The sequence below is a fragment of the Gorilla gorilla genome, chromosome X, assembly GCF_029281585.2.
Source record: "Gorilla gorilla gorilla isolate KB3781 chromosome X, NHGRI_mGorGor1-v2.1_pri, whole genome shotgun sequence".
Classification (NCBI taxonomy): domain Eukaryota; kingdom Metazoa; phylum Chordata; class Mammalia; order Primates; family Hominidae; genus Gorilla; species Gorilla gorilla.
Genome location: NC_073247.2, coordinates 146,775,402 through 146,847,490, shown reverse-complemented (window position 1 = coordinate 146,847,490; position 72,089 = coordinate 146,775,402). Strand labels below are relative to the sequence as shown.

Genomic DNA, 72,089 nt, shown 5'->3' with positions numbered 1-72,089 from the left:
CAAAAATTAGTAGTAACAGGATAGCTAGCAGGTTCCTAGGAAAGGTAAAAACCAGGCAAGATTTGGGAGGGCACTTTTGATAAGTGACCAGATACAGCTGGGGTCAGTGCCCTGGTTATATCTATCTAACCAGGTAGCTTGTTCATAGATTTTTTAATGTTAACCTCGATTCTCCAGAGTTATTAATGTACATGCAGCAGGTCATATTAATAACTGCACAGACTCCACCTTGTTCAGCTAGCAAATAATCCAATAATCCAATGCTAGTCTGTTGTCAAGGACAACATTTGTCAAAGAGTCTAGGAACTCTTGAATTCTGTTTAATGCCTGGCCTATATTGGTGGCCAATGATTCTAGGGTTTGAGTCAAGTTCTTTTTTTTTTTTTTTTTTTTTTTTTTGAGACGGAGTCTCGCTCTGTCGCCCAGGCTGGAGTGCAGTGGCGCGATCTCGGCTCACTGCAAGCTCCGCCTCCCGGGTTCACGCCATTCTCCTGCCTCAGCCTCCCGCGTAGCTGGGACTACAGGCGCCCGCCACCACGCCCGGCTTATTTTTTGTATTTTTTAGTAGAGACGGGGTTTCACTGTGTTAGCCAGGATGGTCTCGATCTCCTGACCTCGTGATCCGCCCGCCTCGGCCTCCCAAAGTGCTGGGATTACAGGCGTGAGCCACCGCGCCCGGCCGAGTCAAGTTCTTTAGGATTGACTCATGGGAGACAAAGCCACCCCAGGGGGCCACTAGTCCTATTACTGTCTCGATTCCTGCCAGAATTAACCCTATTGCTCATTTATTTCTGATATTCCTGGGCCTTATGGGATTATAGATGGTGACTCCCAGAGGGGCAATGATGGCCAGTATATATTCACCCCATTTCTAGTTTTTAGTATACAAGGAAAAGCTACTCCTAAAAGAACAGATAGCTCCCCAGGGAGTCAGGAGTGGTTACGAGGTGGGACTTCTACTTACTCATGGCCACAGACAAAAATAAGCCCAGTTGGGGCACAAATAGAAGTCCTATGAGATGTGATGTCTATCCTTTGTTACCCAGTCGTGTCTATAGATATATTTCCCTTGCTCCAATGGGGGTAGTCAAACATCCCTTGTTTTCCAGAAGAAGCCAGTACTCCTACCTTCCTAGATTAGACAGTTATTTTTCCCTTGCATGTTCTGATCGAGGAGGAAGCACCATGTGTTGTTTTCTCACTTACAAGTGGGATCCCATTTACCTGTCTGTGACCTCAGGAATTTGGCAACTAGGATTGGATCAGAGCATGTCAGGAAAGTTTCCACTTTTGTGTCATTAACACAATGAGTGCAAAACATAGTGTCATTAGGACACCTGAAGTACAGGTACCCAATCTCCCAGGTCCAGGTAATAGTGGCAGGGGCAGTTAGGTCAAATCCATTAAGTGGGAAAGAGTTCCACCTAACAAGTAAGGATCTGGGTACTAAGGGATCACTATGGTTAATTAGGAGGTCCAGGGAGATGGCCATGAGGTTTTCCAGATGTGTCAGAAAGTGGAACTCTTTATCCTGGGGATGTTGATGACAAATGCAGCAATCATGAAGATGATTCCTTGATGCTATGATTTTTGAAATATTTACCGTAGAGTTTTATTCCCACCACACTGGATTAGGTTAATCAGGATGGCAAACAGGATTAACAGTGGCAGCATGGTGTCTGGTTGGACCTTGGAGTGGCCTCTACACCCAACAAGGACGAAAGAGGTATTTCCCAGGAGGAGGCAAGTGGCCAAAGCAATAGAAAAGAAGCATACAATCAGGAAGAAGAGAAAAATTAATGTTCCTATTCCCACTCACAGCATCGCATTACCACTTCTGGCTGAGTGTTGATTCTTTTAAATAGGTAGTGGAGGTACTCCAAAGATTCACAGGTATAGGTCATGGTGTTCTTCTTTTGCACTTGTGGGGACTCATAAGAAATGGGTTTCATCCTGGATAGGTGTACTCAGCTAGTGATGTCCTGAAGTTTCACAGCAGTGGGTTGTAGGGTCCAGCCCTACAAGGCCTGTGGGTTTTTCTCCTCATATGCAGAGACGAGGGATCATAGAAATAAAGACACAAGACAAAGAGATAGAAGAAAAGACAGCTGGGCCCAGGGGACCACTACCACCAAGACACGGAGACCGGTAGTGGCCCCCGAATGCCTGGCTGCACTGTTATTTATTGGATACAAGGCAAGGGGGCAGCATAAGGAGTGTGAGCCATCTCCAATTATAGGTAAGGTCATGCAAGTCACGTGTCCACCAGACAGGGGGCCCTTCCCTGTTTGGTAGCCGTGGTGGAGAGAGAGAGAGGGGACAGCTTACGTCATTATTTCTTCTATGCATTTCAAAGACTTTAGTACTTTCACTAATTCTGCTACTGCTATCTAGAAGGCAGAGCCAGGTGTACAGGGTGGAACATGAAAGTGGACCAGGAGCATGACCACTGAAGCACAGCATCACAGGGAGATGGTTAGGCCTCTGGATGGCTGCGGTCGGGCCTGACTGATATCAGGCCTTCCACAAGAGGTGGTGGAACAGAGGCTTCTCTAACTCCCCCAGGGGAAAGGGAGACTCCCTTTCCCAGTCTGCTAAGTAACGGGTGCCTTCCCAGGCACTGGCACTACCGCTAGACCAAGGAACCCTCTAGTGGCCCTGTCCAGGCATAACAGAGGGTTCACACTTGTCTTCTGGTCACTTCTCACTGTGTCCCTTCAGCTCCTATCTCTGTATGCCCTGGTTTTTCCTAGGTTATAATTGTAGAACAAAGATTATTACAATATTGGAATAAAGAGTATGCTACAAACTAATGATTAATAATATTCATATATAATCATATCTATAATCTATTTCTAGTATAACTATTCTTATTCTATATATTTTCTTTATTATACTGGAACAGCTTGTGCCCTCGGTCTCTTGCCTTGGCACCTGGGTGGCTCGCCACCCACAGTGGGTATATTAGGCCATTCTTGCATTGCTATGGGGACAAATATCCAAACTATATCAATAAGGGTACTTAACACCTGATAAGGACCCTTCCATTTGGGTTGTAATTGTTCCTCAGGGGATCCTTCTTTCCAAGTTTTTAGTAAGATTAAGTCTCTTCGTTGAATGAAGGAGTTAATGGAGTTAATTCTTTTCCTTGTGGGAGGAGGCAACACTTCATTTCCGTATTCTTGAAGGGCCTTTTGAACCTGGCCTAAGTTGATAATACATGTGAGCATTCTATGTGTCTCTTCATTAAGCAGGAGGCCTGAAGGAAAAAAAAAAGCCTCCCATAGGTCATTTCAAATGGACTAAGTTTTATGGTTCCCTTTGGAGCCATCGTTATGTACAAAGGGGCTATGGTAGAAGAGAAGCCCAGGCCTCTGAGGTCTACTGACGCAGTTTTGCTAATGTCCTTTTTAGAACATGGTTTGCTTTTTTCTACCTTACCTAAAGATTGAAGCCACCAGAAGGAGTGAAGATGATAGATAATGCCTAAGGCTGAGGGAACATGCTCAGTCACCTTAGCTGTAAACGAAGGTCAGTTATTACTTGGCAAACTTTTTGGTAATGCAAACCTGGGGATGTTTTCTTTAAGAATTTGGACACTTCCAATGCTTTTTCTGTCTTTGTAGGGAAAGCTTCTACCCACCCAGTGAAAGTGTCCATAAATAGTAGAAAATATTTTAGTCCCTGTAAGGTGGCATCTGGGTGAAATCTATTTGCAGTCTTGCCTAGGGTATGTTCCTTGGTGTTGTACAGGTTTGAGTAGGGATTGGGGTATGGGGTGGCTTCCTGGGTCATTATGAGCACACAGTTCACAGGTCTTGGTGACCCTTTTTATAGTCTGGAATAGTCCCTTTCCCAAGAATATTAGGGAAACGAATTTGAATACAGAATCCCATCCTAAATGTGAGGAATCATGGAAATGCTTAATTATTTTCCATTGCTCAGCCTCAGGGAGAAAGAGTTTATTGATTTCTAGAAATCACTCTGAAGGATCCTTTTGTAAGCCTTTCTGTTCTGCCCATTTAATTTGCTAAGGTGTATAATATGGCACTGTTGACATGGGTGGAGCATCAGGTATTAGTGCAGCAGCCAGCAGTACTGATCTTCCTTTAGCGGTGGCCATGACTGCTCTATCCACCAGGGCATTTCCTCTGATAATAGAGGTGTCTCCCTTTTGGTGTCCTCAGCAGTGAATAATTGTTATCTCCTTTGGGAGTTGGACAGCATCTAAAAGTTCCAAGATCTCAGAGTGATGTTGTATGGGGGAATCCTATGGCTGTTAACAGTCCCCTTTTCTTCCATATGGCTTGTGAGCATGGAGCACCAGGAACCCATGTTTGGATCAGTAAATATATTGATTCTTAAGTCTTTTCCCAGTTGGAGGGCCCTAATTAGAGCATTCAATTCCACTTTTTGAGCAGAAGTCTGGGGAGGAAGAGCTTTGGCCTCAATGACTTATTGTTGACTAGCCACAGCATAACTTGCCTTTTTAATCCCTCATGAATAAAGCTACTTCCATCTCTAAACCACTCAACATTGGGGTTAGGCAGGGACTCATCTTTAAGGTCAGGCCTGCTAGAGGAGCTCTGTTCCATAGTTTCCACACAGGAGTGAATGAGTTGGGGACTGGGACGTGAAGTCCAGCAACAGGGTAGCAAGATTTAAAACAACATATTTTAAAAGTAACAACTGCAGTGTCACATAGAAGAACCTGACATTTAAGTAATTGAACCACTGTTAGACATTGGTGTCCTTTTGCTTCTAGGATCCCCTGTATTTGATGGGGCAGGTCATTACATCTAATTGTTGTCCCAAGGTAAACTTACTGACTTCTACCAATAGAGTGGTGGTGGTCACAGCTCAAAAGCATCCTGGTCACCCAGCCACCACTTGGTCTAGCTGTTTAGAAAAGTAAGCCACTGGTATAGGGCTATTCACGAGACTTTGAGTTAGAACACCCAAAGCTGTCCCTTGTTTTTCAGCCACATATAGGGTGAAAGATTTTTCTAAGTTTGGGAGTCACAAAGCAGGGGCTGTTCCCAATTTTTCTTTTAGGGTTAAGAATGCCTGTTGGCAGGTTCCATCCCAATTCAAAGGCTCATGATCACTCCCTTTTAGAGCTTCATAGAGTGGTTTTGCTATGAGCCCAAACCTGGGACTCCAAATCCAGAAGAATCTGGCCATTCCCAGAAAGATTCTTAATTGTTTCTTAGTCTGAGGGGGCTGGAGTGCCAAGACGGTCTCTTTTTACTCCTGGGCCAGGGTGTTTGCCCCAGGAGTTAACACATACTCCAAATATTTAAACTTTTGTACAGAAATTTGGGCTTTATTGTAGGAATACCCAATAACCTCATCTTCTCAAAAAAATTAAGAATCTGGATTGTGTTCCTGTCACAGCCTTCCCTGGTTGGGCTGGAAATTAATAGATCATCCATATATTGCTAAAGAGACCCATTATTTAATTAGAGTTTCCTTAATTCTTTTGCCAATGTATTGACAAAGAAATGGGGACTGTCCCTAAAACCTTGAGGAAGAACAGCCCATGTAAGATGAGATGCAGCATGAATGTCTGGATCAGTCCATTCAAAAGCAAAGATATACTGGGAGTCCACGTGTAACGGTATACAAAAGAAAGCATCCTTTAAGCCTAATACCATGAACTATTAACATCTTCAGGGACTTGGGTCAATATTGTGTATGAATTAGGAACTATTCAGTGGACTGGGACTATTGTCTCATTAACTGCCCTCAGATTCTGAACAAATCTGTATTCCCCATTCAGTTTCTTCACAACCAAAATGGAGGTGTTACATAGGGACTGACGGGACTGTAGTAATCCATACTTTAGGAACTTCCTTATTAGGGGTTGAATGTGTCTCTGCTCCTCAGGTCTCAAGGTACATTGTTTTTTGTATGGATACTTAACACTGGGTTTCAAAATAACCTGGACTGGGAGTACATTAACATCTCTACCAAGAACTTTCATGTCCCAAACAGAGGGGTCTACTTGAGAAGTAAGATGCAGTGAAAGAGAGGTCTTTTATTTATCTGTGTTAAGGCATGTACTTGGAGCTAGAAGTGTCTTTCCCTGGCCTATTGCCTTCTCATAAGGCTCTCCAAATTGAGCTGTGGCCTGTAATTGGGAAAGTAAGTCTCTTCCCAGTAAAGGAATAGGGCACTCAGACATAAGCAGAAAGCTATGGGAAAACACATGATTCCCCACAGTGTAACCGAGGGGGTGGGTGAATCACCTAACTTTTGGCTGGCCATCAATCTACATTATGGTACAAGAGTGGGAAAACAATGGCCCTGAGAAATAGGTTGAAACTGAGAAGTCTGCTCCCATGTCCACCAAAAACTCATTATTTTTGCCTGCCACATCAAGAGTTACCCAAAGCTCCTCTATGGAGATAGTAAGGTGTCCATTGGAAACCATAAGAGACCTCAGGCCCCGTCAGTCCTCTGTTCTCTCAGCCATTATGGGTCTGGGTGGCTCAGACTCTCTTTCAAGCCTGAGGCAGTCCTTCCTTCAGTGTTCCTCTTGCTTATAGGCACATTGATTTTGGCCCAGGGGCCAAGAAGTCAGAGGCTTTCATCCGGGCATCCCAACCACAACTCTCGTAACACTTTCTTGACATTTGTAACCCTAAGGCAGTAGGGGGCTTAAGGCAGCCATGAATAATAGCACTTTTTGGCTATTACTTTTAGTTTTCACCTCTTTCTCCACCTTGTCCCTATTATTGTAAATTCCAAAGGCCATATTTAATAGTTGGCTCATGGGGATTTGATGCTCTATTGCTGCCTTATGTAAATTCCTCCTAATGTCAGAGATAGTTTGAGTAATAAAATACATGCCCAGGAGAGCTCACCTTTCCAGAGAGTCAGGATCTGCATTAGTATATTTCCTGAGGGCCTCCACTAAGTGGCCTTGAAATAAAGTGGCATTTTCATATTTTCCCTGAGTTACTTCTCTAACCTTGTCACAACTAACTGGTTTAACCACACACTTTTTCATACCTTCTATTAAACAAGTTGGCATGTAATTTCTGTGTTTGAGATCTTGGGAACCCCTCTGGGAATCCCATTGAGGGTGCAAATAAGGAACTGCCTCTCCCCCCACATTATAAATGGCATGGCCTTGGATATTATTGGCCACTCCATCTGAAAATTCATGGGTAATACCTAGAATCCTTTGTTTCTCCTCTATGTCTATGGTACAGCAAGTGGATAATAATAAGTGCAAGTTATGCCAAGTTATTTCAGAGGACATGGTAAATGTATCAAACTCCTCTATAAACTTTCATGGATCCTCCAAAAACCAGCCAAATTTCTCTTTGCATAAAGCCAAATTTGATACAGTAAATGGCACATATACTCTGATTGTTCCCCCATCTCCATCAGCTACCCACAATGGACACAGTTTCATTTTTAGGGGCTGATACGGGGCCCTGCTCCTGGTAGTACTGGTTGGGCTTACATTCTCAGGCAACAGGGGTATATGACAGGACTAGTTGGATAAGGGGTAGGGGTGCCTGACGACCTTGGGGTGGAATCCTGTGCTGGAGAACTGGCAGAATTCCTCTCAGAACTGCAGGACTGAGGAGGCTCCAAGGGGGGCATGGACCTCCCAGTGGGAGCAGCTAGGAGGGGGTCACCTATGATACCTGGCACAGCTTCTTGGTGCCTGGAAGTAACATGAGTCTGATACATTCTACAGCTATCCCTTAGGTCAGGATCCTGGTAGAGGGCATATAAAAGCCTGCACATAAGGAACTTCTCCCCATTTTCCTTCTTTTTTACAGAATAAGTCTAATTGTAAAATAGTATTATATTTTAACATAAAGAACCATTTTTAGACCAAATTTCCTGGCCTCCCAATTTATATTGGACCCCAATGGTGTTGCAATAGAAAATGAGTTCCTTTTCTCTTTAAAGTTTCTAATTTGAATTTGCACCAATTGCCTAAAAGACACCCTATTGTTGAGTCTTCCAGGATGCTCACCATTGTTCCCATTGTCCAGTAAGAATCTGTGCAGGAGGTTTTCAAGTTTGCCTAAGTTTAGTGAGAGCCTTACTTTCCCTTTCAAATTCTCACGTCCTGCAGAGAAGGTATTAGTATAGCTAGCAAAGCATTACAAAAGTGGATCATGAGATATGAGTGGGCAGTAGAATGATGGGTCTGAATTCCAAAGAGAGTGAAGAAAGCATTTCAGTTTGGGCAAAGATGGATTTTAAAAAAACAGAAAGTGATTGTGGAAGGGAGGAAGAGTATGGGTGAACAACATGGCTCAAAGGGAGACCTCAGAGACCTTCAGCTACTGGATAATCCACCCAGCAGTAGAGACACCAAAGAAAGTGTTAAGGAAGCCACTCATCCACTGCTGTGGGTACTCATCTGTCAGGCCAGGGGTCTGGGAACCCCTGGTCCCTTCAACCAACAGTCCAAGATGCGCTTAAGCAAGGCAGTCTATTGGACAGAAAGGAAGACAGAACACAGGGAGAGGCCCACAACTGGCTGTTATAGAAAATGATAATTTCCAACTTCAGTGCAGAAAAAAACAAGACTGTATTAGTCCATTCTCACACTGCTATAAAGAACTACCTGAGACTGGGTAATTTCTAAAGAAAAGAGTTTTAATTGACTCACAGTTCCTTAGGCTGTACAGGAAGCATGGCTGGGAGGCCTCAAGAAGCTTACAATCATGGCACAAGGTGAAAGGGAAGCAAGCATGTCTTATCATGGCAGAGCATGAGAGAGAGAGAGTAAAGGGGGAAGTGCCACACACTTTCAAACAACCAGATCTCACGAGAACTCACTCACTATCACAAGAACAGCAAGTGGGAAATCTGCCCCCATGATCCAATCACCTCCCACAAGGTCCCTCCCCCAACATTAGAAATTACAATTCAACATAAGATTCGGATGGGGACACAGACCAAAACCCTATCAAAGACCAAGGTTCTCCCAGGGGGAGGGGCTATAACCCACAATCCTAGAGGGAATGCCAATGTCAAAAACCCCAGAGAATTCAGGGGGTAGACAACAGCCCAGTGCAAAAAAACCCAATGCACCCAAGTAACACCCATTGAGGATTCCCTCACCAAATGCCCCAAATAAAATAGCATTAGAGGAGAAAGGATCAAGAGAAGGGGTGATAAGAATGTAGGTGGTCAGTCATGCTTCTCTTCCGGGCACCCAAATGATGGGGGACATTGAATTGACCACCTAGACAGAGGCCTTATTTCTTGTTTTACCTGATATTGAAGGAGGGGCAGAGAGGACACTCACCCATCTTCACTTGCCTAAATGGTGCTGACCAGTCTCCAATGTGGGACATGGGTGAAGTTCTCCCCAGATTCCACCAGCTTGGGCAGGCTCGGCTGTTACGGGGGTCCAGCTGACACACCAGTGACCTGCCAGCCAAGACAGTTGGTCCCACGCAAGGTGGTAGCACTGGGCAGCCACTGACCCGTCCACACAGCTCTGCTGCCTCCACCTGTCAGGAAAGATGATGGCTCTGAAAAGAGCCTTAGACTAGTGTTATAGCTCTTCAGCATTAGCAGCTGTTTAGCCTTATAACCTCTGTGTTACAGTTCTTGCAGCTTCAATCACAGATTGTCTCACTGTCTCTTGCCATTTGCCATCTCATTGCCTCTCACTGGCTTGCTGCCTCACTGCCTTCTCTCTCCAGTCGCTGCCTCTCTGCATCTTGCTGCCTAGCTACCTCTGCTATTGCCACCATCTTCCCTAGCCCCACATCAGGCACCAGATGATGCAGGGCAGGTTATGGGCTTCACTCAGGAAAGATTTCAAGAGCAAACCAGCAATGGAAGAAAGCAGCTTTATTGAAGTGACAGTGTTACAGCCCAGTGGCTGCCCCTTGTTAAGCATGGCAAGCCCATGGGCTGTGCACCAAGAGTGGCAGTGTATGGGCTGTTGGCTAGCTTTATACCCACTTTTAATTACATGCAAATTAAGGGACAAGTTATTCAGAAATCTCTAAAAACTGAGCGGTAACCTTTGGTGTTGCCATGGAAAGGGGTGGTAACTTCCAGGTATTGCCATGGCATTTGTTAACTGTCATGGCACTGGTGGGAGTGTCTTATGCTGATGGGCAGTGAGGGCAACTAGAGATTGCTTACAGAATCACTTGCTGGTTCTGGCCAGTTTCCTGTCTGGTTAGGACAGTTGTCCCCAACCTTTTTGGCACCAGGGACTGGTTTCCTGGAAGACAATTTTTCCAAGGATGGGGGTTGGGGAAGGATGGTTTCGGGATGAAACTGTTCCACCTCAGATCATCAGGCATTAGTTAGATTCTCATAAGGAGCACACAACCTAGATCCCTCATATGCACAGTTCACAACAGGTTTCACACTCCTATGAAAATCTAATGTCACCACTGATCTGACAGGAGGCAGAGCTCAGGTGGAAATGCTTGCTCACCTGCCACTCACCTCCTGCTGTGCGGCTTGGTTTCTAATAAATTGGTAGCAGTCCATGGCCCAGAGCTTGGGGACCCCTGGTCTAGGAAATAAGTCCTGCCAATCTCCTACCTCACAATCGTATCATGAATTATGTTGAGAGGTTTTCTTAATGCTAAACCAAACTTGCTCTCCCAGAATAAACCCAACTTGATTGTCTTATATATAGCTGGAATTGGCTTGGTAATGTTTTGCTTAGGATGCTTGCATTTATATTCCTAAGTAAGATAGCTTCATAATTTCTATTTATCAGATTCTCCTTGTCAAATTTTGCATTTAAAGTCTTGCTGACCCTAACAATAAGTTGGGAGGTATTCTCTGCTTTTTATCCTCTTTGTGTTCGAGTGGTGCTTGTTTCTTCCCCAAATGTTTTTTTAATTTATTAATTTATTATTATTTTATCCATCCCCTCAAGCACTTATACTCTGAGTTAAAAACAATCCAATTACAATCTTTAAGTTATTTAAAAATATATCATTAAGTTATTATTTACTATAGTCACCCTGCTGTGCTATCAAATACTAGGTCTTATTAATTATTTCTGGGGTTTTTTGTGTGTTTTTTGTTTTTTTTTACTCATTAACAATCCTGACCTCCTCCATACCTTCCCACTACCATTCCCAACGTCTGGTAACCACCCTGCTACTTTCTATGTCCATGAGTTCAACTGTTTTGATTTTTAGATCCCATAAACAAGTGAGAACATACAATGTTTGCCTTTCTGTGCCTGGCTTATTTTACTTAACATAATGATTTCCAGTACCACCCATGTTGTTGCAGATCACTGGATCTCATTCCTTTTTTTATGGCTGAATAATACTCCATTGTGTATATGTACCATTTTTTTTAATATGGAGTCTCACTGTTGTCGCCCAGGCTGGAGTGCAGTGGAACAATTTCGGTTCACTGCAACCTCTGCCTCTCAGGTTCAAGCGATTCTCATGCCTCAGCCTCCCAAGTAGCTGGGATTACAGGCGTGAGCCACCACGTGCAGCTATTTTTGTATTTTTAGTAGAGAAGGGATTTCACCATGTTGGCCAGGTTGGTCTCGAACTCCTGACCTCAGGTGATCCACCCGTCTCGGCCTCCCAAAGTGCTAGGATTAGAGGCATGAGCCACCGTGCCCGGCCTGATATGTTTAAAGAACAAACAATGCCAAAAAACTTCTACCCATTTAACGAATTTAATTCTGCTTACCAAAATAATAAAGTTCTATACTTTTCCAAACTTGCTAATAGTTATCATGAATGGTAGCTGAGTTTTGTCAAATTTTTTTTTCTAGATTTTAAGAAATCATTATATGAATGATTCCTCCATTTTCTAATTAAAATTGTGGATTATATTGTTTTTTTATTCTATAGTCCTGGAATAAACCAAACTTGTTTATGATAAAATATTGTGATTTTTATATATTGCAAGATTCAATATGCTGATATGTTGTTTCAGATTGTTACATCTGTGTTTATAAGTGAGATCAGCCTGTGATTTTCCTGCCTCATAATGTCCATGGCAGGTTCTCATGTCAAGTTTTGCCAGCCTCATGAAATCAGTTCTATAGCGTTCTCTTTTGTTCTATTATCTGGGACAGGCATGGAAGTTCTGCATACATTCCTTTTACCAAAACTTAAGCACATAGACCCAGGAGGACTCAAAGAGGATTAGAAATGTGCTACCTGACTAGGCAGCCACTTCATAACATCAGATGTTTGGTGCTGCTACACACAGCGAATTTTAACTTTGGCATAGTTTTAATCATCTTATACCATTTTGGACTCCGCTTTTTAAGATAATATTTTGCTAATTTGTTTAGTTTTCATAATTATTTTAATGGCTGCATATATATTGTATTAGTAAATACTAATGTGTAGGCTATTCCTTCATTGGATATTTAGGGTTTTCATATTTTGAGGATTATAGATTTTCTTGTTGTGGATATCTCTATGCCTCAATAATATTTTCTTCTGTTAAATTATTTTCTTTTTAATTCTCAAGTGTTGGATTAACGAATGTCTTGGTCAGCTTGGACTGCCATAACAAAATAACACAGATTAAGTGGCTTAAACCAGGGAACCCCAATCCCCAGGCTGCAGACCGGTACCAGTCTGTGGCCTGTTGGGAACCAGGCTGCACAGCAAGAGGTGAGCGGCCGGCAAGCAAGCGTTAATGCCTGAGCTCTGCTTCCTGCCAGATCAGTGGGAAGCATTAGATTCTCATAGCGAACCGCGAAAGTTCCCCTGTCCCCCTCGCAGGGCATGCAATGGGGGTGTGGCTGGCTTCTTCAGTGTCCCACTGCTCAAACCTCTAGGGGAGCATACAGACGGGCAGGCTGTGGGGGTCCAACCCCATGGCAGTATCTAGGGGTGAATGTTTACAGCTCCTGAAGCCCCAGTGGGCATGTGTTACAGGGTGCTCTTTTAGTTTAGCCGTCCATAGGCGACTTGTGTTAGCTCAATTAGACCTCCTTCCTTATCAAAAGGACAGAAGGATTTCTATATCCCGGGGTTTCTTGTCTTGGTGTACTGGAAGAATTGGATCACATATGGGCTTGGAGAATGAGTGCAAGGTTTTACTGAGTAGCTCTCAGCAGATTGGGGAGCCAGATAGGAGATGGTTTTCCCCTGGAGTCAGGCCACTCGGTGGCCCAACTCTTCTCTAACCACTCTGGCCAAATTCCACATCATTCCACTAGTCCATGGCCTGCCGGCCTGCCAGTGCCCGTCCATGTGCTCTTCTACCAGCGTGCTTTCAACAACCAATGTGTTCCTCACGACATCCAGCCACTTGGGTCTGCCTGCTAGGTCTTGGGTTTTTATAGGCCCAGGATGGGGGTGTGGCGGGCCAGGATGGTCTTGGAAAATGCAACATTTGGGCGTGAAAGCAGGAGTGCCTGTCCTTACCTAGGTCCGTGGGCGTGGAGCCCTAGCCAGGGACCCACCTTTCTCTACCCAGCACTTCCCTTCCCCCCTCCCATATCATTTAAAGAGACCACACTCTTCCCTTCACAGCACTCCCGTATCAATAGGAGCAGGAACCCTATTGTGAGCTGCACATGTGAGGGATCTATGTTACATGCTTTTTATGAGAATCTAACGCCTGATGATCCGAGGTGGAACAGTTTCATCCTGAAACCCCCCACCCCACCCCCATCCATGGAAAAATTGTCTTCCATGAAATCAGTCCCTGGTGCCAAAAAGATTGGGCACTACTATCTTAAACAACATATGTATATATATATGTATTCACAGTTCTGGAGGCTGGAAGTCTGAGATGCTAGCATTGTCAGGTTCTGATGAAGGCTCTCCTTCTGGCTTGCATATGACCCTCTTCTCATTGTGTCCTCACATCCTAGAGACATAGAGCAAACTCTCTGGTGTTTCTTCTTATATGGACATTAATCCCATCATGAGGGCCCTACCTCACACCATCATCTTACACTTATTACCTCTTAAAGGGTCTATCACCAAATGCCATCACGTTGGATGTTAGGGCTTTGATATACTAATTTTGGGGGACACTAGTCCATAGCAGTGAGTCAAAGTGACTCTTACATATTGCTATGCTGTTTTTTAAATGGTGTTTCAATTCACAAGACCATCATCAGAGTGTGGAAATTCTAGCCCCACTTCAGCCCTCCCAAGCAATGAATTTTAACAGCCAACTTTACTAATGTACAAAGGAAAAAACATAATCTCCTTCCGTAGCTAATCCTATAGTAATTACTCTAAAATCTCTTCAGATTAAGTTGTTGTCAAGAAGAAATGGCCAAAGCCCCTTTCCACCTTCAGTATGTCATTACAAATTTTGAAGAGGCAAAATAATTTTGTTGTTGGTGCAGACAGGGTAGGCTGAGGAAAAAAAACAACCAAAAATCTCACTATATTCCAACAACAGAATTTTGGTTTTTGCTCATACAGCATGCCCACTGTGGGTCATGTAAGATTCTGCTCCACATCATCTCCACTCTAGGATTCAAGCTGACAGAGAAGCCTGTTTGAGATATTAGCAGTCACCAGGAAAGAAGGAAAAAAGACACGGTGACCCATCTGATATATTTTAAAGCTTCTACCCTGAAGTGACACATAACATTTCTGCCCATGTTTCACTGTCAAAGCAAGTCACATGACCATGTAATGCATTCAACATGCATTCAACAGGACAAGTATGTGGACAGGGAGTGCTACCTAGCAAGGAACACTGAAGGGTAGCAAACAGACCATTTAGCAAACAATGATACAATCTACCACAGTTATATTTTTTTATTCTCAGTATATTATACAAGAGTAACATTATCAGAGACAATGTTCAAAATGGCCTATTTAAATTTAGCAGAGGCAGGACTGCAGTGGTGAGGCCGTGAATCCACCCAGAATACCCCTGACTACATATCTGGATGGATGCATGTACTTTTATATGCAATGCTATATATAATGTGTCCTTACTTTTTTTTTTTTTTGAGATGGAGTCTCCCTCTGTCGCCCAGGTGACAGAGAGTGCAGTGGTGCAATCTCTGTTCACTGCAAGCTCCACCTACTGGGTTCACGCCATTCTCCTGCCTCAGCCTCCCGAGTAGCTCAGTGCTGACATGGGACCAGCCAAGCAGAAGAAAAAAGTGTTGCCTGTATTACAGTGGGGTATACTGGTTTATCACCACAGTTGTAATGTATTTATATTTGTATCAACTAAGCATTAATGGAACAACACTTTTCAGAACAGCTTTCTCTGAATACTACTGCCTTAATCAGGCCTGCCAGATATTTTGCATGTGAAAGGTTATGGTGTCACCAGGTACTGTTGCAATTCACACAGGTGAAGGCAAATTTGTTGTGTCACCTTGTTGGTATGGGGCAATAGCTGGATCTGTAGTTCATTTAGCCCTGCTAGGTCTCCTCCTTCAGCTTCTCCAACTCCTGGGGCAGTATGTGAAGTTCATGGTATAAATCTACAACTCCTCCATCTCCTCACATAAAGAAAATTAACATCTTTATGATGTTGAGTCATCCTATCCCATATCCAGGGATATCCTTTCATTTTTTGAGTATTCTTTTGTTTTCCTCTTCAGCAATAAAAAAAAGTTGTATGTGGCAATTTATAATTTTTAATGTTTATTTCTAAATCCCTATTTATTCTGAATTACTTTTCAAATTGGGTCTTTAACCAAATTTATATATGTGTATATATATGTGTGTGTATATATATATATATATTTTTTTTTTTTTTTTTTTTTTTTGAGACAGAGTCTCACTCTGTCGCCCAGGCTGGAGTGCAGTGGCGTGATCTCGGCTCACTGCAAGCTCCGCCTCCCAGGTTCACGCCATTCTCCTGCCTCAGCGTCCCGAGTAGCTGGGACTACAGGCGCCAGCCACCATGCCGGGCTAATTTTTTGTATTTTTAGTAGAGACAGGGTTTCACCGTGTTAGCCAGGATGGTCTCGATCTCCTGGCCTCGCGATCTGCCCACCTCGGCCTCCCAAAGCCAAATTATACATTTTAATAGGTTATTTTCTGCATATGTGAAATCTAGTGATGAATTACTATTAATTTTGTACTCAGCCACACAACTAAATTAGGATACAAAGTGTAATGCTTAATTTTCCTTCCCCCTTTCCAATTTGTGAAACTTTGTTATTTCTTTCCTTTATTCTTATGTATTAACACGTATAATGTCATGTTTGGAAAGCATCCAACCATTCTCATTTTCCTCTTTCAACTTCTCTTGTGATAATCAACTGATTGTCCTCCTTTTGGTGTCTTAATACAGCAAATTAAGAGATTTCTTAGAATTTAACCCACCTTTCATTAACTGCTTATGGCACATTACACTTTGAATATGCCGCTCTGGATTATATTTCCTAATATTTGGGATTTTCCCATTAATGTTGCAAAGCAGGGAGCAAATAATCTGACTGAGACATATACGAAGAAGCAAAAAAAAATGTGTTCACAGAACTCTACTCAAGTGGCGTCCAGAGCCCAGGGTTCTGAAAGCAATGTCCAAGGACTAATGAGTGAGGGGTCAGGAGTGCGGCAGGAGGCCGCATCGATCTCCAGAACATGGATCTTCTGCTCTCCAGAAGCAACAGGCTCAGCCTCCCCGCACACCGCCTGCTGTCCTGAGAGTCCCACTGGCGCGCCTCGCATAATCTCCGCCCCACTCCTCTGAGGCTACACTGCCTCCTCCACAGTATGAGGCCCACCCCAGAACTCCCGGCATTGCCCTTCTGCGCCCTGTGACGCACCAGCGCACTAGTGACCACAAGTCCTTGTGGGCGGAGCTCGCGCAAGCGCCTGGGCTCTCCCCCATGGCTCCGCCCACAGCCCGCCCCGGCCCGGGCCCCCTCTCTCCATATGCACTTCCGGCGACCCCTTAGCGCTGACCCCCACGCAACCCAGCGAAACTCCGCGGAGCGCGCGCGGCGCGATGGACGGTCGGGTGCAGCTGATGAAGGCCCTCCTGGCCGGGCCCCTCCGGCCCGCGGCGCGTCGCTGGAGGAACCCGATTCCCTTTCCCGAGACGTTTGACGGCGATACCGACCGACTCCCGGAGTTCATCGTGCAGACGGGCTCCTACATGTTCGTGGACGAGAACACGTTCTCCAGCGACGCCCTGAAGGTGACGTTCCTCATCACCCGCCTCACGGGGCCCGCCCTGCAGTGGGTGATCCCCTACATCAAGAAGGAGAGCCCCCTGCTCAATGATTACCGGGGCTTCCTGGCCGAGATGAAGCGGGTCTTTGGATGGGAGGAGGACGAGGACTTCTAGGCCGGGAGACCCTCGGGCCTGGGGGCAGGTGCTCTGGGAAGGGTTCGCTGTGCCAGTGGCCACCGCTAGGGTCTCCACAGGTGCCCTCCCTCCGCGCCTCCCTCCTCCTCGAGCCGCTGCGATGTCCCCTGCACTCCTGTCCCCTCCCGCGTAGTGCTTGCCTTTGTTCCAGGAATAGCGCTCCAGGCTCCTGCTGCAGCTCCTGGGCCGCACTCTGGAGCGCGCTGCCTCCGCCCTCTTTTGCCAGCCCAGCCCCTCCATGCACATCTGGACGCTGTCCTGCACTTCAGGTGCAAGCTGGGCTCCTGTTACATACTGGACAGACCACCCACAGCCGCTGCTGCCAACCCACCTCCACTCCTCCAGACTGCCAGCCAACTACATCATTCTGCCCACAGACCTACGCTACCACTGCCATCGCCATCCACCGCATCTCACCAACAGACTGCGGCTCCTAGTGATGTGGACTCACCTCGGAGGTATCCGAGCTGGACACAGCCCCTGGACAGTGATCCAGACAGCTGGCCGTCCCCCAAGGAGCCTGTCACCTTCAGCGAGACCCATTTCCTCCCCGTCCCCAGAGACCTCTTGTGTTCCTGCCACATAGCTGCCAGGGCTTAAGTGTGCCTGGCAACCAAATCGAATCTCTCATTTTCTCCTGTGGACCAGTTAGTTTTGCCTAGAATCCTGTTTTCTTCTGAATTTGCAGCTGTCTCTCTGATGGGTGCCTTTTGTTCAACACAGTAAGCCCTGCTCCCTTCCCTGCTCTAATACACTACCTGTACAAAGGTTTTTTCCTTATTTTTAATAAATGTCAGACACTATTAAATAGAAATGGAGTCTCAATGAATATGGCACCTTTCCCTCCCTGGTTCTGTAAATAGGGTCCATGTCTTCTTCAAATGCTATGTGCCCTGTCATACTACGGCTGAAGTTGACTCTTGCATTATAAACACAAAAGACTGAGTCCTGTGGAGTGTCCTAGGGATGGAGATCTTATCGGCAACCATCTAATGCCAAATGATGACCCTTCTAAACCAGGCAGTTTCATGCCACTTTTGAGGTAGACATTGATCTGATTTTGGCCAAGGCAATGTCAAAAGCTGTGGAAAAGCGTTTTGTAAAAGGTTTCCTTATTTTCAAAAAATGGCTACAAAACACAAATCTCAAATTGCTACATACCAGAAATCCCATACATTTGTTTGTGAACACCTGTCAAAGTTTTATTTAACCAGAGATTCATTAATGAAACATCAGAATTGCAGAGGTGTTCTATGAAAGAGGTGTTCTATGAAAGAGGTGTTCTATATTTATAAAACCTTGAATATGGAGGTAATGGGGAAAGGGATGCAGAGCTGTGATTATTAATTTAGGTACATACCTGGTTGATGACCTGCAGGATAATACAATTATAACTTTCTCTAATGAGCAGAATAAAAGTTAATACTCATTACTTTTTATCTGTAGGCTAATCTCTTAAGTCTATAGTGCTATAAACAGCCTCTGTTCCATCAACTATTTGATGTTCAAATTTGTTGGTGAAATTTATTCCAGTAGAACCCAATAGCACAGCACTCTGGTGTTAAAAGATCACGCATCCAACTCTGCCCCTTATTTCTAATTTGTGTGAATTTCCAGAACATGTAAAGAGGTGGGAATAGGCTGAGTGTGTAGATAGATTTGCCTGATGCGTGGGTGGAAAATGAAAACAGACTGATTGCACCACAAAAAGGACTGGTGCTTACAGGTCCAATCCTTATAGTTTTCTGTCCTCTGCCTTGGGGAGATGAGACTCTTTGTCTTTCAACTTTAACTTAAACTGGTGATTAATCACCCTTAGCCTTTCATTGTCTCTCTGCAATTCAGTAGCCTCTAGTAACAACCATATGATCACATAATCTTTATAATTACTACTTCCTCTGAACCTTTCAAATTCTTGAGATATTGCACCTGTCACTAAATCTCCTTCCATTGGTATCCTATCTCAGTTCACCACTGGTGAAAGTTTTGACAGTTGCACCACTACCACATAGCAGGTTATCAGTACTTCCTTTACCAATAGTGATGTAGTTCCCATTTCTAGCCACCTGGCAGGTAATCAAGCTCCAAAATCCAATTTTATAATCTGCCTCATGACCACTGCTAACACCAAATATTAAACTTTAAGTTCCCTCAGAAACAGACTCTCATGAACAACACTTGTAATGCAGTGATTGAAGTAGGATCCAGCAGAGGGAGAATTTATGAAGACACACACAGTTAACAACCGATGCCTCACCTGATCCCACAGGGATATCTAAAGTTGGGACAGCCATTCAGAAATGTTCTAATTTGAGACCGGACACAGTGGCTCACGGCTGTAATCCCAGCACTTTGGGAGGCCTGGGCAGGATGATCGCTTGAGGCCAGGAGTTGGAGCCCAGCCTGGACAACACAGTGAGACCCTGTCTCTACAAAAAATTTAAAAATTAGCCAGGTGTGGTAGTGCACACCTGTAGTCCCAGCTACTTAGGAGGCTGAGGTGGGTGGATCGCTTGAGCCCAGGAATTAGAGGCTGCAGTGAGCTATGATCACGTCACTGCACTCTATCCTAGGCGACAGAAGACCTTGTCTAAAAAAAAGAAAAGAAAAAGAAAAAAATTTGTCTGAATAGAGGAGAGGCCACATTGACTAGTTTTTTGATGTGGTGTTACCTGGAGGAGGTGGTGTACTCCTTTTTTTTTTTTAAATTCACCATTTAAAAGGAAGAAGATAGACCTATGCTAGCTACTTTGGAGAGATTTTTGCAAGGTGTTGTTCAGTAAGAAACACAATATGCAGAAAACTGCACAATGTGGCCCATTTTTTTTTTTAGTGGAGAATAAGATGGAGAATTTTTAATATTTATGCAATACCTACTTGTAGAGTTACCTTTTATTCACAAAGGCAGTTATTAACAAAGGCAGTTACTACTTGTATTTTTTTTTAAAGAATGAAAACCATCTGTCAAATTAAACTGGAAAATTGTATTCTGGGTTTTTTTTAATTTATTTATTTATTATTATTATACTTTAAGTTTTAGGGTACATGTGCACAATGTGCAGGTTAGTTACATATGTATACATGTGCCATGCTGGTGTGCTGCACCCACTAACTCGTCATCTAGCACTAGGTATATCTCCTAATGCTATCCCTCCCCCCTTCCCCCACCCCACAACAGTCCCCAGAGTGTGATGTTCCCCTTCCTGTGTCCTTGTGTTCTCATTGTTCAATTCCCACCTATGAGTGAGAATATGCAGTGTTTGGTTTTTTGTTCTTGCGATAGTTTACTGAGAATGATGATTTCCAGTTTCATCCATGTCCCTACAAAGGACATGAACTCATCATTTTTTATGGCTGCGTAGTATTCCATGGTGTATATGTGCCACATTTTCTTAATCCAGTCTATCATTGTTGGACATTTGGGTTGGTTCCAAGTCTTTGCTATTGTGAATAATGTGTGGCCCATTTTTTGTTAAACAGATGTTAACCCCAAAGGCCTACATATGAATACACACACACAGTCACACACACATACAATAAGCTAAGTATGAAGAAAAACATAGACATATACACACTAGGGTGTTAGTGCGGGCCACAAGACGGGAGGAAAGGTTGATGCCAGAGATGGAGTAGGGCCTTAGAGAGGGGGATACACACAACAAAATGAAAGAAAAAAAAAGGTTGCTCTAAAACACAGGGAGATTAAATATATGGCATTGAAAACTGAAAAATCTATAGAAATTTGTGAGGGGTATACAGTATCCATCAGGGTCCCAAAAAGAAACAGAAGGTATACACAAATGGGATGATTGAGGAGAAGTAAAAGAAGAGACTATATACAGATGTGTGGGTAGGTTTCAGATAAATTATGATAGATTGGATAACTGTTCCACAAATATTCAGTCCTCACTTCCCCACACCCCTATGGTGGGTGTACTTCCCTGCTCCGCTGGCTCTAAGCTTGGCCATCATTTGTTATTTTCAATGGAACATGAGCAGACATGACATGAAGAGAGGATTTAAATATGCTTGAGTGGTTTTGCTTGTTTTCTTGCCCTCCTATGATTGCCATGAGAAGAGCATGCCCCTGGTTGTTGCTGATCCCTCAGCTTGGGCCATACAGTGATTCACATGGAACAGATCTAAACACAATCTGAATCCCAGAGCCAAGCCCACATGAACTGCATCCTGGAGAAGAATAGCCCCAGATGGCCCATAGCACATGAGCAAAGAGAGCAAATGATTGTTAATTAATTTGGGGGAGATTTCTTATACAGCATTATTGTAGCAATAGCTGACTAATACTGAAACCAACAATGGATTTTGAATTATCCTGAGGCTAGCAACAGTAATGAGCCATTGCCTCCCACCAAGGCATGAAAGGGTAAGGGCAGGGAGGGGTTACTGGAACACAGAGAGCTCTAGCTATAGAAGAGAATCCCTGGAAAGAACCTGTGGCCTTTGATAGAGGAACTCAGCCACAGCCACCTCTTAATCTGGTAGAGATGGAGCTCTACCATTGGACAAACTCAACCAGAAGCCAGAGAGCAAGGGAATGGTTTATGCAGTCCATAAAGGTCAGCCTCTAGAAACAGAGCTGACCCTGTTCCAGGATAGAGGAGAGTGGAAAGTGAATCTGGAAGAGCAAATGGAAGGTATCCAGGAGATATGTGAACAATCAATTCCGAGTGAGAAACATTTGAAAAGATGGATAATTGCAATAGTAATCAGAGAGATTTTAAATAGAACAAAAACAGGTATCATTTCAAAAGCATTACATTGCCAAAAGTAGACCGGGCATGGTGGTTCATGCCTGTAATCCTAGCACTTTGGGAGGCCAAGGCGAATGGATCACCTGAGGTCAGGAGTTCGTGACCAGCCTGACCAACACGGTGAAATCCCGTCTCTACTAAAAATACAAAAATTAGCCAGGTGTGGTGGTGTGTGACTGTAATCCCAGCTAGTCGGGAGGCTGAGACAGGAGAATCGCTTGAGCCTGGGAAGCGGAGGTTGCAGTGACCCGAGATCATGCCACTGCACTCCAGCCTGGGCGACAAAGCAAGACTCCATCTCAAAAAAAAAAAAAAAGTAAAAATGACCATATTAAGTGTTGAGGGGTTATGAAGAAATGAGAGTTCTTATATACTGCTTATAACAGTGTAGAATAGTACAACAAAATTGAAGATGAATGTGGCAGCACCTTGTACAGTTTAAGACAAACATATCCTACAACCAAGCAATTTCAACAAGGATGTTGACAATAGCATTTTTTTAAATGTATGTATGATTAGTACCTCTGCTAAGCTGCATAGTACCTTTATCTAAATTAATAAAAGGTACCTCCTCTTGGGGAAAGCAGCCCCATAAATGCCGCGTTTGTTAAACTGTTAGTAATTTTGTGCTTCAAAAAAAGCAAACCTTATTAAGTGTGTATGCAGCCCCACTGGTTCACATGGTGGACTGGGTAGGGGCTAGATTGTAGCCTCAGTCACTCATTTGGTAAGACGCACTTCTGAAGTGAGCAACCTATAGATCATAAGCAGCAGTCCTGTTTGCAGTAGCCAAAATTTGAAGCAACATAAGTGTCATCAGTAGGAGTTGGTGATAATATATAATTATTAATATTGTTAAGCAGAGAGTTGCCATACAGTAATTCTACTCCTAGGTATATATCCAAGAGAACTGAAAATATATGACCTCACAAAAACTTGTACATGAATGTTCATAGCAGCATTATTCATAATAACAAAAAATGAGAAACAACCCAAAACTCCAGAAACTGATGAATAGATAAAATATAGTATATCCATTCAATGGAATATTATTCAACCTTAAAAAGGAATGAATGCTACATACATGCTACAACTTGGATGTACCTTGAAAACATAATGCTAAATAAAAGAAACCAGTCACAAAATACCACATATTGTATGATTCCATTTAAATGAAACTTCCAGAATACACAAATATATAGATGTGGAAAATCATTTAGAGGTTGCCTGGGGCTTGGGGAAGGAGAAAATAGGGAGGCATGGGGTATTTTCTTGGGGTGATAGAAATGTTCTAAAATTAGATAATGGTAATGGTTGGACAACTCTGCAAGTATACTAAAAACCACTGACTTGTATATTTTTAAAGAGTAATATTACAGTAAGTGAATCATATCTCAATAAAGCTGTTATAAAAAATTAATTGTATTTCTATTTAATAACAACAAAGTAGCAGAAATAAATTTTAACAAAATAATACCATTTATGGTTGTGTTATAAAGTATCAAATATCTAGAAATAAATCTATAAAATAGCTGCAATACCTCAACACTAGTAACTACAAAACATCATTGAGATGAATTAAACAACTAAATAAATGGAAGGATATAAGACGTTAATGAATTGGAAAATTCAAAATTGTTACAGTATATATTTTCCCTAAATTTATTTTTAGATTCAATGCAATCCCAATAAAAATCAAGCAGATTTTAGAAGAAAACATAAGAGTAGAGTGTATCTTCATGATATTGGGTTAGACAAAGATTTCTTACACAAGAGACATTGGTAAGTGACTCTAAAATTTATATGGAAAGGCAAAGGATCTAGAATAGCCAAGGTAATATTCAAGAAGTACAAAGTTACATGGCTTACATTACCAGATATTAAGACTTACTATAAAGGAACATAAATTAAGGTGTATGGTATTGGTACAAGGATAGACAGAAAAATGCAATACAATAAACAGTCCAGAAAGAAATTCACACATATATGGTGACCTAATTAATAACAAAGGCACCATTGCAATTCACTGGGGGGAAAGAATAGTCTTTGCAATAAGTGCTATTGGATCAATTAGATACCTATATTGAAAAATGAACATTGGTCCCTACCTCTCAGCATACATAAAAATTAATTCAGTATGGATCATAGACTTAAATTTGAAAGCTAAAATACGATATTAGAGGAAAGTATAGGAGACTATGATATTAAGTTTGGCAGAGATGTATTAAACAGGACACAAAAAAACACTAATAATGTCTGCCCTCCCAGATAAAATGTTTATTAAGACACTCAGCATACAATTAGCCCTGCTTCCTGACAGCATCCAATCCAGAGCAAAGCTTCACTTCCTTAAACTTCTCAAAAATCACCTAACATACGCCCAAACACTTCAAACATTTTCTAACACCTTGTTGCTGAGATTCCCAACAGTTCTCTATGGTATGTTCTCCTTCACTGCAATGAATAATAAACTCAATATTTGTTCAATGACAAGATGTCCCTAGTGGTCTTTGCCTGGAAGATATGAACATCAAGAATATAGGAAGTCCTAGCAAGAGCAATCGGACAAAACAAAGAAATAAAAGGCATCCAAAAAGGAAGAGAGGAAGTCAAACTATTTGTTTGTAGACACTATGATTTTATACCTAGAAAACCCCAAAGTCTCTGCCCAAAAGCTCCTGGATCTGATGAACAACTTCAGCAAAGTTTCAGGACACAAAATCAGTATACAGAAATCTGTAGCATTTCTATACACAAACAACATCCAAGCTGAGAGCCAAATAAAGAATGAAATCCCATTCACGATAGCCACAAAAGAATAAAATACCTAGGAATACAGATATCCAGGAAGGTGAAAAATCTCTACAACAAGAATTACAAAATACTGCTGAAAGAAATCAGAGATGACACAAACAAATGGAAAAACATTCTATGCTCATCTACAGAAAAAAATCAACATTGTTAAAATAGCCATACTGCCCAAAGCAATTTAAAGATTCAATGCTATTCCTATCAAACTACCAATGACATTTTTCACAGAACTAGAAAAATCTATTCTAAAATTTATATGGAACCACAAAAGAGCCCGAATAGCCAAAGCAATCCTAAGCAAAAAGGACAAAACTGCTGGAGGCATCACATTACCCGACTTCATACCATTCGACAAAGTCTACGGTAACCAAAACAGCATGGTACTGGTACAAAAACAGACACATGGACCAATGTAACAGAATACAGAGCCCAGATAGAAAACCACACAACTACAACCATCTAATCTTCGACAAAGTTGACAAAAACAAGCAATGAGGAAGGGAATCCCTATTCAATAAATGGTGCAGGGATAACTGGCTAGCATACGCATAAGACTGAAACTGGACCTCTTCCTTACACCATATGCAAAAGTCAACTCAAGATTGATTAAAGACTTAACTGTAAAACTTTAAACTATAAAAACCCTTGAATAAAACCTAGGAAATACCATTCTGAACGTAAGTCCTGGCAAAGATTTCAAGATGAAGATACCAAAAGCAATTGCAACAAAAGCAAAAATTCACAAATGGGACCTAATTAAAGAGTTTCTGCACAGCAAACGAAACTATCAACAGATAAACAGACGACTTACAGAATAGTAGAAAATAATCGCAAACTAGGCATCTGACAAAGGTCTAATACCCAGAATCCACAAGGAACTTAAACAATTTCAATGAGAAAAAAAAATCTCATTAAAAAGTGGACAAACAACATGAACAGACACCTCTCTAAAGAAGACATGCAAGCAGCCAATAAATAAGAAAAAATGCTTAACATCACTAATCATTAGAGAAATGCAAATCAAAACCACAATGAGATACCATCCCACACCAGTCAGAATGGCTATTATTAAAAGGTCAAAAAATAAGAGATGCTTGCAAGGTTGCAGAGAAAAGGGAACACTTATACACTGCTGGTGGGAACGTAAATTAGTTCAGCTACTGTGGAAAGCAGTTTGGCAATTTCTCAAAGAACTTAAAATAGAACTACCATTCAACCCAACAATCCCTTTATTGGGTACATGCCCAAAGGAATATGAATTGTTCTACCATAAAGACATATGCATGCATATGTTCATTGCAGCACTAGCAATAGCAAGGACATGGAATCAACCTAAATGCTCATCAATGGTAGACTCAATAAAGAAAATGTGGTACATATACACCATGGAATACTGGGCAGCCATAAAAAAGAATGAGATCATGTCCTTTGCAACAATAAGGAATGAGCTGGAGGCCATTATCTTAAGTGAACTAAAGCAGGAACAGAAAACCAAATACCACATGTTCTCACTTACAAGTGGGAGCTAAACATTGAGTGCACATGAACACAAAGAAAGAAACAATAGACACCAGGGCCTACTTGAAGGTGGAGGGTGGGATGGGGGTGAAGATTGAAAAACTACTTATTGGGTACTATGCTTATTACCTAGGCAACAAAATAATCTGTATGCCAAAGCCCTGCGACATGCAATTTATATAACAAACCTGCACAGGTACCCCTGAAACTAAAATTTTTTTTAAAAAAAGAACATATAAATAGCTGCCACCAGTCAATAAAATGAGAAACCAATAAAAAATAGGTGAAATTTTTTAATGGGTGTATTAGTTAATTTTCTGTTGCTTATAACAGAATACCTGAAACAGTGTAATTTTTTTAAATAATGTATTCTTACAGTTATGGAGGCTGAGAAGTCCAAGTCAAGGGGTCACAACTGATGAGACCCTTCCTGCTGGTGAGGACTCTTTGCAGAGTCCCAATATGGTGCAGGGTATCACATGGTGAAGGAGCTGAGTGTGCTAACTTGCAAGCTCAGATTTCCCTTTCCCTTTCTCTTCTTACAAAGCCACCAGTTCCTTTCCCAGAACAACCCATTAATCCATTAATCTATGAATGAATTCATCCATTTACTTTAAGAGATGATCCAATCACCTCTTAAAGGCCCTACCTCTCAACATTGCCACACTGGGGATTAAGTTGTGTTAGTCTGTTCTCATGCTGCTGTGAAGAAATACCCAAGACTGGGTAATTTATAAAGAAAACAGGTTTAATTGACTCACAGTTAAATTGACTCACAGTTCTGGGGAGGCCTCAGAAAACTTAGGATCACAGTGGAAGGCACCTCTTCACAGGGTGGCAGGATAGAGAATGAGAGCCAGCAGAGAAAATGCCAGATGCTTATAAAACCATCAGCTCTTGTGAGACTCACTCATTATCATAAGAATAGCATGGGGAAAACCGCCCCCATAACTCAGTTACCTCCTGCTGGGTCCTTCCCACAACATGTGGGGATTATGGGGATTACAATTCAAGATGAGATTTGGGTTGGGGGGACACAGCCAAACCATACCAAGTTGCACCATGAGTTTTAGTGGGGACAAATATTCCAACCATAGTAATCGGCATTTCATTAAAAAGGGTAGCAAAGTGGGTAAAAAGCATATGAAGAGACACTCATTATCATTAGTAATAATAGAAATGTAATTTTTTTTTAGAAACAGGGTCTCACTCTGTCACCCAGGCTGGAGTGCAGTGGCACAATCACAACTCACTGCAACCTGGACTTCCCAGGCTCAGGTGATTCTGTCAGCCTCTTGAGTAGCTGGGACTACAGGTGCATACCACCACACCCAGCTAATTTTTTTTTTTTTTTTTTTTTTTTTTAGAAATATGGTCTCACTATGTTGTCCAGGCTGGTCTGGAACTCCTGTGCTCAAGTAATCCTCCCACCTCAGCCTCCCAAAGTGCTGAGATTACAGGTGTCAGCCACTTCACTCAGCCTAGAAATGCAAATTTAGCACAATGAGATATCACCACAGACTTATCAACTTATACCTCAATAAATAAGAGTGAACACTTGAAACACACAACATAGATGAATCTCACAGACATACAGCATAAATTCTGTATAATTTCATTTACAAGCAGTTCAAAAACAGGTAAAGTTTATCTTTGGTAATAAAGGTCGGAAGAATGTTTATACATAAGAGGCTCCTGCCTGAGAGGGGGCATGAGAGTCCTTTTGAATGCTGGAAATGTTCTATACATTGATCTGAGTGGTGTTATACTGATGTATACATATGTAAATGTTCATCTAGTTATACACTTAAGATTTTTATCCTTTGCTGGATGTAACTTATATCTCAGTTTTTTTAATATCAGAAAAAGAAAAAGGATTGTATATTTAGATAAGCAGTAGAAAAGTTACAGAACACCAAATACAAAGAGATCTTTCAAACAACTAAAGAGGAAACACAAAATTAGGCTGACAAATAATTTTTTAATAGCAAAAATGGAAGCTAGAAGACTACAGAATAATGCTGTTTCCATCAATTCTATTCAAATTTGTACCTTCTTAATATCTCATATCAAGGTGTTTCTCACAATCAATCAAAATTATGAATTGTTGTTGGCCCAGGGGCTGCTGTGACATAATAGTTACTGCCTGCTTACATGCAAACATTAAAAGCACCTGTATCAAAACTTGCCGAACTGATGACGATGGATTAACGGGAAAAATTTAGGACAAAAAAGTGAAATTGTCATTTAAGAACTATTGCATCACTAAGGTTTTGGTGGTACATAATACAATATTATGTAGAAAAAAAGAGATATGAATGGTTCCACAAATCAAAGAGACTCAACAAGAATAATTTTAAAAGAATGAGGATAAAATAACTTTTCAGAAAATGAAAGACATCACAGTTTCCCTAATAGACCATTATTAAAGGAGTATACCTATAGGATATACTTTAGAAGAAGGAAAATGTACTGGTATAAATGTCTGGAATGCTGGCAAAGAAAATGGCAAATACATGGCTAAATCTAAACAAACAATAGCATAAATGTCTAATTTGAAGATGAAAAAACAGAGCTAAAGTAATGAGAAGAAGAACATTTACCCTGGGAGGCAATTATTTGTAATTAAAGCGTTCTAAGTTCCTTGTATTAACTCATTACTTTTTTCTACTCGTTAAGAAGTTATACACTCTATTTACATTATTTTAGTGATCACTCCAAAAAGTTAATATGCATAGTTAACATATAAATTTAGTCAATACAAAGTAATTAAAGCAACACACTTGACAAAAAGTTAGACCGATGGTACCAAATACTAGTGAGGAAAAGGGACCACAAACATTGAGGGCAAGAGTGTAAAGTAAAAGAAATATTTTGGAAAACAACTTGGCTGTGCCTTTAGATTGGGTTCCCCATAAGCTGACTCTGATTGAGGACTCATCAGAAAGTGATATATTAGGAAGTGGTCCAAGTAAAAATATAGTGACCAGGGAGTGGGACCATGCAACAGGGAGAGGAAGAAGGCCGAACAATATTTTGATATCAACCAAGGTACCATTTAGGATCACTTTGGCACAATCCAATAGGGGGACACTGGAGACAATACAGGTCACAAATCAGAGTTGTCTCAAACAGAAGCAACAGAGCTGGAATATTTATAACTATATATCTACCAATTATTAGCTAAAGTCTACTCTCTGGAGGACTTTAATTCTCAGATACTGGCTCTTCATGCTTGGAGACAAAAGGAGGTTGGTTCTGTAGTCCTGTGACAAAGAGCCACAGATTCTGGCTATTGGGGGAAAAAACAAAAGCAGAGCTCAGGTGGATTAAAATGGCCAAGAGTACCAAGGGGATAAAGATAGAATATTAACAGTATCTGTTTTAGTGGGTATTAATCTTAACACCATGGTAAATAATATGACAGCTAGATCCTTCTCCCTCAGCCTTGCTTGCAATTATATGAACTAAGGGCTTAAATATACCCACTTAAAAATACCTGAAGTACACTCAACGTTTTACCATTAAGTATGACGTTAGCTATAGGTTTTTGTAGATGCTCCTTATCAGACAAGAATTCCCTTCCAATCCCAATTTGCTGGGATTTTTTATGAACTGATGTTCAATGTTGTCAAATGCTTTTTCTCCTACTATGACCAAAGAACATCAAGCTTTTAAAATTTATCGAGACTTGTTTAATGCCTTAGTAAACGGCTTATCTTGGTGAATGTACCATATGCACTCGAAAACACTGTGTATTAGTTGTTTGATACAGTGTTCTAGACATGTGTATTATTCTTTAGATTTTCTATGTCCGTGCTGGTATTTTGTCTAGTTGTTATATTAACTATTGAGAAAACATTGTTAAAATTTCCAATTTAAAAAAATACCTGGAGTATAATCTCTTGTTTGCAAATGCCTTTTTCTCTATCTGTACTGGTGTAAAAGAGTAGGCAGAAATATGGACTCCATCTTAAAATGATGATGAAATAAGGTCATGCGCATGAGGCACATCTAACATTTCTTTGTACATATTAGGACCTCGTTACACATGTCTTCATCATTTTTAAGTATTACAAATTAATATGTTTTTGCTTTGGCAGAGGGGACAAGGCTGGATCTGATGTCATGGCTACTTACATGGCAAGTTCTTTACTCTCATCTTGATGGCCTTGATTACATACATTGTGTAGACGCTAATTCATTGAATGGGTTCAAATGACCCATGCTGGTCTGAGGTTCCAGCATTGCCCAGGAGAGTCCTGTTCAATGCACTCTGTTGTCTAGTCTTCTGCTAACACTAGAGATATAAGAATACTCATTAAACTCACTTTGGAAATGGCTGGACAGTTGGTGAGAGAGGGACTCCAAATTCAGCCAGGGTAATATTCCCACTCAGGTAATAATAGTACAGGAAAGCACTGAGAATGATGATTATAGTCAGGGTATTACACAGCTTTGGCTTCCAACATAGGCTATCTCTGTGATTCCATGAAGGCAGATCAAACTGGGAGCAGTGGAGCCTTTGGAAGGATTGTAGGCAATCTTTTAAGTTGAAAGTCAATTTGAATGTACATATCCTTTAACCTTATATTCTCTACACAAGCAGCCCAGAACCACTTTAGAATAAATTCTCCTCCTTAAGATTTCCTGCTGAATGTGAATGTGGCCCCCAAATTTGTGGGTGGTTACATCTCAATTTTTTTTTTAATGTTTGATCCTTGTATTTTTTCACAACATCTTATGGGCAGGTATTCTTTTTTTTTCTTTCACCATTGTACTTGGTAACTTTGCTAATTCATTATTTGAATATACTTATATTCTTTTGGGAAGTTGGGAACACCTCAATGTTGGAGACCTCCTTAAATTTTGACAAGGTCTAAATTCAACTTTGCTGTTGTCTTCATCCCTAAAAATGTCATTTAATGCTCAATATCTGAAAGCTGATTAATAGGCTTTCATATTATAAGTTAAATATTGCTCCCTATAGAGGCCTAAAAATGATTTTTTTAAAAAAATCCTTAGCTGTATTACTTTTATACCTTCAGACATCAACTATCTCCACCAGCCCCATGGTTTGGGGGATGAGAGTAGGGTGTGAAAGTAGAATTAAAAGTATTCCAATTGTTTCAATTATGGTAGGGCAAAAGAGAGGGAGAAAGTAAACATTTTGTAAAAGCCTTACCTTTTTGGTGATAGAGGTGAAACAGGACCCAAAAAAAGGAATTTTATTGTGGGAAAAAGTATTTATTTTTGGGAATATTATCTTTATTGAAATTAAAGTTTTAGTAATGATAGAGGCAAAAAAAATTCCCTCTCATTACTCATGAGAATATAATTTGAAAACAATCTTTCTGGAGTGAGATTTTTAACAAACAGTTAAAATTGCATGGCCTTTGATATATACATTAGTTTTAGGAATCTATCCTAACGATCTTACCAAAACTTTGTTTGCTTCTAATGTGAGTAAATATGCAGTCCTCCACTCAGGTTGCAGAGTGGGTACTATTGCAGTCTTTAGCCCAAGACCCAAATTAACAGGCTTACTATAATTTCAGGGTTGTGAAATCCTAAATGTTCTCTTTTTGATCATGTGACAATATGCTCTCAGCAGCCTAAGACACAGCAACAGCCACATCAGGGAGAGAAAAATAGGTTCCAGGATCAGCTGGGCACTATGGCAGGGCCTCTGCAAGCAGTGGGCTAAAGGGGACAGGCATTAGAATCGGGGTACTGCCTCAGGGTTGGAAAAGAGAGACCCACTGAAGTGAGAGTCAGGGGGCAGAATGAATTTGGTGACCATCTGTTAACGACCAGTAAGAGAGTGGGTATGAAGAGGACTGGGGACAAGTGAAAGAAGGTGGTACAACCGTCAAGAGGGCCAAAAGCAGCTGTGTACGGGGAAGAGAAGGAGCTCAGTTCTGGGCCGGCAGCTACACAATCAAGCCAGGCAGCCTTCCCTGAATCACCTTCTCCATCATCATAAAGTCAGGGATTGTTCATGCACATAAAGTCCAGGTACTTTCAGTATGGGGTCCGTGATGAGCTTCAGTGGTGGTAAGATAGAGGGACTTTGATTGCCCTCACCAAGTTTTGAAGGCTTTGTAGACTCCTTTTATTCTTTACTGTTCAGATGTGATCATTTCCCCGTGTCATCAAATAGTTTGAGATCATCATGGCCTTTCATTTTACTTCATTTCACTGGGTATGTGTTCTGACTGACCTTTGTCCATCCCATACCTGGTCCCAACAGATTTCATACTTTTCGTTTTAGGCTCTTTGATGCTCAGAACTGCTTATTGCAGTACCTGTGTAATCTGAGTGACCTTCATGATGGAAGACAAAACAGTGTTGCAGTATCTATAGAAGCAGGCAGGTCATCAGACCTCTGCAGTGGCACCTGGAGGAAGCATCCCTGCATCTAGGACTTCTGGTACTCAATCTCTCAGCCTACTCCTTTGGCCCTCCAGCCTCCTAGTGACAGGCAGATCAGGGACACTCACAAAGGGTCCCTTTGAAATCCCCTTCCTTACTACATCTCTGCCTTAAGGTTGACTCTGTGTAGAGGATTGCAGTTAGGCCACTGGTAGTAAGTGGGGAGTGACCTTTCACTGGTATATTCTACCAGGATTCCCCTGAGAACCAAGGCCTCAGGGCACTGAACCGTCCAAAGGCTACTTTGTTCCCCTATTAAATCTTTGTGGATCTGAGTGTCACAAAAATTTGTTTAAAGTTATCTTAATTATAGGCTTCAAGTCATTACTGGTCCCAATCACCAAAAGAAAGAGGTTAATTGTATTTCTGTTCTCTTTCTTATATTCATCTTCCATATTGTCACTTTTTATGTTTCTCCATCCTTTGGAGGTAAGGCCTCTTGCTTGGGTATTGACCACATTGCAGAGAATGAAGTGAGGGAAACAGTGACAACTGAAAAGGTGAGACTGCAAAGTAATACAAAAGAGCCCCTTCTACTCTTACAAATGCCATTCCTTTGTCCCTTTATGGAATCCTGTGAAGATGTTCATGATTGTGATTTATTACCCTACCCAAGACATTTGCAGCACAAAAGAGGACCCTTGAGATGATAAAACTAGCATAGATCAAGGAATAAGTCTCATTCTTGTAGGAGGAAGAAAACTGCTGGGGCATCGTTGTTGAGGGAAGTTGGGGGTTACTGACATTGTTCAAAGGATACCTAGAAGGTCCCTGCCCATTCTACCTACCTCCAGAGCCAGTGGACAGAGAGCACAGGGAATATGCTGGACCTACTCAGTAATGTAAACTGCTTCCAAGCACTTTTCCAACCACTTCAGCAGAATCTGTGTTTAAAACTAAACAGTGAATATGCTTAACACAATCTTCTTTCATACCCATCCAGGAAGGCTGTCAGCACCTTGAATTGGCCTTCATGATTAGCCCGGTTTCAGTGTTTTAAGAGCCCTGTAAATCAAAAAACTTTATTTCATTAAGCAATTTGAATTTTATCTCTGATTTCAAAAAGATTTTGACCTATTACATGCCAAACTACAAATTCGTGATGTTTCCACTACTTCTGGGAATACAAATATTATCACATACCTAATACAGATAATAATGTACCTCCACCTCCACATACAGCCCTATGAATCACTGCTGAATGGCAAATTTTCACCTATTTAAATGAAGAGAGAGAAGCAATAAAATAAACAAAAAAAACACTCTTGTGATTTATTCCTCATTCGTATGCTCTGGAAAAATAACACATATTAGAAATGGGGCAGAGAGACCAGGCATGGTGGCTCACACTTGTAATCCCAGCACTTTGGGAGGGCAAGGCTGGGGGATCATGAAGCCAGAAGACTGAGACCATCCTGGCCAACATGGTGAAACCCTGTCTCTACTAAAAACACAAAAATTAGCCAGGTGTGGTGGCACGTGCCTGTAGTCTCAGCTACTCGGGAGGCTGAGGCAGAAGAATTGCTTGAACCCAGGAGGCAGAGGTTGCAGTGAGCCAAGATCATGCCACGGCACTCCAGCCTGGGCAACAGAGTAAGACTCCATCTCAAAAAAAAAAAAAAAAAAAAGAAGAAGGCAGAGAGTTGTTGACTGAGTGCTGCCCTACAAGCCCACCTTAGGATAATCTATCGGGATATTGAGCTTTTCCCAGAGATAGATGTGGTGGCAGAGGCATGTTAGCACAGTAGATTTCAAAGATTAGCATGCAGAGATACGTTGAAGATAATTTTTTTTTCTGCCCATTAGGGAAGGTGGTAATTGTATTGTGTTTCAGGTCATTCATTAAACAAGTTTGTACCTAAATTAACTACAGTTCTGCATTCCTTTCTCCACTACCTACCCAATTAAAGCAATATAAATGTAAATGCTTTTTCTGAAGTATCTAAGCCACTTAGCTGGTTCCCTGATAATGCGTTAAATAAAACTGTGAGAGGTGTTCACCAACAAATGTGTGAGATGTATGGCTTGTAACCATTTGGGGTATATGCTTTTAGACAGTTTTTTGGAAATGAGGGAAGAAAAAGCACCCTTTCTGACTATTCCTTACCTTATCTTGGCCACATTCAGATTAAGGTTCATTTCCTAAGAGGCACAAAACTGCTTGTTTACAACATTAATCGTCTGGGATTGGTCACTGGTGAGATCTCCATTTGCAGGACACCACAGGACTCTGTGTCAACATCAGTCATAGCATCGCAGGGCATATCGTTTTTGAACAAGATATGGACCCCATTTACAGAACCAGGGAGGGAAAAGTGCCATATTCATTGAGACCATTTCTTTTCAATAATGTCTGACATTTATTGAAAATAAGGAAAAGACTTTCTCCAGGTAGTGTATTAGAGCAGAGCAGAATGCAGGGGTTACTGTGTTGAACAAAAGGCACACATCAGAGAGACAGTTGCAAACTCAGAATACTGGGTTATGGGCAAAACTAACTGGTCCACAAGAGAAAATGAGAGACTCGATTTGGCTGCCAGGCACACCTGGGCCTAGGCAAGAACACAAGAGGTTTCTGGGGGTGGGGAGGAAATAGGTCTCGCTGAAGGTGACAGATCCCTTAGGGGGCGGCCAGCTGTCTGGATCACTGTCCAGGGACTGTGGCCAGCCCAGATACCTCCGAGGTGAGTCCAGATCACTAGGAGCAGCAGTCTGTCGGTGGGATGCGATGGATGGCGATGGCCGTGGCAGCGCAGGTCTGTGGGCAGAATGATGTAGTCGTCTGGCAGTCTGGTGGGGAGGAGAGGGCTTGGCAGCGGCGGCAGTGGGTGGTCTGTCCAGTGTGTAACAGGAGCCCAGCTTGCAGCTGGAGCGCAGGACAGCGTCCAAATGTACATGGGAGGGGCTGGCTGGCTGGAAGGAGAGGGCGGCGGCTCGCTCCAGAGTGAGGCCCAGGGGCGGCAGCAGGAGCCTGGAGCGCTATTCCTGGAACAAAGGCAAGCACTACGCGGGAGGGAACAGGAGCGCAGGGGACATCGCGGCGGCTCGAGGGGGAGGGAGGCGCGGAGGGAGGGCGCCGGTGGCGACCCTGGCGGCGGCCAGTAACACAGCGGACCCTCCCCAGAGCACCCGCCCCCAGGCCCGAGGGTCTCCCGGCCTAGAAGTCCTCGTCCTCCTCCCATCCAAAGACTCGCTTCATCTCGGCCAGAAAGCCCCGGTAATCATTGAGCAGGGGGCTCTCCTTCTTGATGTAGGGGATCACCCACTGCAGGGCGGGCCCCGTGAGGCGGGTGATGAGGAACGTCACCTTCAGGGCGTCGCTGGAGAACGTGTTCTCGTCCACGAACATGTAGGAGCCCGTCTGCACGATGAACTCCGGGAGTCGGTCGGTATCGCCGTCAAACGTCTCGGGAAAGGGAATCGGGTTCCTCCAGCGACGCGTCGCAGGCCGGATCGGCAAGGCCAGGAGGGCCTTTATCAGCTGCACCCGACCGTCCATCGCTGCTCCTCGCTTCGCTGGACGTCAATGGGCTCCACCCGGCTCTGCAGAGGTCAGTACCGAGGCGTCGCCGGAAATGCGTGTCCACGAAGGCCGGCCTAGGCTTGGGTGGGCGGGGCCACGAGCGGGGCTCCAACCCTCTCATGGACTCCGCCCACAAAGCCGGGTGGTCCCTAGTACGCAGGCGCGTCGTGGGGTATACACTGGCGAAGAGGGGCCTAAAGCCCTCAAGGAGGCCAGCTTGTATCGGAGAGGCTGGGCTAAGGTTTCCTGAGGTAGCGGGACGGGGAGCAGGAGAGGAACCAGGGAGACCTGGTGGTGTACGGGGCGCGGGGAGCTCGCTCCGAGGGGATGTTAGGGGCCCTACGTAGTTCTGGTAGTTGAGGAGTCCTTCCGCAGCACTTGTCCCCACCTCTCATCAGCCCTTGGGTATGCATTCAAGGAGCCTTGGCCCTAGACGCCACTCGTATGAGGTTCTGTGAACACATTTTCCTGCTGCTTCTTTCATCTCTCAACCAGATTATTGGCTCCCTATTTTGCAACATTAATAGAGAAGCCCCACATATTAGCAAATACAATCCAGAGCAGCATATTCAAAGAGTAATGCACCACGCTTGAGGGATGGATACTCCATTCTCCATGATGTGATTATTAACACCTAGTATTTGATAGCACAACAAGATGACTACAGTCAAAATAATTTAATTGTACATTTAAAAATAATTAAAAGTATAATTGGATTGTTTGTAGCACAAAGGATAAACGCTTGAGGGGAATGGATGCCCCATTTACCATTATGTGATCATTATGCATTGTATGCCTATGTTAAAGCATTTCATGTACCCCATAAATACGTATACCTATTATGTACCCACAAAAAGTATAAATATTTTTTTAAAAGAATAATATACCACGAGCAGTTAATGTAAGGAGGGTTAAATATTAAGAAATATCTTAATTTGTTATAAAAGCTGCCCTCAGTTCTCTGCCATGTTGCCCTGTCCATAGGCAGTTCACAACAGTGCCGCTTGTTTCTTCATGGAACAAAGGGAGACTGTGTCTCCTTGAAAGATGGAGTCATGAAGGGGTGGCCAGCCCCTCCACACCTGTGGGAGGGTTTCTTGTTAGATGGGACGAGAGACTGAGAAAAGAAATAAGAGACAAAGTATAGAGAAAGAAAAGTGGGCCCAGGGGACCAGCGCTCAGCATACGGAGGACCCGCGCTGGCACTGGTCTCTGAGTTCCCTCAGTATTTATTGATCATTATCTCTACCATCCCGGAGAGGGGCATGTGGCAGGACAATAGGGTAATAGTGGGGAGAGGGTCAGCAGGAAAACATGTAAACAAAGGTCTCTGTGCCATAATTAAGTTTAAGGAAAGGTGCTGTGCCTTGATGTGCACGTATACAAACATCTTGGTGCATTAAAGAGCAGTATTGCCGCCAGCATGTCTCACTTCCAGCCCTAAGGTGGTTTTCTCCTATCTCAGTAAATGGAACATATGATCGGGTTTTACACCGAGACATTCCATTGCCCAGGGACGAGCAGGAGACAGATGCCTTCCTCTTATCTCAACTGCAAAGAGGCCTTCCTCTTTTACTAATCCTCCTCAGCACAGGCCCTTTACGGGTGTCGGGCTGGGGGACGGTCAAGTCTTTCCCTTCCCAGGAGGCCATATCTCAGGCTATCATATGGGGAGAAACCTTGGACAATACCTGGCTTTCCTAGGCAGAGGTCCCTGCAGCCTTCGGCAGCATATTGTGTCCCTGGGTACTTGAGATTAGAGAATGATGATGACTTTTAACAAGCATACTGCCTTCAAGCACTTTTTTAACAAAGTGCGTCCTGCATAGCCCTAAATCCATTAAACCTTGAGTCAACACAGCACATGTCTCTGCAAGCACAGGGTTGGGGCTAGGGTTACAGATTAACAGCATCTCAAGGCAGAAGAATTTCTCTTAGTACAGAACAAAATGGAGTCTCTTATGTCTACTTCTTTCTACATAGACACAGTAACAGTCTGATCTCTCTTTCTTTTCCCCACAAGTCATGTATAAACTAACGTAATCATGGGAGTTACATCTCATCACCTTTGCCACATTCTATTGGTTAGAAGCAAGCCATAATCCCCACCTGCACTGAAAGATATGACCAGGACATTGGGATGTTGGGAGCCACCTTAGAATCTGTCTGCCACAGCATGGATATACAAATTTGGTGATCCATTCATTTGTTGGAAGATATTTGGCACATTTACAGGTTTTGGAAATTACAAAGGAATCAGCTATAAGCATTTATGTACAGATTTTTGTGTGAGCATAGGTTTTCATTTTTCTAGAGTAAATTCCTAGAGCAAAGATTTGTGTCATATGGTTCCCAATAAAAACTCTCATTAAACTTTGAAGGGAGCTCCTAAATCTGAGGAAGAGCATCTACAAAAAACTTACAGCTATCATACTCAAAGGTGAAAGCCTGAATGCTTTTCACTCTTAGATCAAGAACAAGACACGTAGAGGGGAACAACACACACTGAGGCCTATCAGAGGGTGGAGGGTGGGAGAAGGCATAGGATCAGGAAAAATAACTAATGGCTAATAAGCTTAATACCTGGGTGATGAAATAATCTGTACAACAAACTCCCATGACACAAATTTACCTATGTAACAACCTGCACTTGTACCCCTGAACTTGAAAGTTAAAAAAGACCAACAAAACAAGTATATATGCCCACTCTCATCACTTTAGTGCAATATTGTACTGGAGATTCTAGACAGTGCAATGAGGGCAAAGAAAATAAGGAAAGGAAAAAGTAATAAAAGGCATCTAGATTGGACAGGGCAAAGGCAAACTTCTGTTATTCATACACAACAGGATCATGTATATAGAAAACAGATTTTCTAAGATCAACAAAAAATACTAGAACTAAGAAGCGAGTTTCCCAAGGTTGCAGGACATAGGCGAATATACAAAAATCAATTGTAATCCTAATAACGAACGAGAGAAATTTGAGCTAGAATTTTAAACACCATAAAAACGTAAAAAATGTTAGGGTTAAATATGACAAAGGAGATGAGACTTGTACCCTGAAGACTACAGAACATTCCTGACATATATTACAAAATATCTGAATATTGGAGAGATATAGTCATGAACTGGAAGATTTGATATTGTTAGTATATCAATTCTCCCAAAATTGATGTATAGATTCAAAGTCCCAGCAAGTGTTTTAACATATAAAAAACAACTAATTGCTTCTAAAATTCGTAGGGAAATGCAAAAAAAATGCATTAGCAAAAACAGCTTTGAAATTGAAAAAATAAGTTGGAGGACTAATAATATTTGATTTCAAGATTTATAATAAAGCTACTGCAATTAAGACAATGTGATATTGTTATCAAAATAGACAAATACAGTCATCCCTTAGAATTTACAAGGGATTGGTTCCAGGACCCCTGCAAATACCAAAATCTGAGGACACTCAACTGCCTTATATAAAATGGTATAATATTTGCATATAACCTATGTATATCCTCCCATATACTTTAAATCATATCTAGATTACTTATAATACCTAATACAATATAAATGCTATGTAAATAGTTGTTACCTCATATCTTTAATTGTACTCTTTTTCTAATTTTTACTTTTATTTCAATAGTTTCTGGGGTACAGGTGGTTTTTTGTTACATGGATAAGTTCTTTAGTGGTGATTTCTGAGATTTTAGGGCACCTGTCACCCAAACAGTGTACACTGTACCCAATATGTAGTCTTTCATCACTCACTCCCCTCCCATCCTTCCCCCCGGGTCACCAAAGTCCATTATATCAATCTTATGCCTTTGCATCCTCATAGTTTAACTCGACTTGTAAGTGATAACATACAATATTCGGTTTTCCATTCCTGAGTTAACTTCACCTAGAATAATGGCCTCCAGCTCTATCCAAGTCGCTGAAAAAGACATTATTTCATTCCTTTTTATGGCTGAGTAGTAGTACATGTTGTATATATACCACATGTTCTTTATCCACTCGTTGGTTGATGGGCACTTAGGTTGGTTCCATATCTTTGCAGTTGCGAATTGTGCTGCTATAAACATGCATGTGCATGTGTCTTTTTCACAGAGTGACTTATTTTCCTTCCCTTATTTCCCAGTAGTGGGATTGCTGGATTGAATGGCAGTTCTACTTTTAGTTCTTTAAGCAATCTCCATACTGTTTTCCACACTGGTTGTACTAATTTACATTCCCACAAGCAGTGTAAAAATGTTCCCTTTTCCATACATCCATGCCAACATCCATTGTTTTTGGACTTTTAAATTATGGCCATTCTTGCAGGAGTAAGGTGGTATCTCACTGTGGTTTTAATTTGCAGTTCCCTAATGATTAGTGATGTTGAGCATATTTTCATGTTTACTGGCTGTTTGTGTGTCTTCTTTTGAGAAATGTCTATTCATGTCATTTGCCCACTTTTTGATGAGTTTTTTTCTTGCTGATTTTTTTTAGTTCCTTGTAGATTCTGAATATTAGTCCCTTGTTGAATGCATAGTTTGTTAATACTAGCTGTCTACTCTACTGATTATTTCTTTTTCTGTGCAGAAGATTTCAGTTTAATTAGGTCCCATTTATTTATTTTTATTTTTGTTGCATTTGCTTTTGGGGTCTTGGTCATGAATTATTTGCCTAAGCCAATGTCTAGAAGAGTTTTTGTGATGGTATCTTCTAGAATTTTTGTGGTTTCAGGTCTAAGGTTTAAGTCTTTGCTCCATCTTGAGTTGAATTTTTTTATAAGGTGAAAGATGGGGACCCAGTTTCATTCTTCTACATGTGTCTTGACAGTTTTCCCGGTACCATTTATTGCATAGGGTGTCCTTTCCCCAAATTATGTTTTTGTATGCTTTTTTAAAGATATGTTGGTTGTGTTAGACTTTATTTCTGGGTTCTCCATTCTGTTACATACCTATTTTTATACCAGTACCATGCTGTTTTGGTAACTATAGCCTTGTAGTATAACTTGAAGTCAGCAAATGCGATGCCTCCAGATTTGTTCTTTTTGCTTAGTATGACTTTTGCTATGTGGGCTCTTTTTTTTGGTTCTGTATGAATTTTAAGATTGTTTTTTATACTTCTGTGAAGAGTGATGAGGGTATTTTGATGGTAATTGCATAGAATTTGTAGATTGCTTTGGGCGGTATGGTCATTTTCACAATATTGATTCTTCCCATCCATGAGCATGGAGTGTGTTTCCACTTCTGTCATCAATGATTTCTCTCAGCAGTGTTTTGTAGTTTTCCTTATAAAGATATTTCACCTCCTTCATTAAGTATATTCCTAAGTAGTTTTATTGAAGCTGTTATGAAAGGGATTGAGTTCTTAATTTGATTCTCGGCTTGGTCGTTATTGGTGTATAGCAGCAAAAATCCTCAATAAAATACTAGCTAACTGAATCCAACAGCATATCAAAAAGATAATACGTTATAATCAAGTGGGTTTCATACCAGGGATACAGGGATGGTTTAATATATGCAAATCAATAAATGTACTATATTTATTGGAAGTCAAACTGTTGTTGTTCACCAATGATATGATTCTATACCTAGAAAATCCTAAAGACTCATCCAGAAAGCTCCTAGATCTGATAAACGAATTCAGTATAGTCTCAGCATACAAAATCAATGTATACAAATTATTTTTTATTATTTTTTTCCAGAATATTTTGATCTGCCATTGGTTGAATCTGCAGATGCAGAACCCACGGATATAGAGGACCAACTGTAGATGAATAGAACTGGATATGCAATTCAGAAATAGACCCACACATATATGGACAGCTGATTTTTGTAAAGTTGTAAAGGCAATTCAGTGGAAAAGGGATAATATTTTCAAAATGATGCAGGAAAAGTTGAATGTCCATTTACAAAAAAAAATTAATTTGATCCATATCTCACACCATATGCAAAAATTAACTAAAAAACATTAATAGACCTAATGGCAAAACCTAAAATTATAAAGCTCCTAGAAGAAAACAGGAAAAAGAAACTTTTGAAACCTTGGATTAGACAAAGATTTCTTAGCTATCACAACAAAAGCACAATTCTCATAAGCAAAATTTGGTAAATTGGACTTCATCATATTAAAAAGCATGTGCTCTTCAAAAGACAATGTTAAGAGAATGAACAGAGAAGGCACAGGCTGGGAGAAAATATTTGTAAGTGGCATATCTAATGAAGATTTGAATACAGGATACATATAGAACTCTCAAAACAACAATGTAAAGGTCAACAACCTGATTTAAAATGGAAAAAAATATCTGAAGAGACACTTCACTGAAAAAGATAAATGTATGACAAATAAGCAACAAAAAAGGTGTTCAGGGACATATGAATTTTATCTGTTTCTTAATAGTAGGAAGTAAAATCAGTCAAATGCATTTTCTGTGTCTATGTGTGTTCTGTGTTCCCTAATTTATGAAGTTAGGGAATTGCAAATTAAAACCACAATCACACCTATTAGAATGGCTGAAGTAAAAAAGAAAACCAACAAATAAAGAACCCAGAACAAAACAAAACCTGACAATACTGAGCATAAATGAGTTTGAAAAGCAACTTAATCTCTCATATATTGCTGGTGGGAATACAGAATGTTAGCCACTTGGGAAAGCATTTTTGGCATCTTACAAGTTTCTTTTATCCAGCTTTACACACTATAGTTCATCCTCCCCTGAGATGACCACTATTCTGAATTCTATAAGCATTTAGCTTTGCCTATTTTTAACACTGATATAAAGTGGAATCCTAAAGTATATACAAATTTTGTGCCTCACAACTTCTATTCAATGTAACATCTGTAGCATTCCTCCACATTGCTGTGTGTACTGATACAGAATTCCATTGTATGACTATGCGATAATTTATTTATCCATTTGCCCAATCTAGTAAAATACAAAAAGAATAATATGCCGTGATTAAATGAAATTATCCCAGCAATGCAAGGTTGTTTTATGAATCAAAAATCAATTATAATTTACTGTACTAACTAAAAGGAACTGTAGCAGACAAAATGGCAATCCCCCAAAGATGTGTGTGTCCTAATTCCCAGAACCTGAAAATATAAAGCAAGAAGTATTGCGGGATCTGGCCAGCAGCCGGCAATGCAACGGGGCTCTCTCTTTGTTCCCAGGCAGATCAGCAGGTCAAGAAATAATAGACACACACAAGATAGTGAAAGCTGGGTCCGGGGGGTCACCGCCTTCTGGTCCCGCGGTGCCAACAATGCACTGGATATACCAGCATTTATTATTAAGTTTAGTGAGGGCGGGGGTAGGTTAGTGAGGGATTTAAGGTCATTTGATTATGAGGTGAGATGGTCACATGGGGATTAAGTAATTCTTTAACATAACATCTGTATGCAGAAGTACAGTATACAGAGATAAGAATTTACAATATAGTGTGTGCGTCAGTAATTTCTAACAGAGCCTTAAAACAGAAACAGTCTTTCCATAACCTATGATTAGCAAGATATTAATCAGCAGTAACAGTTGCAGCAAAAACTGGTTACAAACAATCCATAGAAACAGGACGTGAGGCTAGACAACCGGTTAGACCAGAAATTCTCAGAAGGGAGTATGCCTTAACCCTAAAGAGGCCTAGAAGAGCCGTGGCAAGATGAGGGCATTTATAGCCCTATCTTATCCATATGGACAGGCACCCTTCATGCGTTCATTTATAGGCTCTCCACGAGGGTAACATTCCATTCCCAGAGCTATGAACATCAGCTTTTCTGGGATAGGAATCTCCGTGATGTGAAACCTCCCTGACTGCACATCCGTTCATAGGCTCTCTGCAGGGGGAAGCACATCACATGCTGTTGGCTCTTTGTGGCACTCCAACCTGGCATTGTCTTTATACAATCCTGCATGCAATTTTGTATTTACAATAATCAGGAGTATTTCATCTTTTATTCCATAGCAATAGTTTCAGGGTGTCTCCCTACAAAGAAGGAATTAAAGCTGCAGACAGAACTAAAGTTGCTAATCAGTTGCACTGAAAATATGAAGATTATCATCAATTATCTAATCATATGAACTCTTAAAAGTGGAAGATGAAGGCAGAGAGGATTAGAAAGAAGCCACATGAGAAAAATTTGACACCCACTATTGCTGACTTTGAAGGGGAAGAAGGTGGCAATAAGCCAGTAAATATGGCATCCTCTACAAGCTGGGAATGGCCCTCATATTACAGAGCAAGAACACAGTACCTCAATCCTACAACCACAAGGAACTGAATTCTGCCAATAGTCTAAATGAATGGGAAAGAAATTATTTCATAGAATCTCCAGAAAGGAACATAGCCTCCCAATACTATGACTTTGGTCTAGTATGACCCATATGGAACTTCTGACCTACAAAACAATAAGATGATAAATTTGTGTTGTTTTAAACCACTAAATTTGTGGTAATTCGTTAAGACAGCAACGAAAAGCTAACGCAAAGAGAAAATCCATAGGACCATATCAATAGACACAGAAAATGCATTTGACTGATTTCATTTCCTATTAAGAAATAGATAAAATTCATGGAGGGTATCTTGTAATTTGGAGGAAAGATATATCACATTTAGTTGTACTGGTAGGACACTTTTACTGAATGGCCTGTATGGATGTTTCGGAAATATGCATGCTACTCTGCTCATCAGGACTTACATAACCTAGTCAACCCAACTGCGTTGAAAGTATCTATGGCAAACAAGTGATCAAGGTACACATCATCAATAACAAAATATACTACATCATGAACACCTTGATATGATAAACTAACACACAAAATCTTTGCTGTAGTATACCTGGCAAAAATAACTGATTCTAATCATGAGAAAACATCAGAGGAAAGCAAATCTAGGGACATTTAAAAAATTGTTGACCAATAATTTTCAAAAGTGTCATAGCTGAGGGTTTGCGAAGGAACATGGAAGGACAGAGAGCATGGGACAAGGAATAGATATACCAGGCTGACTAATCAGCTTTAAAGAACTTACAGGCTTTGCTCTCCAAGCACATGGGCTTGGACCTCACCAAAAAAATCCTCACTCCCCAACCGCATAGAAAGACTTTGCCCCACCCCTACGGTGCGACCCTGCCTCCTTGACCAGTTAAGCCAGCCACCACATTTCCCACCACCTGCTCCGCTGGGTGCCCCGGGACCCCCTGGCGCACTAATGACCTCCAGGCCTTCTGGGCAGAGCTTGCCAAAGCGCCTGGGCCCTCCCCATGGCTCCGCCCACATCCCGGCTTCTCCTCCCGCGACATGCACTTCCCGCGACATGCACTTCCCGCGACGCCTCGGTGCAGCCCCTGGCGAAGCCCAGCGCAGCTCAGCTAAACTCAGCGGAGCCAGCGCGGCGCGATGGAAGGTCGGGTGCAGCTGATGAAGGCCCTCCTGGCTCGGCCCCTCCGGCCCGCAGCGCGTCGCTGGAGGAACCCGATTCCCTTTCCCGAGACGTTTGACGGCGATACCGACCGACTCCCGGAGTTCATCGTGCAGACGGGCTCCTACATGTTCGTGGACGAGAACACGTTCTCCAACGACGCCCTGAAGGTGACGTTCCTCATCACCCGCCTCACGGGGCCCGCCCTGCAGTGGGTGATCCCCTACATCAAGAAGGAGAGCCCCCTACTCAGTGATTACCGGGGCTTCCTGGCTGAGATGAAGCGGGTCTTTGGATGGGAGGAGGACGAAGACTTCTAGGCCGGGAGACCCTTGGGCCTGGGGGCGGGTGTTCTGGGGAGGGTCCGCTGTGCCAGTGGCCACCGCTAGGGTCTCCACAGGTGCCCTCCCTCCGGGCCTCCCTCCCCCTCGAGCCGCCGCGATGTCCCCTGCACTCCTGTTCCCTCCCGCGTAGTGCTTGCCTTTGTTCCAGGAATAGCGCTCCAGGCTCCTGCTGCCGCCCCTGGGCCTCACTCTGGAGCGGGCTGCCTCCGCCCTCTCGTGCCAGCCCAGCCCATCCCATGCACATTTGGACGCTGTCCTGCGCTCCAGTTGCACAAAGCTGAGCTCCTGTTACACACTGACAGACCACTGACAGCCGCCGCTGCCAACCCCCCTCCTCCTCACTAGACTTCCAGACGACTACATCATGCTGCCCACAGACCTGCGCTGCCACTGCCATCGCCATCCATCGCATTCCACCGACAGACTGCTGCTTCTAGTGATCTGTACTCACCTCGGAGGTATCTGGGCTGGACACAGCCCCTGGACAATGATCCAGACAGCTGGCTGCCCATCAAGGGACCTGTTGCCTTCAGCGAGACCCATTTCCTCCCCAATCCCAGAGACTTTTTGTGCTCCTGCCACATGACTGCCAGGGCTCAGTTGTGCCTGGCAGCCAAATCGAGTCTCTCATTTTCTCTTGTGGACCAGTTAGTTTTGCCCAGAATCCATTTCTCTTCTGAATTTGCAGCATTTTCTCAGGTGCTTTTTGATCAACAAAATAACTTGTATCTTCTGCTTAACTCCTTTATACTACCTGGAGAAAAGTATTTTCCATATTTTCAATAAATGTCAGACACTATTGAGAAAGAAAGAGAGTCTGAATGAATATGGCACCTTTCCCTCCCTGGTCCTGTAAATGTGATTCATATCTTGTTCAGAAGCGATATCCCCTGCCATTCAGTGACTGATGTTGACTCCTGCATTATAAAACATCTAAGATAGAGTCCTGTGGTAACCTGGGGGATAGTGTCCCCACTGGTGATCCTTCTGTCCCAGATGTTGAATCCTCTAAACCAGTTAGGATTATCCCAAGCCTCTTAGTAAGTGAATCGTTACCTCATTTTGGTCAACACTATGTGAGAAGTCAGCCAGCAGGCTCTTGGAAAAGGTATCCTCATTTCCAGAAAGTGCTTTGAAAACACAATTCCCAAATTGTTACAAACCATAAATCCCACACAGATTATTGGTGAACAGCTGTAAAATTTTACTTAACCCATGATTCAGGGAACCAACAGAATTATATAGGTGCTTTTCAAAAGCATTTATAAATTCTTGATTATGTAGGTAGTGGGGGGAAATGCAGAAATGAGATCATTAATTTAGATACAAACCTGGTTGATGACCAGGGGGTTTTATTTTGCAGAAGAATTGGGTATTTGGTATCATTTTATTCAATTACATGTGATCCTGGTACATTTCATAAGCTTGGGTAAAAAAATTTTTTGTTATTTTCCATGCACAATAAGGGAAATGTTTTAATTGGCTTTGTGCCTCCTGCTTTACAACAGTTCTGGCCTCAAGTTACCAGGTAGCCTGAACTTTGATTTTATTTTACCATTAAATTGCTTTAATACCATTGTATTTGGTGAAGTTTTAGTCTTTGTGTAGCTTGTTTCATAGATATACCAAAAATGAAGGAAGTTTTGTGGTATATTCAATGTAAAACCACATACATTGACCCAGCACTTGTTTTTTTGTTGTTATTGTTCTTTTGTTTGTTTGTTTTTTAAATTATACTTTAAGTTTTAGGGTACATGTGCACGACATGGAGGTTTGTTACATATATATACATGTGCCATGTTGGTGTGCTGCACCCATTAACTCGTCATTTACATTGGGTATATCTCCTGATGCTATCCCTCCCCTCTCCCCCCACCCCACAACAGGCCCCAGTGTGTGATGTTCCCCTTCCTGTGTCCATGTGTTCTCATTGTTCAATTCCCACCTATGAGTGAGAACAGACCCAGCACTTGTTTTATGACAGTGAATGCCTGAAGTGTTGGTCACCGATCATGATTGAACATTGTTTGTAATCTTATATCTCAAGTGAATTGCGTGTCGAATATCACGTTATTCAGTCCAATTCTGTTCCTAGTATTTTGCATAAGTTTCCCTTGAAATTTATAGGGAATATTCAATTTAAAAATGAGTAAATTCATGGTCAGATTGAATGCGTTCAGTTTTCTGGAATGAATGACATTTGCAGGTCACGTTGCACAGTTTTATTTTAAAACCATAATTGTGTATTTAATATGCTGTTTTTCTTTAAATTTGGCTTTGGGCCTCATTTCCAGGTGTTCTCCCACAGAAAAAATGATGTGTGTAGTTTTTATATGCAAACAAGTTAAAGAAGAGTGATCTAGAGCCAGGCTGGTCAAGACAAGAATTGGCTGGAATAGGCTGCTCTTCCCCCATTCCATCATGTGCTGTCCCCACCCCTTTGGCCACCTGGGCTGACTGTGTCTTAATACCTCAAGTGCAAGTATATAGGAGTAAGAAATGAACAATGCCTGCCTCCTTATACTCATGCCTACATTGTATGACATCTAGTATGAAAGGGAAACATTAAAGGAAAACCCTTGTTTTGCTCTAAAACCTGAGGACAGTAAACACTGAGAGTAATCTGGTACTTGGTTTGAAGTAAAACACAAATATTTCCCTTTTATAATGGTGATGGTTGTGTTTGCTTATTAGCCTTTTTGCTGGTTAATTCTTGATACTGACTAGAAATGTGTATATTGCTTCTTGAAATGATTTAATGACTTCTATATTGGTGACCATGGACGTTCTCTAAGTATAATCCACTTATATTATATTTACAAATCAGCAAGATTGATTGCTGGTATTTGGATTTTGTGTTATCTGTGTATTTGTTACTGGCAGGAATGCAAATTTGAGAAATTAGGATGCTAACTAGCCTCATTAATCTTGGCTTTTCAGGCAGAGCCCTGGACCTTGAACAATATCTCCTTATGGAATGAAGGACTTTTATTACATACCCGTTGCCCATAGTATCCTAAAGGTATACTTGCCAATTAAGAGCAAATCTCCCAGATTTACATTGTATTAGCAACTGTCCGATTTTTGCCATTGTTTTCTCCAAAAAAAAAAAAAACTATGTTCAATGTCAGATGATAATAACGTTACTTAGCATAAGGAATTCTTTATGAAACTGTTCTAAATGATGTTAACTTCATTTTAATTTAAGAAATTTTCTAAGTTATGTTACTGATTACTGACAGTAACACACCAAAAGTACAGTTCTATTATGTGCATTTCATGGTCTTCAGTGCCAGTATTCAGTAACATACTGAATACTCAGCTGAAATCCATTTGGAAATTTATTATGCATAATATTGCACGGTATGAGTGTCACTAATCAGTAACAAAGTGAGGAAAACCAAAGATTTGTTACCCATAGTTTTGCATAAATCAATTGCCTTGTCACTGAAGAATAACAACATAAAAGGACTCCTCTGAAACTCCCCTTCTAGCAAAAAAAAAAAAAAAGGGGGGGGGTATTGCGTCTTGGCATAATATTTTATAATTTCCCTGTGATGTTTACTTAAAGCAAGAAGACCTATGGTATCCTTTGGCAGGCGCAATCAGGCCTCTGAAAAGCAGTGTTAATTGTCCTTATGCAGTCTCAGTCTTACACCGAGGCTCAGTGTAAGTTACCTTTCACTCTTTCAGCCTACCTGGCACAGGATACATGATTGAGTACTCAGTCCCCATCAGGTATTTTCAGAAGGACTTCTACATAAGGGAATGAGGATGAGTAGCCCAGCCACCTATCATATGAATTTCCAAGTACATACTTACAGTGGTGCTGGGTTGTCCACCCATAGGCAAGTCTCCCTGTAGATTTATACAGCCACTATCTCCTTCAGGACCTGTGGTGGGAATGTCCAGGACTGGTCAGCCTGTGAGCCTGTAACATGGATACAGTGGAGCCAGAACAAACTGTCCAGAACAGCCAGACAAGTAAGAGCAACCTTATCTTGTATGAAGTGATAGGTGTTGGGTGGAGGGCACCACCTGTCTCCCGTCAGGTGTACCATCATTTATGATGGTGTTGAAACCCGTTTCCAGAATCTCTAAGCTAGTAACTACCAACAATGTTAGGGTCAGTCCATGGACACTGATTATTAACTCCATGGTAGAGACCCTGCTAGAGAGTAGCATCTCTTTTTAGTCATTATTTGTATTTCTCTGTTCAGTGTGGGTGCCGCTTACAGACAAATTAATTTATTTGAATTACTCTGATTTCAAAAAAACCTGATCTTGACATTGTGCCATCAAAGTTTTGATCTTTTGATCTTCTTTGGAACTCTTGCAGTAACAGTCAGCAGCAAGATGAACTGGACAGTCAAAAATAAACTCCAGGAATGAAAAGAGTGTGGGAGTGCTACTCAGGTGTCTTATGTCTGGTGTAAAAACATGGACCTGAAGGTAATTTAAGGCCATGTCTATCTGTAAAAAAAGGGGAAAGATAGGACTCGTGGACCAAGTGGGTGGTGGAGAATGGTACTCTGCCAGTCTACCTGCACCATGAAGGGGAGGACATTTATTTGTCAGGAGTCCAGGAAGACATAGGCTAACAATGAAAGTAATACATACATTGATGCACCTTCAAATCTTCACCCAGTCAGGCACTGTTGGCCAGTTCTTTGCTTTGCGGACATTGCTGGGACCACATATCATGTCTCATTCCCAGTTTCCAGTATCTGAGTCTGAAAGTCCCATGGCCCTTTCTCACTATCATCTTTGAGCCTCAGTTTCCTCATATGCACAATGGGATTCATACCATGGTTTCAGAGATATTGTAGAATCAAGTGTGATCATCCTTGATAAGGGCCTAGCACACAAGAGATGGTTAAGGAATTAGTATCTTACTTCCTAAATCCATATATTGGAGAACATGAGGGTGCTTGGTTTCACTCCCTTCCTATCACTGCTTCCCCACTCCTGTCCAATCTGTTTGACTTTGCCATAATGTCATTTAAATGTTTGTTTGCCTTCCTAGGGCCAGCAAGCTTCCTCAGGGATTACTGAGGCATCTCCTTGGAAACCATACCTCATTAATCCTGCTGTGAAGTAAGAGGCAGCCAGGACCCCAAGCTTTTCCTTTTTCTGAGCCACATTCTGTTCTGGCCAGCTCGGACACCTTACATGGAGGCTGACAGGGCTCAACACCCAGCACCCATCAGGACTCACTACCATCTGTAAACTGAGCAGCCTGGAGGAAGCCTGTTGACTAGCAGTGCCAGAGAGGTCTCTTCTCTTTCTTTGCCTATGTAAAGTAATTTCTTTTAGGTGTGGTGATTAACTTATTGAAATTCAGGTGAAGACATTTGACAATTTGACAGAGGGAAGAAAAGTGCTACATGAAAATATGCACTCTTCTCAAATGTTCTCAAAGAGACTTTTAACCTTTAGTCCCAGTAGATACTTCTCGTTTGGTTTCTCTACTTTTCTCTTGACACAATTTTCATTCAGAAGGTGGCATCACAGAACCTGAAGCCACACACCCTAGGTCAAATTCCACACTTCCTTTTGAATAGACACTAAAATGTCTAGCCTTTATCCAACACAGTGACATTCACACTCTTCTGATTTATCCCTGTATTTTGTTAAGTTACTTTAAATCCTTGGATGATGAGGGTCATTGTTATTTGCCACCCAATGAAAAACTGAGACCTGAGATATACATAGAAAAGCTTTACCCCAAACCTATGTTTATTAACCAAATAATGTGACAGTGACCTAGAGTGGTTTATTTCCTAGTCAAAAGTAGGTGTGAAACAAGGTGACTGTGACTCCTCTCTGTTACACACGTATGTGTTGTGCCCTCTGCCCCGCAATGGCACAGTCATCTTGAGTCACTTCACTGTTGTGGAAGAGACTGTGGGGAAAACCTAAATGATGGTTTAGTTGGTAATTCTACTGACTATTGGCGTTTTAAAATTTGGGATTTAAAAAAATTGTTTGTGGAAATGGGGTCTTGCTGTGTTGCCCAGTCTGGCTCCAAACTCCTGGGCTCAAACAATCCTTCCTCAGCCTCCCAAAATGCTGGGATTACAGGCATCAGCCATCATGCCTGGCTCTATTGGCACTTTAGAAGCATTCATAAAGTAGGGGGATCCAAAAAGGTGTCTCTCTGGTGACAGTTTCAGGGATCAGGATGCTGGATGAAAAAGAAAGTGGGCCTCCTCTGAATTTAAAGTGGGACCTTGCCCCTTAGATCCTTCCCAGGAGTTCATTCCTAGGCCAGCACAGGCAGTCTCATCAGGCATGTAGTCAATGAATGACTCTTCACTAATGGGAATGTTAATGTGCTACAAATTTTGGTGTGAAGTGTTCCATGTCAAACTCACATTTGCCTTAACATGTTTTTTCACGCCTCTTATTTCATGGAAATAAGAGGCCTCTTATGTCATGGAAAGGGAATGCATGATAATGGACACTTTAAAGCAAGGCTTTGGACTGAAAGTCTATGGGTTATATATGTAGGAGGCAATTTATTTCACTAGTATTCACTCAAACAGAAAAACAAATATGAAGACTGATATTTTTATCTTTTTTTAAAATGACATTTTGGGTTACAGATATAATACGTGCTCATGTACAAAGTAGAGAGATTTCAGGAGAATATAATGAAATCGAATTCACTAAAAATCTGTCTACATAGAATTACACTCACTGTGACCATTTTGGATCATTTCCAGTTAGGCTGTTCCTTGACAATACCCATTTTTAAAAAATTAGGACTCTTGACATTAATTTTTATCAAGTAAATTTATGCTCTCACACTCAGAAATTTGAAAAAGTCTTTGATACAATTTTTTTTTATTTTGTAGTCACGAGAAAGGGACATTTTTATCCCTGGGAATTGAAGGCTTGTCTCTCCTAACTTAAATGCCAACTTGAGTCTTCTTAGTGCCCAACATGTTATTTTGGAGCATAAGGGCCAGCCACAAGTGGGAGATATTAGCCAGTGAGAAAAATGCAACTGATTGTATTCCTTGTTATACTAGTTCCCTGTTAAATGCATCCAGTAGTGTAACTGGGACAACAATGGTCATTTTGAGAGACATCTTATTCTACTAGAAAGGAAGATATAATGGCGATGGTGATGATGAGAGTGGTGGTAATGATGCTAAAACAAATCAGCCAAAGCTACCACTGATAAAATCCTTACTAAAACCAAGAACAGTTTCTTATCTAATCCCATAAAAATGTGTATTAAATACTGCTATTATCTCTGTTTTTCAAAGAACATTAATGACTACAGAACATATACTTACCTTGACATGGCATCACAGCCAAAATATTGTGAGTGCTGGTGGAGAGGGACTCAGATCTAGGTTTTAGCTGGCCTTGAATTCTGTGGGATTTATCATAAGCTGTAAGAAGCCTTTTAAAGTATGTTTTTGTTGCTAGAAAAAAGCATTAGTTACCCCAACCTCTATCTCCTCTTCATTTTCCAGTCAATATAATTGTCCAGAGGACACACAAGGTGATTTTGCAGTTGTAGAGATAACAGATGGTAAAAATGCTTGTGAAAAGAAGGGACAATATGTTTTGAAGTAAATGGATTTCATGGATCCCCAGCCATTTTATCTGTTGTTTTAATAACAAGAATTATAGAGGTTAGAGGCTCAGAAAAGGGGAAGGCTTCTCTGATCAGGAAAGATGGAGTGACACATCTTCCCTTCACCAGGGGCCTACAGGCTAGAGGTGGGGAAGGGGCTGCAAGCAGTGGCATTGTGTGAAGCTGCTTCCTAGAGGTTGAGGCCAAGGGACTCTGGTGGGAAAGTTGTCATGGGCACTCTGCATTCAAGGGAGTGTTTCCTACTCCCTTCTCCATGCCTGGCACCACAACAAAGCATATTGTTGAGTGTAACGTGAGAAGTATACCTTTTGGCAAAGACAGGACTTTTATGATGGGGATAGAACCTTACTTTCCATTATCCTTGAGAATTCCAGACTTGGCTACTGGTGAAGGCTTAGCTTCTGTGTATACCCTTAGCCTGTGAAAAATGGCTCAGGAAAAGGTGAGCTATACCTCTTTTACTGTAGCTTAGTAGAGCAATCTGAGGGAGATACCTGAGAAGCAACTGCGAGTGTTTCTGGGAAGCTGTCAGTCTTGGTTGAGTTGAGCACACAGTCTTTCATATCTGTAGTGAGCTGTGTTCACCAGCAGAGAATTAGGAAAGTGACATGCTGTTGCTGGTATGTTCTTCTAACATATGACCCAGTAACTTTTTTCTTCCATGCTCCAATGGTTCGAATGCCTGTGCAAGGTAATACAGGAAACACACACTGGCATTGGCAGCATTCTGGGCACGGGAAATTTGGGTTCTAGAGAAGAAACTAGTGATGGCCTTCTGTCAGGATTCTGTGCTCAGACACTAATGTGCTGAACTGCATGGTTTCCACTGTGAAGAGGAATGGCATGTCAGGCATCATGAGGACCCCTGATTCAGTGAATAGGAACGCAGTTGAAGTTTATTCAAGCATTTCTCTGTTTTAGCTTCTTGCACTCTTCCATTGATCATACTCTGCACATTGGTGGGGACAGAAAAGTCATGTGGTTCCTGTCAATGACCAGTACATGAAGCTGGTGAAATTTGGATCCTTATAGGTATCTGTAGAAGAGCCTGAGTGTTCAGGAAGCTCCCATGTCAGGTATCCAGGCTAGCAGCTTAATCTCTCCTATTCCTCATGCTGAAAATGGCACCTACCTCAAGGCTGTAGGTGTCAGTTTCCCTGTTTATAAGCTGTTGCCACTTGGTGATCTGACCCATCTGCCATTTGGTCCTCTCAGAGGGGAAATTACATGGTCTCAAAGTGACCTTGCCTGTGCTTTCAAGCAGAGAGTGTTACAGACACAACCGTGAGGGATTTATACATCTTGTGTAGTACTCCAGCTACTGCAGCTGTTACAGGATAAGGGGAAGCCACGGTTTGAGGAGGGGAGGGCACACTGCTTTCCGTATTTCAGGCTACCTAAGAATTCAAGCAGGAATGCGAGGAATCTCCAGAATATGACAGAGGAAAACAATGCACATCGATAGATGTCCTATGAGCATATATGGCCCATTGCAAAGTTGAGACATTGATGAAAGGGACAGGTCATTATTTTCCATATCCTCAGTGAATGATGGGCTTCTCTGTTGATACAAGTTTTGACGTGTCAGCCTTCTTCTGTTTACTGTTACAGATTGCTAATGTTTTATATGGTCACTTAGTTCAATAATGTGATGGACTTCTGCAAAGTTACTGCTGTCACTTTTGCTGATGCTGTTGTATCCTCACTGATGCCATACACTGTAGGCACTCATCTTGGTCATAATCCAGAGTGTTCTCCTATAGGTTTATTGCAAGTCGTGAGCACTACCTGTGATACGCATTTCCTGCTATCTTACTCAAGATGGCTGAGCTGAGATGCTCGTTTCAACTGCTTAAGTTATTTTCTCTTTACCTAGTGCTCATGCAGGTCATACATTTTTGCTGCCAATCCTTTTCCACAATTAGAAAAGAAGAGGGCACAGAGGTTTCTCTACTTCAGGCTACCTAACAGGTCAAGCAGGAATGTCAAGAATCTGCTGCATATGAGGAAAATACAGACAGTTCAAGGACTAGGGACTTTGATATGAAAGTTGCAGTGGGCACTAGGGTTCAGGGAAGTGCCCCCATTCCCTTTTTCCCTTCCCTCACAGTACATTTGGAGTACCATGACTGGAGGACACAGGACAACATTGCACATCCACAGATGTCATACGAGCATACATGGCCCACTGGCAAACGTCAGGCATGAATGATGGGGACAGGTTGTTATTTTCCATTTTCCCAGTGTGTGGTGGACTTGTCTGTTGGTGAAGGCATTGCTGCCTCAGCCTTCTTCTGTGTATTACTTTAGGCCTGTAAAAAATGGCCACAGAGGTAGGTGACCCTTCACTCAATTATACTGTTACATAGTACTATAATGTGGAGAACTTCTGCAAAGTTACTACTGTTGCTTTTGCTGATGCTGTTGTATCCACACGAATGGGATGCACTGTATGCCCTCATCTTGGTCATAATCCAGGGTGTTCTCCAATAGCTTTATTTCAAGTCTTGAGCACTGCCTGTGATACGCATTTCCCGCTATCATTCTCAGGAGGGCTGAGCTGAGATGCTGGTTTCAACTGCTTAAGTTATTTTCTCTTTACTTAGTTCTCATGCAGGCCAAACATTTTTGCTGTCAATCCTTTTCCACAATTTGAGCAGGGGAGGGCACAGGGTTTCCCTGCTTCAGGCTACCTAACAGGTCAAGCAGACATGTCAAGAATCTCCTGCATATGAGGAAAATACAGACAGTTCAGAGGACTAGGGACTTTGACGTGATAGTTACAGTGGGCATTAGGGTTCAGTGAAGTGCCTCCTGTCCCTTTTCCTCTTCCCTGACAGTACCTTTGGAGCAACATGCCTGGAGGACACAGGACAACAATGCATATTGACCGATGTGACATGAACATACATGGCCCAGTGGCAAACATCAGAAATGGATGATGGGGACAGGTTCTTATTTTCCCTTTTTCCAGTGACTGGTGGGCTTGTCTGTTGGTGAAGGCGTTGGGCCTCAGCCTTCTTCTGTTTATTGCTTTAGGCCTTTGAAAAATGGCTACAGACGTAGGAGGCCATTCACCCTATTATATTGTAATATAATACTATAATGTGGAGGACTTCTGAAAAGTTACTGCTGTTGCTTTTGCTGATGCTCTTGTATCCTCATCGATGCAATGCACTGTGTGCCTTCATCTTGGTGATAATCCAGGGTGTTTTCCCATAGCTTCATTGCAATCTTGAGCACTGCCTGTGATATGCATTTCCCGCTATCTTTCTCAGGAGGGCTAAGCTGAGATGTTGGTTTCAACTGCTTAAGTTATTTTCTCTTTACCTAGTTCTCATGCAGGCCATACATTTTTGCAGCCAATCCTTTTCCACAATGTAAGAAGAGGAGGGCACAGGGGTTTCCCTAGTTCAGGCTACCTAACAGGTCAAGCAGGAATGTCAAGAATCTCCTGCATATGAGGAAAATACAGGCAGTTTAGAAGACAATGGTATTTGATGGGAAAGTTGCAGTGGGCATTAGGGTTCAGCGAAGTGCCTCTTGTCCCGTATCCCCCGACCTTACAGTACCTTTGGAGCAGCATGGCTAGAGGACACAGGACAACAATGCATATCGACTGATGTGATATGAGCATACATGGTCTACTGGCAAACGTCACACATGGATGATGGGGGCAGGTTCTTATTTTCCATTTCCCACTGAGTGGTGGGCTTGTCTGTTGGTGAAGGCGTTGCTGCATCAGCCTTCTTTTGTGTATTACTAAAGGCCTGTGAAAAATGGCCACAGAGATAGGTGACCCTTCACTCACTTATATTGTTACACAGTACTATAATATGGAGGACTCCTGAATGTTACTGCTCTTGCTTTTGCTGATTTGTTGTATCCATACTGATGCGACGCACTATGTGCCTTTATCTTGGTGATAATCCAGGGTGTTTTCCTATAGCTTTTTTGCAAGTCTTGAGCACTGCCTGTGATACACATTTCCCTCTGTCTTTCTCAGGAGGGCTGAGCTGAGATCCTGGTTTCAACTGCTTAAGTTATTTTCTCTTTACCTAGTTCTCATGCAGGCCATACATTTTTGCTGCCAATCCTTTTCCACAATTTGAGAAGAGGAGCAGGTTTCCCTACTTCAGTCTACCTAACAGTTCAAGCAGGAATGTCAAGAATCTCCTGCACATGAGGAAAATACAGACAGTTCAGAGGACAAGGGTCTTTGATGTGAATGTTGCGATGGGCATTAGGGTTCAGGGAAGTGCCTTCTGTCCTTTTTCCCCTTTCTCACAATACCTTTGGAGCAGCATACCTGGAGGACACAGGACAACAATGCACATCAACGGCTGTGATATGTGCATATACGGCCCACTGGCAAACGTCACACATGGATGATGGGGACAGGTTGTTATTTTCCGTTTTCCCAGTGAGTGGTGGCCTTGTCTGTTGGTGAAGGCGTTGCTGCCTCAGCCTTCTTCTGTGTATTGCTTTAAGCCTGTGAAAAATGGCCACAGAGGTAGGTGGCGCTTCTCCCTCTTATATTGTTACATAGTGCTATAATGTGGAGGACTTCTGCAAAGTTATTGCTGTTACTTTTGCTGATGCTGTTGTATCCTCACTGATAGGCTGTATACCCTCATCTTGTTAATAATCCAGGGTGTTCTCTTGTAGCTTTATTGGCATTCTGGACACTGCCTGTGATGTGCATTTCCTTCTATGTTTCTCAGGAGGGCTGAGCTGAGGTTCTAGTTTCAACTGCTTAAGTTTCCTCTTTACCTTGTTCTCATGCCTGCCAATTATTTTGGCTGCCTGTCCCCTTTTATTCATGATTGTAAAATTGGCAAGAGGCTTACTTAGCTTTCAAAAAGATTTGCATGCTTTGCAAAGAGGCAGAGGAAGAATTTACAAGTTTTCCAAAGTAAATCTTCTTAAAAAAGGGAATTGTTAGGTCTATTCTTTTTTCACCAGAGAGACTTAAACTTTTATTTCTTATTTTCCTTTGTATTTGCCCTTTCAACATGCTGCCATGTGATACCAGTTCCCCCAATTTGCCCTTCACAATGATGACTCCTGTGTCCTTGCTCAAGCCAGGCATGTGCAGAGAAGTTCCTCATGTGGGACTTGTGCAAACAGGACCTCAAGGACAAATAATAAGTATGAGCACTTGCCCATTTTCTAGCCTGTGCATGCTTTTACCCATACCAGTGTTTTTATGAAGGGTTCTTTATAACCAGTTGGAGTGAGGAATCAAACCATTAGCCTTGTTTACAGATGGCTTAAATTGACATGTTGATGTCAATGGTCTGTTGACAAGTGGGGCTGTACAATTTATCTCATATCCTCCTGTCCTTGAGTCCTAAATGAGCAGAGGTTTGGTTTCCTGTAGTAGACAGACATTTACTTTGTATGACTTGTTATATCCACCACCTGATAGAATTTTTGGCTGTAGATGAGGACCCAGTTCCTCTCTTCTGGATACTTAGTGCATGAGCCTCTCCAAAAGGTATGAAAGAATGTGCAAAATGTATGCACTCCCATACAGTTTGAATCAGTTCCTCCAGATCCCTCTGGATTGGAGTTTGTCCTCTCAGCCCATTGTGCTGACTCCAGTCATGCAGTATATGGATTGCTGACAGCTGCCAGGGTGGCCACCCAACAGTTTAGATTTGTGTTGGTCTTCTGAGCTTTCTTTGTACCTTCGTATTCACATGCAAACCTAGTGTAGTGCTGCTTAATTTGAGAAAAGAATAGCAGTGGGCTGTATTCAGTGAATCCTAGTGGGATTCATGGATTTTCCCGGTCTCCCCATCAGTCAGACATGATGCCTTACAGAATGCTAGAAAGGCCTGTTGTAGACTCCACTCCAGTGTCAGCTTGGACTACTAGTTCTGCAGTCAACATGCTGATCTACAGGATGTGGAATATAATTTAAGCCAGAAAACAAGCACCTGTGCTTCTCCAAAGTCCAGAAATGGTGGATCTGGGAACCTGGGGTTAGAGGTAAGCATAGAACTTTTTATGATTACAGATGAGTGCTCCTCACCAAATGTTTTTACATTTTAGAACGCAAGGAAAGGAGAATGGTTCTCCATGGGAAATGGGTAATGCCATTACTGCTTCCATATTATTTTTTGCCTTGATTCTTCAATTTACATGTAGTATTTTACATTGGCAGTGTTTAAGGTTAACGTTTAGTCCATAGGTTTTTGAATTTCATCAAATCCAACAGTTCTACAGAAGCCATGCACTTCATCTGGAGGACTTTGTCTCAAGGAATGGCCCCATGACACCACCTATTTATACATACGAACAGCAATTGACTTTGGGATTGGCTTGGACTTTGGGTTGTTTTCATTGTTTATGATATGTGCTTTAGTACTTACTCAAGAGATGGTTTTAAATATTTTACATACGGGGACGGGTCAAAACATGTATGTACTGTATCTATGTCCTGGGGTGGAAGGCAGCAGTCTCAGGCTGATTGGTCTGTCCAGGAAGCAGCTTTTCTCTGAGACCTTTCCACACCCTTCTGTTTCCTATGTGACTGGCCATAGCTACTTGGTTTGGTACCTTTCACCTCACCCTAGTTGAGCCAGTCATGCTCTTGGGGTCTAGAGTTTGAAATTAGACTGAAGAATGAGTGACAACCTGTTAAGTCCCGTTAATACTTTCTCACTACAGATAATGTAATTTAGAAGTCCTGCCGTTGAGTTCACCTCAATCGGCCTCATTTCTGTGTTTTCAAAGTGTTTGTCACTTTGGTTTCTTGCATTTTGTAAAATATTTGTGTTCTTCCAATAAAATGTTTGAGAAGATTCCACTTGTAGATTTTTATTATTCACAGTGAATGCCAGTATGGCTCTGCCATGTGCATCATTGCATGAACCAGGGAAGAACTCTGAACTCTATAATCTGATACATTGAGGACAGGGGCTTCATGGCAAGAGTGTGAGGTCTTCTGGCCATGATGGAAGTTCTCCCCTTTGTCTACAGCAGTATTCTCCTAAAGATAGTAGGTGATCTAATACCTCCTTAGGAGAACTGATCCTTTTGACCACTTCATGAAGGACACAAACACATATTTGGAGATTGTGAGAGTGTTGGGGAAATACCCTGATACTGCCAAGGGTGAGACAGAAGGCAAGATGACCAGTATGTCAGCAGAAGATTGTTGCAAAAGTCATGAGGACCACAGCTGGAAGCAGAAGACACACAGTTAATTCCTGGTAAACCCTGCATTAGAATCTTGGTCTTTTGTGTCTGAGGCATCTTTCATTACAACACACCACTAGGTCTTATAAAGGCTTTGTAATAGCAGAATTAAATTAGTTAAATGGGTAGAAGTTTTTTGGCATTGTTTGTTCTTTAAACATATCAGGCTGGGTGCGATGGCTCACGCCTGTAATCCCAGCACTTTGGGAGGCCAAGGTGGGTGGATCACCTGAGGTCAGGAGTTCAAGACCAGCCTGGCTAACATGGGTGAAACCCCATCTCTACTAAAAATACAAAAATTAGCCGGGCGTGGTGGCGGGTGCCTGTAATCCCAGCTACTCGGGAGGCTGAGGCAGGAGAATCGCTTGAACTCAGGAGGCAGAGATTGCAGCGAGCAAAGATAGCGCCACTGCACTCCAGCCTGGGCGACAAAGCAAGACTCTGTCTCAAAAAATAAAAAATAAACATATCAGCACAGTTTCTACTGCTTGTATAAAATCTCCAATTAACTAAAATTACCTACCCTCTGTGCAGCTTACCTTGATTTAAACACTTCATCAAATAACCATATCGTTGTGATCATTAAAATCTCCACCCTCTCCTATCAAAGCAAGAAGAAAAAAAAAATCTGCCCCCACAGAAAAGGAGAACAAGACCATTGCAAACAGTCTGTCCTGCCTATAGATGTGCCACACTGGGTGGTTGGGCATGGCTCTCTCCCTGGGATTTCATAGTGATCTTAAACAGCAGGTTTCAGAAACTCTATTCTTTCCATTCAGTCTAGAGGGGCCCAAGCTGCAGTGTCTCACCTCTTGTGTTAGGGTTTTACTAGTATGCTAAGCTCAAATCACTTCTCCAATTGCAGCTGAAACTTGATTGATATGCCTTTTATTACCCTCTCTTGTGCTACAGAATGAGTCTCACATTAGGCTGTGAACCACTCCCAGCCAGCTACTGTTGCCCAAGCCTCCATATGTGTGCCACTCTTCCCAGAGATTCTCTGAAATGTTGTTCTGGGCAGTGGGGAGTTTGAAAGGGACTGAAGGATTAGGGAGCAGATGGCCAGTGACGTCCAAGTTATTACCATTAACCAAATTCCCTTCTAGCACTGTCTCAGCCAATGGCGGCCACACACAGTCTTTGAAAGCTTGTGATGGGCATCCAGTAATGAATCTTGCTCTGTTACCCAGGCTGGAGTGCAGTGGTACAATAATAGCTCACTGCAGCCTTCAACTCCTGGGGTCAAGCGATTGTCTTGCCTCAGCCTCTCGAGTAGCTGGAACTACAGGCATGCACTACCACGCCCAGCTTATTTTTTTCTTTTTTGTAGAGACGGGGGTCTTGCTATATTGCCCAGGCTGGTCTCAAACTCCTGGCCTCAAGCAATCCTCCTGCCTCAGCCTCCCAAAGTGCTGAGATTACAGGTGCGAGCCACTGCCACTCAGCCCAGATAAGGCTTTCGATGCCCAGTTGCACTGGCCCCCAGATAGTGGAGGGTCATTGGCCAAGTACATGTCATCTTCCCTCATTTTTTCATTATACAAGGGAATGTGTGAGTTAAGATGACCATTGTCTCAGAAAGCCAGGGACACACTGAGACAGGAATTGCTGCTGCTGGAGGTTCCCTGAGCTATCACCATCCATAGACTAGGGAGTATATAAGGCTGGTTCACCCTGCCATCCTAACTCCCCAGAGAAACTGTAAGTGACGATGAGGAGCCTGGATGGAGAGGGGCAATGTCTGGGGAAAGAGACATTATATGAGGGCAAGATGTGGTAAATGCCCTCAAGGAAGAAATAGGACCTACAGGGTAAGAAACTAAAGAAAAATTTGGTGAGATTTGGGGGATGCTTCTCACATGTATTTTTAACTGAGGATTAGTAATATAATAAAATAAATAAATAGCAAAATCACAAACCCATCAAGTTCCCTATTGTAATAGCTACAATTAGCCCAGTTACTACCTCTGACAGACCCTGTGCTGAGCATTAGTCTGTATCATCTTTCTTCATGCTTATAGTAATCTGGGCAGCCAGGCCCTATATGTATGTCTCAGAGAAGTCAAGTCACTTGCTCAAGGACATACTGTTAGTAATTTGCTGAGGCAGGATTAAAACCCAGGCATGTGTGATTCTATACCTTGTTTGATCTTAACCCCACAGCACCCTAGAATGGACAAGGGCTGGTACACAGATATTCATTAAAGAAAATTTGAAAACAGAGATTATTAGAAAAAATAGCATTATTCTTACCATATAAACTGAAACAGTTTGTATCTTGTTTTATTGTCATCTAGTCCTTCTTTTCCATATATATTTATAACTCTATTGTGTTTGCAATTTATTTTCCATTGCTTTGACTTAATTTATGTGCATTACCTTATTGCTTCATTTTTTGTAACCTGTGTTTTCATTTGTTTTTTTTTTTTAAACAACTGTGTTCTTTTTGATTACAAAACTGTTCTCTTATTGCAAAGGACTTGTCAATTCATAATGGCACAAAGGAGAGAATAACAAGTGAACTATACAGAAAGTGACTCATCAGAGATAATTACTTCAATTTTTTCTTTTAATTGCAAAGACACAATGAGCAGAGGAGTAAGCAGCAGTTATTCCAGTCGGGGTTGGGTGCATCTGTGGAAAGGTGTGCCAAACGGACCTGTTTCTCCCTCAGAGAACATTTCTTCCCCTTCCTGTTGTGTGCCCCCTTCTGCCTCCCGGTTTCTGCATAAGACAGGTGGGCTTAGAATTGTCACTGTAGTCTGGGGTAGAGTGGATTCTAGGCAGCTGGGGGCAGCCGTAGGGCATTGTCCTCCTAAAGGCTGTGTCAGAGGGTGGAGGCAAAGAAAAATGTCCCTTTTTGTCCCCATTTGGACCCTATTTCAGGTCAGTGGGTATGATTTTGCCATTTGCTTTTAGTCGTTCACCAACGTCACAAAATTACATTACCACTCCGATCTTTATATTTCTAAGCATCACCGGAAATGCATGGTTGTGGAGGCGTGTCCATGGGGCGGAATGTGGGCCTGTCCATGGGGCGGAATGTGGGCTTGGCCATGGGCGTGGCCTGAGTGCTTGCGCGGGCTCCGCCCCCAAGGCCCGATGGTCACTAGTGCGCAAGCTCAGAACGGGGCCGGGCCGCGGCTGTAAGAACGCGGAGGAGGGCCTAACTCTCTTCAGGAGGCGGGGTCTGAATCAGAAAGGTGGGGCCAAGATTTCCCAAGGCAGGCGCGGGCAAGGGGCGGTGCGCGGGGGAAGATCCCAGGACAGTTTGCGGTGTGAGGGGAGATGGCGCCCGCTGCCCAAAGAGAGCAGAGGACACGTGTTCTGGAAGGTGATGCGGCCTCCTACCGTACTCCTCCCCTCACCTAACTCATCAGCTGTAGCGTGTCCCTTTACTGACTCTCGGCTGTGGACGCCACTGGAGTGAGGTTCTGTGAACACATTTTCCTCCTTCTTCATGCATCTCTCAGCCAGATTATTGGCTCCCTGGCCGCAGATGTGGTTACTTTGAAACATTAATAGGAAAGCCCCAAATATTAGCAAACATCCAGAGCAGCACATTCAAAGAGTAATGCACCATGAACAGTTAATAGAAGGTGGGTTAAATGTTCAGAAATCTATTAATTTGCTATATTAGGACACTAAATGAAAATAATTATAGGACATCTTCAGAGATGCTGAAAATATAAAAATAGGAGGGATTGTATTATTTTACCAGAAACATTTGCTTTTAGTGTTTTACCAACACCACAAAATTGAATTGCCACTCTGATCATTACATTACTTTCTTTAACATCATAATCACATATATGCACATAATACACCATTTACTTAGGGCAGTCAGTTTTAATGACACTTCTGTTTCTTTCATGAATCATGTGTTTTTATGAGATACTGCTGTGTGTCAACCCCCCTTGGATGCCCAAAACAGCTCAGCCCAAAGAGGATGTGGTTCGAATTTAAAATACATAATTTAATCATGGGTTTAGAGTTAGGATTTTAAGTAAAACTCTTACTAATTTTTATATACATACATACTACATATATACATACATACTACATACTACATATATATACATATAATATTGGAACATTTAAGAGAAGCTTAGTTTCACTGTTATCGGTTTACTTCTTTATTTTTTGAGATGGAGTCTCACTGTATTGCCCAGGCTGGAGTGTAGTGGCGTGATCTTGGCTCACTGCAACCTCTGCCTCCCAGGTTCAATCAGTCCTCCTGCCTCAGCCTCCCGAGTAGCTGGGATTACAGGCACATGCCACCATGCCTGGCTAATTTTTTAATTTTTAGTAGAGGCGAGGTTTTGCCATGTTGGCCAGGCTGGTCTTGAACTCCTGACCTCAGGTGATCCTCCTGCCTTGGCTTCCCAAAGTGCTGGGATTGCAGGCATGAGGCACTGCGCCCAGCCTGCTTTTTTAAATAAATAGAATGATTTAATAATCATGATGGATTTATCAAGACTTATATTTTTCATCTCCCAAATCTACACTTCCTCTGTCTTCCCCATCTTGGTAAATGGCAACTCTTTCCTTTCTGTTGCTCAAGCTAAAGGCCTTGCTGTCATCCTTGAATCCTCTGTTTCTTTCATGCCCCACATTAACTCAAGTCTACCTTCAACATACAACCAGAATCTGACCACTTCCTGGCACCTCCACTGTTACGACCTCTGTCCAAAACACCTTTACACCTCTCCTGGATTATTCTAATAGCCTCTTAACTAGCCTGTCTAATTCTTCACTTTCTTGATAATGGCCAGTTCTTGTAAATATCTTTTGTTGAACATATGTACATGTTTCCATTGGGTAAAGAACTTGGAATTACATTGTTGCATCACAGGGGATGCTTATGTTTAACTTTACTAGATAATGCCAAACACGTTTCTCATTTGGTTGGACCAATTTACATTCTCACCAGCAGTGCAAATTCATAGCAACAGCAAGGAAAGTAATTGTATGAAGAGAGGAAACATGACCCCAGCCCACCCCATTAATGCACCAAGTGCATTTATTTTTTTCTCACCTCTTTTTATGTGGAACATGCCTTCTTCATGCCATTCGAATGACACAGTAGCTTCTAGAAGATCTGTGTACATGTCACTATTGGCATGTGTGTACGTGTCACTATTGGCGGTAGACTATGAGGCTTCAGTGGGATATGACACCAACATCAGCCCACAAGACACAGCAGATGGAGTCTTGTGGGCCATGATGAATAGAGCTGCCTTTCATGGGATGTGAGGTCCAAGGTGTGGTTCAGGAAAGGCAAAGCCTGGGCAAACTGCTCTTTCCTGCTTCTCGGCCCTATTTGCCAGTGCATTTATACCATGGAGTTATGGTGAATGTGAACACACAAGAGAGTTTGACAAGGAGCCAGAATTCAGAAAATGGCAATGGGCAGCTTGGAAGATGTGTGTTGGAGAGGGCACAGACCCACCTCTGCACCCTGCTTCCCTGAGGGTGGCTTGTGGACTGCTTGTTTGAACGTGGAATTCAGCAGCTTTTCTCTGCCTCCTGGAAAACAGTCCCTGACCAGCTGCCAGCAATGCGGGGCCCTGGGGAGCCAGGGCCTAGAGCAATTGATCCTGTGTGTCAGATCCAGATGGTAACTCAGTATTTACCAGGTGAGCTTTGCAGGTGGGTGGGAGTGGGGCGGGGCGGTGGGAGGACCTGCCTAGCCTCATCTAGTGCTCAGTAGTTCTGGTTGTGGTATGGTTCACAGGCCTCTATATGTTTCAAGCTTCCAGGAAATTTAGGCTTTCAGCCTTCTCTGTATGGGTAGAGAATGAGAGTGAACACTTCAAAGCCTTTTGAATAGGCTCAGAACTCCCAAAACGTCTCTGCTACCAATTCTATAAGGTCGAAGCAAGTCACCGGCCAGCCCAGATTCATGGGGGTGGAGAAAAAGACTCCACTTATCGAAGGAAGGAGTGGCAAAGTCACAGTGCAAATTGCTGAGCATCCAGGGATGAAAGGAACTGCTGTGGCCTGCGTTGGAATCAGCCTACTACTTTATGTATATGGAAATGTGAGCCAATACTTAGAGTAGTATCTTATAAAAGGGCAATAGCCAATATATAGGAACAAAGTCTGTATTTGAGATAGAAGCTTACCCAAGGAGTGTGAATGTCTTCTAATCTACTGATGGGTCTAAAGGAACCATCTCTGGCTTTGCAAGGGATTGGAATTTCAGCTCACTCTTCCCTCTCTGTACCCTACGAAGAATTGAAAATAAAGCGGTGTCTTCTGTCTGTCTCCAGGAGAGTAGAAGACAAAATAAACATCTGTCTAGGCCATAATTTAAATATTGTGCAAAGTTCAGAGGTGAGACTGTGATATGGATAGCGTTCTGAGAAGGCCCAGAGTGTTAGTTTCTGTTTTGGTTCCCATCTTAATAAAAAAGGACAAACCGCCAAAAATATTAGAAACCATAGTAGTATTTTGTTCTTTGACAATATATTTCATTGGGGGTGCTAAGGACACTTTGAAAATGCATCCTTGTAAGGTTGCTCTGTGCTATTTTCCCCATGGAAAATTCCTTAATATCGTGTACAATGATTCATCAAAATAAAATGTTTACTTAGAATCTTTGGATGTAGACTCATAGTGGCCCTGAATATATCCTAGCCTAGGGTATTCTCAACTATGACCTGAGGAACACTGATATGCCTCAGCTGTTGGTATGTGTTGCTTCTATAGTCAAACCCCTCTGTGAATGGCACATTAGATAAATACCTATTGGAGAGCTGCACTGTACTTTAGAATATTAAAGGCTTCCAGAAGCCCTGGAATGAGGAGATTTGGTTGCTGTTTGTCTTAGTCTGTTTGTGTTGCTATAAAGGACTATCTGAGACTGGGTAATTTTTAAAGAAAATAAGTTTATTTGGCTCACAGTTCTGCAGGCTGTATGAGAAGCATGGCACCAGCATCTTCCTTCTGGTGAGGGCTTCAGGGAGCTTCCACTCATGGCAGAAGGCGAAGGAGAGCTGGTGCGTGGGGATCACATGACAGGAGAGGAGGCGAGAGAGAGAGAGAGAGAGAGAGAGGGAGAGAGAGAGAGAAGGAGGTGCCAGGCTCTTGTCAACAACCAGTTCTAGCAGGAACTAAGAGTGAGAGCTCACTCTCTCCTGTGAGAATGGCGCCAAGCCATTTATGAGGGATCCAGCCCCATGACCCAAATACCTCCCACCAGGCCCCACCTCTAACACTGAGGATTAAATTTCAGCATGAAACATAGAGGGGCCAAAGAAACCATATCCAAACCATAGCACCATTGTTAAAGGAGTACCTATTAACATCTATATCACTGATTCCTTACCTGGGGAGGGCTTGGGAAGCACCTGTGAAATGTTTTTTTGTTTTATACATGTGTCCGGGCCCTGACTCTGCTCCACACCTCCTTCTGAATCAGAGTATCTAGGGTGAAGCATGGGGGTATGTATATTTTCAAGGATCATGGATCATTCTGATGAGCGACTCTAATTACAAACCATTAAAGGCATGCATGTTTTGTGGAGCTGAGTTTGGAAACTACGGGTCTAAGGCAACATTCTCATTTTGCTGGCAAGGACATTGAGATCCCAGAAGGGGAAATGACTTGCCCATGTATGGATAGAACAAATAATCTAATCTTTGAACCCTTTTCCCCATTATATAAACGGACTCTAGATGGCAGTCTATTTCTTGGTTTTAGTCTGTGCCTGCACAAGCAGAAACATTGAGCAATTTATTGGATGAATTTGAGCATGGCAGTGCAATGGTTTAATCCAATGAGTGTCTATCACTCTACAAGCATGTTCTTTCTGTGGAGTCTATTGTGGCCAATTAAGCCAATAACTCTGTCCACAGCAGCTTCTCCTGGGAAACCAACCAGAAACCAACCCTAGTAGCCACCTTGATCTTGGACTTCTAGACTCCAGAACTGTGAGAAAATCAATGTCTGTTGTTTAAGCCACCCAATCTGTAGTATTTTGTTATGGCAGCCTAAGCTGACTAACACACATGCAAAGATCTCTGGCTATGGATAATTAACTTTGCAGCTCCCAGAAATGAAATCTACCAAAATGATTCTCTGGTCTAACCAACAGCGGTGCCTGGCATTTGAGCCATCACACTAGCCTAGCAGCCAGAGGGATAGCTCACGTACAAGTCCCAGGCATGAGCCATTAATTAAACAGACCCAGAGCCTCTAGAATGAGGGATGATCGGGAGAACCTGAGTAAGAAATCTGTTACAACACTTGTGAATCTCCCCCTTGATCTTCCCCCAAAAACACTTGTACCTTATTGACCTTAGCAACTTACAGTGGAAAGGATAGCCTCAAACCTTCAGAAATGAATTGGGGCTGGGCACGGTGGCTCATGCCTGTAATCCCAGCACTTTGGGAGGCCAAGGTGGGTGGATCACCTGAGGTCAGGAGTTTGAGACCAGCCTGGACAACACAGCGAAACCCCGCCTCTACTAAAAATACAAAAATTAGCCAGGCACAGTGGCCACGCCTGTAATCCCAGCTACTCAGGAGGCTGAGGCAGTAGAATCACTTGAACCTGGGAGGCAGAGGTTGCAGTGAGCCATGATCGCTCCACTGCACTTCAGCCTGGGCAACAGAGTGAAACCTTGCCCCCCGTCCCCACAAAAAAAGAAAGAAATGAATTGGAAACTGACTTTAAGTTAATGTTAAAGCCAATGGACCAGAACACTCCTGCAGTAGTGCCTACCTCAGAGTGAAGGGAGCATTTACGGAGGTTAGGGGAAACTGAAGTTTTTCTCTGAGTCTGTCCGCCAGTAAGCTGAGTGAGACCCTAAACCCTCCTCCGGGATTATTCCACCACTGCCTGGACATGCTCAGCATCAGTCAGCATCCACACATTGCTTCCAGATGGAGTGTTCCTCATCTGGCTAGTGGCTATTGGGGCTGCCCTGAGGTTCTGTTGCTTCCTCTAACTTCTGTGCTGCAACACATGGTATCACGGAAAGCACAACAGTTATCTTCTGCACCCTTTGAGGAATGCAGAGCGAAGGCATGAATGGGAGGTTTCCCCCATCCTTTTCTTTCTAGTTCTACCATATCATGTTCCCTATTCACCCTGCTGGTACAGGCAAGCCTCCTGACTTCAGAAATCTCCAGGCAGAAACAGATGCTAGTCTCCAGTATATGGCCACATGGGCTACCTGGGCCCTGGAGAAAGGGGTTATAAGGGTAAGCAAGGGGAAAATGGAAGCTATGAGAGCTCCCCCTCCTCATCAACAGAGGAAATAAATGCAATAGCATATTCTTGTGGGAATTTCAGGGATTTTTGCCACTATTCAAGACTTGGAAAATGCAGATGTTATTCCTGCCACATGTCGTTAGTGTGAATCCACAGCTAAAACAAGGCTCTCCAGCTGGTGTAGGCTACTGTGCTGGTAGGTCTGCCCGTTGGCCCTTATCATCTAGCAGATCCAATGGTGCCCAAGATGTTTGGAGTAAATCATAATGCTATACGGGTTTAGCAAACAGAAATTCTACAAATAAAGAAAAAAAAAGAATGCCATATGGAGCCTGTGGCAAGCCCTGATAGGAGATTCACCATGGAGGCTGCTAGGATGCAATACATACTATGAACCAGCAACCAACATATAGAGCTATTCCTCCCACTGCCAAGATTAGCAAGTCTGGGAGCAGAGGAGTGGAAATAAAGGTGGTGTCTCTCATAATTACACCTGACCCATTGCAACAGTTTTGCTTCCCATACCTACAACTCTGATCTCTACTAGATTAGAGGTTTAAATTTCCTAGGAAGAAATACTTTTAGTAGTAGACAAAACAATGGTTTCACTGAATTTGAAGCCACTCTTAGATCCCCAGAGCCATGCAAAAAAAAGGTGATTTTGTGGTTTCTGCTATAGAAGGAGGACAGAGAGTAATATGGATGATTCTCAGGGGGTCCTCTAAGGTATTTTTTTATACTACAATCCTGAAGGGTGCATGACATAATATTGCAACCCTACAAAGGACTCCCAAGGGCTCAGACTCCTTAGGATTGAAGGACTGAGCCTCCCCAGTGGCTAAAGCAAAGGGAATGTGGAATTGATAGAGTAACAGGACCACCACATGGCTATGTACAGCAATGAAGACTCTACCCTCTACTTATATTTCCCTGTTTATTGTCTTCCTTTTTTGAAACTTTTCTCACCTCTTCTTTCTTTAGTATTATAAATAGGGTACAGTGGTGATGGTGAATTCACCATTTAGATCATGGGATTACAGAATATCAAATTGGGATAATGGCAGAAGTAGAAAAAGAAAAGACATCACTGGGAGAACGTGAACTATAAACAGAGGCCCCATGACTTCACCTCTGACTATGGTAGCTGGAAATGTTTGTACATGTTGCCTCTCTCTTGGTTGCATGTGGAATAATTAAATTATGCCAAGAGGCATCATATGAATGGGAGAAGGTTGTTTATACATGCTGGGAATACAAGGAATGAAAAGTAATTATTGTCTCTGTTACTTTTTTTTTTAATACCTAACATCTTGTCTTTGGGGGAACTGCTAAAAATCACCGGGATTCACTTCTCCAGAACAAAGGAGTACTTGGAGGATAAATGCAGGTGACAGACAGACATTAGTACGAAGTAAAGCCACAAATATTGGATAGATACCCTTATTTGTCCTGGAGCCTCTGCCTGTTAAGAATTTGATTACCTTGCCCAGAATCATTTAGATTATTTGGCTCAACAAAACTTGTCTTATGAACCGCACCTCTAAGTTCCCAAGCATGTTTCAGGAAAGGTTTGAAACAAAGCTATTAGATTTGTACTAAAACTACTCAAACTGGAGACTTGTGGTAAGCCATGCCTTGGAAGACAGGATATTTATAACTCTCTGACCACTCCCACCCCTATATTGGGAGATGAGGGTTCTAAAAACAGTCTCTCTGAGTTTCTGGAGAAGGAGATCAATGCCAGTAGTCATTCAGGTGACCAGTATCTGTCTGAGTCTGAATGCAGTTACAAAACTGCACCCAAGGAAGAGGTCAAGGATGGCAACAGAAAGCCCAGGCTGTAGATCGGTCTGAGGGAAGTCTGGGGCCTGAAACCTGCATCTCTGCCTGTAAAGCCAGAAGTCTGGGAATATCAGGAGAGGACCTAGAGGAAAGGAAACAGGAAATTACAAAGAATCAGGGTAGAACAGGAATTCGCCTT

The 72,089-nt window shown here is 42.3% G+C and overlaps 4 protein-coding genes across 5 annotated transcripts; 2 read left to right on the top strand and 2 right to left on the bottom strand.

The window, feature by feature from the left end:
* The first annotated feature begins 16,766 nt into the window (after nt 1–16,766).
* Nucleotides 16,767–18,076, top strand: LOC101134607 (retrotransposon Gag-like protein 8A). Of its 2 annotated transcripts, XM_055376040.2 has the most exons (2): nt 16,786–17,091; nt 17,640–18,076. In XM_055376040.2, exons 1-2 carry the CDS (start codon nt 16,900–16,902, stop codon nt 17,697–17,699), a joined length of 252 nt encoding a protein of 83 aa, XP_055232015.1. In that variant the 5' UTR covers nt 16,786–16,899; the 3' UTR covers nt 17,700–18,076. The 2 variants fall into 2 exon arrangements, with proteins under 2 accessions (XP_004064948.1, XP_055232015.1); XM_004064900.4 differs by having other exon boundaries at nt 16,767–18,076.
* Nucleotides 18,077–35,134: 17,058 nt separating this feature from the next.
* Nucleotides 35,135–35,980, bottom strand: LOC101133912 (CAAX box protein 1). The gene has a single exon (XM_055376039.1). It carries the CDS (start codon nt 35,978–35,980, stop codon nt 35,351–35,353), a length of 630 nt encoding a protein of 209 aa, XP_055232014.1. The 3' UTR covers nt 35,135–35,350.
* Nucleotides 35,135–36,398, bottom strand: LOC109023068 (retrotransposon Gag-like protein 8C). The gene has a single exon (XM_004064898.4). The coding sequence runs from the start codon at nt 36,295–36,297 to the stop codon at nt 35,956–35,958; it is 342 nt and encodes a 113-aa protein (XP_004064946.1). The 5' UTR covers nt 36,298–36,398; the 3' UTR covers nt 35,135–35,955.
* A 7,179-nt stretch (nt 36,399–43,577) lies between these two features.
* RTL8B (retrotransposon Gag like 8B) lies at nt 43,578–49,161 on the top strand. Its single transcript, XM_004064899.4, has one exon. It carries the CDS (start codon nt 45,695–45,697, stop codon nt 46,034–46,036), a length of 342 nt encoding a protein of 113 aa, XP_004064947.1. The 5' UTR covers nt 43,578–45,694; the 3' UTR covers nt 46,037–49,161.
* The last annotated feature ends 22,928 nt before the right edge of the window (nt 49,162–72,089 follow it).

Bases quoted from the DNA above. Each gene is read 5' to 3' on its own strand.
- LOC101134607 (XM_004064900.4), top strand. From the start codon at position 16,900: ATGGACGGTCGGGTGCAGCTGATGAAGGCCCTCCTGGCCGGGCCCCTC.
- LOC109023068 (XM_004064898.4), bottom strand. From the start codon at position 36,297: ATGGACGGTCGGGTGCAGCTGATAAAGGCCCTCCTGGCCTTGCCGATC.
- LOC101133912 (XM_055376039.1), bottom strand. From the start codon at position 35,980: ATGGGAGGAGGACGAGGACTTCTAGGCCGGGAGACCCTCGGGCCTGGG.
- RTL8B (XM_004064899.4), top strand. From the start codon at position 45,695: ATGGAAGGTCGGGTGCAGCTGATGAAGGCCCTCCTGGCTCGGCCCCTC.